This window comes from Scomber scombrus, chromosome 16 (genome assembly GCF_963691925.1).
Source record: "Scomber scombrus chromosome 16, fScoSco1.1, whole genome shotgun sequence".
In the NCBI taxonomy this organism is placed as follows: Eukaryota; Metazoa; Chordata; class Actinopteri; order Scombriformes; family Scombridae; genus Scomber; species Scomber scombrus.
In genome coordinates this window covers 1019476-1089830 of record NC_084985.1, presented here as the reverse complement: position 1 = coordinate 1089830, position 70355 = coordinate 1019476, and the positions used below count along the sequence as shown (strand labels likewise).

The following is a 70355-nucleotide window of genomic DNA, read 5'->3' as shown; positions in this document are numbered from 1 at the left end:
CACAGATATGACTCCAACAAGTAAGTCAAGAAAGCCAAAAAGAAAATGGAGTAAATTGTAAAGTAAATGAATAAAATGAAACAGATCTAAATATTAAATTCTCATCCATGCATTCATCAGAGTTTACAACAAAGATGAAGATATGTATTCAGAGTTTGTGGAAAAGACCAAGAAATTTAAAAGAAAGAAACTGATTCTGAATGTTTCTTGTCTTCCAGCCTCGGCTCCCTTGTGGCTAATGCCTGTTCGTGTGGTGATCGTAACGCTTTATTTAATCATCATGATCAGCATCACCGTGACTACCTGGAGAAGAGGTGAATGACCTGAAAGATGTTCAGCTGAAAATGTTGAACAGTAAATGCTTTTAAAAAATACAGTCAGATGATACTTTAAAGTCAGGGAATAATCTATTCATATTTTATGTAAAATAAAAAAAATGTGATTTGTAAAAAAAGACATGAATTGAGCAAAAGTTCAGGTGAATCAGACAAATAAATATTGATTGATGCCATTTTAATTCATTATGTTGATGTAGCGCCACATATTGGTGAAATGTGGTTAAATGAACCAGGAAGGTTTAAAGTTGATATGTGAACATTTAGGACTCATAGCAGCACTTATTCAAATTATAGAAAATAATCATAATAACTTTTTTCAGGCTCATCCAAATAAAATTTATATCAACTTTGATTAAAGTTGATCAAATGTGACAGTGAATGTCTGTCTGGATGTAAATGTGCCTGCTCTATATTAATAAATCAGTTATTAACCATGAAAAATGTGTCTCCACAAGAATCATGACCTAAAATATAAAGTGTCTCAAAAAGGCCACTAGATGGCGACATTGCTCCTTGTCCCAAAGCCCAACTTTCTAGCAGATATCTTTAAAGTCTGTGTAAAGTAAGAATAAATATGTTCTGAGTTTGACATACCACAGAAAAGTGTGTTGTTAACCACCCTGCCAAATTTGAATGATTAAAAAAATCGCCAAATATATTAAATTAGGCTTCAAAGTTGTGTAAAAATCTGCCTTTTTCTCTGCTTCCAAACGCTGTGGAAGTGCCCGCCGAGTCCGCTGAAGCCCCGCCCCCTACCGAGTGTCACCTGTCAATCAAAGTCACCTCCTCTACCAGAAACATGGACGCTAGGTCTGAAAGCTTTCTGCTGCTAACTCAGCTGCTAGCTCGGCGTTTAACTCGGCGGACTGGCTAACTGTAGACTGTAGTAGTAGTAGTGTGCGCTTAATGTATTTATACCTCTACATTAAATCCAGACACAGAAATGTTGAAACACAGTTTGTGAAGCCTAGCTCCACAATTCAAATCTAAATGGTTGAAATGCTTTTTACACCTTTTTTAGAAATACATTTATGATCTATTTAATGTGTTTAGAAGAAAATGTCTGAATTCACTTTACAGTCTTTTAAATCAAAGAAGTGGCCTTTGAGATATTATCATAACTAACAGACAAACAAAGCTTGAAGACATGAACAACTATGTCATGTTGCTCATCACTGTAACATTAACATAAACATAAAGCTCTCTTTTAAATGTGAGACGCTGACTGATGAAGATGCAACACAAGTGAACTGAAAACATGTTTAATCATCTTTATGTTGACCTTCTCTCTGTTGCAGCTCGACAGATACAGAAACGACACACAGCAGAAACAGAAAATCATCTCTGATCCTCCATCACACAGAAACAAGAGCAGTAAAAACCGACCGGTCAACAGTTTCATCCACATCCTGTCTGACAGGAAACAGTCATTCTGCTTCCACCTCTAACACTGTGACTGCTGCAGCTACGACTGTTAAAAATACCAATTTATGCTTCATTTACAGATTTATTACAGATATTATTGATGATGAACTGATCAACCAGGAAATAATGTAAACAATAATATAAATCCTTAAGGTTGCATCAAAGTTGAGAAACTTGTTTGAACCATGAGAGTTTTTAGATTATCTTGTTTTCATGTTGACTAAACTTATTTGACTTAAGAGCCAAATTTATATTGATAACGTCTCTCAGCCAACAACTCATTTAATGTTCCTGCTTTTGATTTTACTGTATGCATCATTATGTAAATATCGTGGGAAATGTCAAAAGTGTCCAAAAACATGAATATTGTTAAAACGGAAGAGCATAACATTTTTTATATAAATAAGATTGATTGAAAGTGTCTGGACTCGAGGTCTGCAAGGGCTCAGAGCTGTAATTAATATTATATAAACAGTTTGAGATGCTTCTGCTGTTTCTTCTTGTGTTTCCTCACAGATGTCTGGTGGACGACCTGCTCAGTTAAACAGTTTATCTCTTTTTACTCATAAACTTATTTGAGTTAAGAGCCAAATTTATATTGATCAATCAATCAATCAATCAATCAATCAATCAATCAATCAATCTTTATTTGTATAGCACCAAATCACAACAAAGTCATCTCAAGGCACTTTACACATAGAGCACTCTGGATTTTGGTGCAGAAGGTAACTCAGTTCATGGTGATGATAAACATCAGTCACCAGCTTTCTATCCATTCAATCCCACCTGCATTCAGCATCACAACTTTCTCAGTGTTGTTGTCAGTTGCTTTTCTATGCTCTGTAACTTCTGCATAATTTTGTTATATTATTTCTTAAAATGCAAAATAAAAGTTATGTAGACGTCATTTCTGCTTTATGTCTATGAGTGATTTCCTCATTCTCGTGGCCTTTTACCTCGATGACATCACCATGTTTCCTGGATCAGGGTGAAGTTTATAAAATAAGGAAATTGAATAATTTAATGACAGACAGTCCTGAACACGGATTCATCTGCACGCTGATATTTCACCACGAGAAACTGTTTCATGAGGTCAGCTTTGATCATCAAAATCAAAACTAATTCATGCCGCATCCATTTTTCAGTTCAAGCTGTGGTCAACAGCCTCTACAACGGTTAGCACAACTTTGGTCAGAATTAAACACATCTGAATGTTTGTTGCACCTCTGCAGATCTTTCACAGCGAACCACAAACCACCTAATGGAAGTGAAAGCTGTTCTTCTGTTTCTGTAATACTGTGAACACACCATTAGTGTGTTTGTATGTAGCGTTAGTGACCCGACCACCTGCATCAGTATCACTGCTTCTCTCTGATGACACCACATCATACTGCAGATGCATTCATGACAATCTGCAGCATCAATAATGTTCTGGGAAATATTAAAAAAAAAAAAAAAACACCAGCAGCACCACTCAGAGGTTTGTCATGCAGGAAGCAGTTTGAACTTCCTCTAAATCATGATTCATGGTTGCTGTTGATAATAATGGCTCTATTATTCAACAAGGTGGAGTCGTGTGACTCGACATCAATCATTTGAGCTTTGACTGACGCTGTAAATGACGTCATCTAGTTGTGTTTCTTCCTCTCCTGCACTGGCTGCAGAATTAGCGCCACCTGCTGTTAATCAGCTGATATTCACACAGCAACATCAGATGGAGACAAACGTTCACTACATTTTAAACTTCATGAACAGAATCTGAGCTGGTGTTTAAAATTCTGGTTTTGGCTTCATGGACTCACTTTTATAAATTCTGAGTCTATTTTAAACATTTCTGAAACATTTCATTCAATAAAAGTTGTTTAGTTTGTTTTCCTCACAGCTCAGACTCTTCTCTGACCTCCAGCTGATTCTGAAGATATTTACATAAAATCTACATTATCAATGAGCGCCTACTCTGCTGCCAGCCAATCAGAATCAGCCGCATGTTAACCTGCAGTACTTTTACAGCTGTGAGTTATATTCCTTTAACTGAGGAAACTATGTTTTAAAACTTCATCCACAGATTGAAGATGAAATCGTTCAGCAGACATTCCGATAACGGAGAGAAGATCGTCTCTGAAATGAATTTCAGTCATTCCTGATGTTCATTTCTCTCCTCTGTAAAGCTGTAAAGACTTTTTAGCTGCTGAACAACCAGACAACCAGCTAGTTACTGACATCAGCGGATTATAGCGCACACAATTACTGCCAATTACTTTTCTGAGACATACATTCACCTGCATTTCTACAGGATTTACAGCGTAGGAGCACCCAAAGACAAGAGCACAACAAAAAAATCACCTGTATCTTGTAGAGGCAGATATGTGTGCATCATAGTAGACTGTGAGAATAACAAGAGAGACGAAAGGTCAATAGTTATACCATTTGGGGATGTCGCAACAAGCCTTTTTAAGGAGTTGTTTTTACCATATCGATATCCTGATTGAGATCAGGAAGCCAGCACATACGAGAAAGTAGTTAGGCTTCCAGGAAACCAAATCTTGGCTGGAACACGCTGGGTCAGGTTGACCTGATACACACACAATAACGAATATCGCTGACACGCCAAACGGTAGTATAAAGAGTGTGAAGGGGCGTAGGTCAGGTAGGTCGGGGCTGTTCTTTGGTGTTTTTCGCTGTTCTTGGATGTTCGTTGTTGGTGTCTGCTCTGTTTGCTGCATCTTCAATAAAGTACCAGTTGGCTGTTCGACGACTTCTGTTCTCAGTATCTTACTTTAAAGGTTACTGAAGTTAAGTAATCAAGTAATTATCTTACATATTGGCAAGAAAACAAGAAATCACCTGTATCTCAACAACAGCATCGTGAGACCTTGGGGGGGTTCGGGAAGCCAAACCCACTGTGGAGGCAGAGAAGCGTTGTGCCTCAATGATGCCCATTGAAGACAGCGTGAGAACAGACTACGCATGCACGAACCTCCTAAACTGTCTGCGTTCATTACACACAAGGTAGAGGTTGAGTCTGCCTCAGCCTCATGTATTCACATACGCCAGCTTTGAAAACAACACATTTCACGTTTTCATTTTTTATTTTTACAACAATAAATCAACAATCAAAACAAAATTATAAAAAAATATAAAAATAATAATAATTATATTTTTTTCTCATTAGCCTAGGTGAGCCCTGCCTCACCTGACTCCACACCACTGCAAACTGTGATACAGACGTTTTCTTCACACTCAGCACAGACTGAAGCTTCTTGCTGATAATGAGTTCAGACTCAAAATTAAAACGTTTCAATAAATTAAAATAAAGAGATAAAAACCGACAGCAGGTTGAACCCAAACATCAGATTACAGTCTCTTTAATAAATCGCTTCCTGTCAGCTGTTTAATCACAGCTTTGATTCAGTCCATGAGCTCCTAAATAAAAAACTCAGCAGCAGACTCCAGTCCTGGTCTCTCAGCGTGTCCCGTTTTAAGGTGCTGCATCAGGTAGGCCCTCCTGGTGAAGGTGCTCCTGCAGAGTCCACATGGGTGCGGTCTCTCCCCGCTGTGGACCCTCAGGTGTCTCTCCAGACTTTCCTTCCTGCTGAAGTCTCGGTTGCAGGAGACGCAGCGGTACGGTTTCTCCCCGGTGTGAACCCGCCGGTGGATCTCCATCCTCCTGATGGAGCTGCACTTCCTGCCGCAGACGTCGCAGGTGCTGCCCAGCTCCTTGTGGGACCGCAGGTGGTCTCTGAGGCTCTCGGCCGAGTCCAGCTGGTCCCCGCAGGCGCCGCACCTGCTCCCGGGCTCCTTCCAGTGAGACTCGGCGTGCCGGACCAGAATCCCCTGCGTGTAGAAGGAGGTCCCGCAGATCCTGCACCTGAAGGACTTGACTGGACTCACACAGGGGGCGTTGGGTCTGCGGCGGCTGCAGGACATCTGGTCCTGGCTCTGAGACGAGCTGCGTCTGATGTGTTTCCTCAGAGTCCTCTGAGAGCTGAAGTGTCTGCCGCAGCTGCTGCAGGCAGGAGGCCCTGTCCCCCCCGCCCTCTGTAGACCAGGTCCAGACTGAGGGCCGGTCTGCTGGTCTGCAGCTGTGTCCTCAGCAGACGACTCTGATTGGACGACGTCCCCGGGGAGCAGAAGCCCCTCCCCTCTGTGAGACTGGATCTGATTGGATGAAGAACCTCCTTCGTCATCGCCGCCGCTCTCCATCAGCCAATCAAGACTCGGCGTGAAGTTGGCGTCCGACTCTTCGGGTTCAGCTGCAGCTCCGCCCACTTCCTGTTTAACAAGCTGGTGGCTCCACCCCGCCACCTGCTGCTCTTCTTCTGTGGTGAAAACCTGCGTATCATCTGAGGACGAAGAAGAACAGCTGCTGAGTTTACACTGAAAAAACTAAGAAGACCCTTTATTGTCTTTGTACATGTACAACGATACTGAAATCATAATTAAAAGAAAAGTAAAGAAAGAAAGAAACTGCTTGTAAAAGAATAAAATAAATAAGTAATTAGTACTAAAACTAACTACACTAGCTATTTTACATGTTAGTTAAACCTACCTGAATGGATAATGCTGAGGACTAGGGATGGGCATTTGAATACATTTTCTTGATCGATCATCGGGCCTATTTTAGAAACACTTCCAAAAAAACAATCAAATCTAATAACAACTTAATCAAAAAACAGAATATTACTCCGGACCAAAATATAACGTTAAAGGACTCCAAAATGCACCGAGCCGAGCCGAGAGAGAAAGAGGGAGAGTGAGTGACAGAGATAGTGTTACTTCACAATTATGCTTATTTAACTAGAGCCTCATAAAACAACAAGAGTGACTCACCTAAAGGCCACCGTGGTGACTGTCCTCTGCTAACAAAGTAAAGTAACTCCAGATTCTTGTTGTTTAGCATGTTAGCATGCTCAGGGATCAGTTAGCGTCAGTCCAGCAGCTGAAACGCTCTGATGGGACCGAAGTAGCCGGGATGCAGAGGCATTGTCGCGCTATCCTGGGTAGCCTGGTCAAGGTGCAGGATTTACAATGAACTCCGTCATTTTTAGTTTGAAAAGGTCCCACGCCAAACTTCGCCTTGACCTCTTCATGTTTACGTTTGATATCTACGGCAGCTGGTAGGTAGCTGAGCCCTTTTCTCTGTCAAATATCGCCCCCCGTTGGTAAGATGTCTCATTGCTGCCACATAGTGAAATTCATTGCATTGCTTCAAGACTCACACTATGCAACACAACTTTTATTTGAAACCAGCGTTTGATCGATAAAAATTTCATGTGATCTAAAAAAATGTTAGCGATCAATTATCCATCATCGATTAATTATGCCCATCCCTACTGAGGACATTGGTATTCTTAATTATTCTTATAATTCAATTAAAGATGAGAAACAACAACAAGGCTCCAAAATAAAGAGGGTTTTTGTGCACCTACCTTCCTGTTGGCAGCTGATCTCTGTTCTGACTGCAGCCTCCAGCATCATGTGACCCTCAACCACTTCCTGTTTGACACTGAACACTTCAGGGAAGTCCTCAGCCTCTCCACTCACTTCCTGTTTAATGTGTAAAGTGAAGCTCCGCCCCCTCACCTGCTCCTCTTCTTCTGTGGTAAAATTTTGCAGCACACCTGGAGAAGAAACAGATGATAAAGTTTAGTTTTATTAGACGTGAGACAGTTTCAACTTTTTATTTTTATTATTGGTGAATCTGCAGGTTGATCTATGAATCACATGAATTCACATGTATCTGCTGACCCTTTGGAGGGGCCCCACCCCTAGGTTGGGAACCACTGGACTAAACTAGCTAACTGTATATAAAGTAGTGTAAACTAGCTCCACCTCCAGCAGCTACAACAGTAACATGCTGCTCTAACACTGATGCTTCACTATTAATAATCTAATGATGTCATAATAATAATATATCAGTCAGAGGACCAAACCACTACTTTACTGTAATACTGCATACTACATCACTCATAATACTGCAGTACTTTTACTGTAATACTGCATACTACATCACTATAATACTGCAGTACTTTTACTGTAATACTGCATACTACATCGCTCATAATACTGCAGTACTTTTACTGTAATACTGCATACTACATCACTCATAATACTGCAGTACTTTTACTGTAATACTGCATACTACATCACTATAATACTGCAGTACTTTACTGTAATACTGCATACTACATCACTCATAATACTGCAGTACTTTTACTGTAATACTGCATACTACATCACTCATAATACTGCAGTGAAGTATTTGTTTATATTTGAATGAATCTGATCTAACGGCTGCAGCGACATCTGGCGGGAAATAGACACTACGTCACACAGTCAGCTATATATATTCTATATGAAACGCGATAAACAGCAGAGACGTTTCTGTCCACAGACCTCCCGGTGAGTCTCCCGGTGAGTCTCTCGGTGTGTCCGCTGCTCGTGCCTCCAGCAGCCTCCTCTGCCGGTCAATCTCCTGCTTTGATCGGTAAACTTCGTCTTCATACTCGGCTATCGTTTTGGCCAAGAGGCGGAAAATGTCGTCTGTGGCCGCCGTCAGCCGCTGATCCACAAACAGCCGCAACACGTCGAGTTTCAACATGTTTCCAGCATGAGACTGAAGAGAAGAGGAAGCTGCTGCAGGTTTAATGTCGGCTCATCACAAACAGTCAAGTTGCACACTTTAACACCGGAAGTGTTTAGGAGAAGTAATTTACACTGATATTAAAGTCCTGGAACATACAGCAGGAAGTACTCACATACTTTACTGCAGTAAAAGACTAATGCAACTGTCTAAGAGTACTCCATTACACATAGAAATCCTACTGCAGTATTATAGTGATGTAGTATGCAGTATTACAGTAAAAGTACTGCAGTATTATGAGCGATGTAGTATAATAATAATAATAATAATACATTTTATTTTTAAGGCGCCTTTCAGGGCACTCAAGGTCGCCTTACAATACAGATAAAAAACAATTAAAAGAGCCAAAAGGGACACATGTAAGTGCAATAAAAACAAAAAACAAAAAAAAACAAATACAATCAGAAAACTGCAGGATGGATGACAAATTAAAGTGAGTATGAAAGTTTGAAAAGGTGGGTTTTTAGACGGGATTTGAAAATGGATAGAGAGGTGATGTTCCTGATGTCGGGGGGAAGGGAGTTCCAGAGGCGGGGGGCAGAGCGGCTGAAGGCTCTGGACCCCATGGTGGACAGACGGGCAGAGGGAACAGCGAGGCTGATGGAGGAGGCTGATCTGAGTGCCCGGGAGGGAGTGTTGATGTGGAGGAGGTCAGAGAGGTATGGGGGGGCGAGGTTGTGGATGGCCTTGAAAGTGTGAAGCAGGATTTTGAAGTCTATGCGAAATTTGACAGGAAGCCAGTGAAGTTGTTGAAGAACAGGAGTGATATGATTGATGGATGGAGTTCTGGAGACAATACGAGCAGCTGAGTTCTGGACCAGTTGGAGCTTACGGAGGGACTTGTGGGGGAGACCGAAGAGGAGGGAGTTGCAATAGTCTAGGCGGGATGTAACTAGAGTGTGGACCAGGATGGCAGCGCTGTTGGAAGTGAGGGACGGACGGAGGCGGTTGATATTGCGAAGATGGAAGTAGGCTGACTGGGTAACCTTATTAATGTGAGTCTGGAATGACAAAGAGCTGTCAAGGACGACACCCAGGCTCTTAACCTGAGTGGAGGGGGAAACAGAGGAGTTGTCAATGGGGATGGTGAAACTGGGAGTGTTAGTGAGAGAGGATTTTGAACCAACTAGGAGGACCTCAGTTTTATCGCTGTTGAGTTTGAGAAAGTTTGAAGAGAACCAGGATTTGATTTCCTGTAAACAGACACAGAGGGAGGGGGACGGGAAGGTGGAGGTGGGTTTAGAGGAGAGGTAGAGCTGGGTGTCGTCCGCTTAACAATGGAAATGGATGTTATATTTTCGGAAAATATGACCAAGAGGAAGGAGATAGATGATAAATAGGATGGGACCGAGGACAGAGCCTTGAGGAACACCAGAGGAGAGGGGAGAAGGTTGGGATGTGAATGTCTTCAGCTGGATGAACTGAGTGCGGCCAGAGAGGTAGGAAATGAACCAGTCCAGAGGTGTGTCAGATAGTCCAATAGATGCTAGCCTGTCGAGGAGGATGGGGTGGGAGATGGTGTCGAAGGCCGCACTCAGATCAAGGAGGATGAGAATGGAAGATAGTCCGGAGTCAGCTGCCATCAGGAGGTCGTCGGTGATTTTAAGGAGAGCAGTCTCTGTGCTATGGCGTGGGCGGAAACCAGACTGGAACTGTTCATATAGGTTATTGTTATGGAGATGAGTATGAACCTGAGATGCCACTGCTTTTTCCAGGATTTTTGAAATAAATGGTAGGTTAGAAATCGGACGAAGGTTATTGAAGTTGTTGGGATCAGAACCAGGTTTCTTCAGAATAGGTGTTACAGCCGCGGATTTGAGAGATGATGGAACAGAGCCAGAGGTTAGGGAGGAGTGAATGATGGCAGTTATCAGGGGCAACAGAGAGGGAAGGCATGCAGTGACTAAAGAGGTCGGCAGTGGGTCGAGCTGGCAGGTGGATGTTTTAGACTTCAGGATGAGGTCAGAAATGACAATGGGAGAGGGGAGTTGGAAGCTTGAGAACGGTTGAAAGAGGGGGGCATGAGAAGCCAGAGGAGACGGATTGCAGGATGAGTGAGGGGTCAGTTGCTGGTGGATCTTGCTTATTTTTTCATTAAAAAATGTCATTAAGGAGGTACAGTGTTCTGTGGAGTAGAAATGAGGGGGAAAAGAGTCCGGGGGGCGTAGTGTTTTGTTCAGTACTGAGAATAGGGCCCTGGAATTCCCATCACCAGCACTGATCAGATCTTTATAATATTGGGATTTGACTGAGGAGAGGGTGTCTTTGTAGTAAGCAATGTGGGAGTGGTACATTTCCTTGTGAACAGAGAGTCCAGTTTTTTTGTAGAGCCGTTCAAGTTGACGTCCTTTGGTTTTGAGTTGTCGTAAAAGAGGTGAAAACCAGGGTGCTGAGTGGGTGAATGATACGGTCTGAGTTTTTTTAGGGGCAAGTGAGTTCAACAGAGTGTGGAGATGATCATTGTAGAGGGTAACCAGTTGATCAGGAGGGGAGGAGTAGATGAAACTGGGGAGGCTGTCAATACCTGAGGAGAGAGCTGCTAGGTCAATGTTTTTGATATTACGGAAAGAGATAAGACGTGACTGTTTAGTTTTGGACAGTTTTAAGCTGGAGTTGAATGTAATTAACAAGTGATCAGAGATGGGAAGATCATCAGCGGAACAGTTAAAAGGAGTGACACCAGAGCAGCAGACCAGATCCAAAATATGTCCTTTAGTGTGGGTAGGGAAGCCAATGTACTGTTTGAGTCCAAAACTGTCCAGGCAAGATGTAAAATCCTTGGTAAGAGGCAGATTGAGGTTGTCCATATGAATATTAAAATCACCAAGCAAAATTACATTGGGAAAGAGAGAGCAGATGTGAGTCAGGAAAGCAGAGAAGTCATTAATAAAATCCTTGTTAGGTTTGGGTGGGCGATAGATATTAAGTAAAATAGTTGGAGTCGGACCATTAAGTTGAAGAGCCAGAGTTTCAAAAGATGAATATAGTGGAACTGTAACAGGTAAAACCTTCCAGGTATCGCGGTAGATTATCGCGAGACCTCCTCCTCTGCCGGTGAGACGGGGCTGGCAGGTGTAAACAAACCCAGGTGGTACAGTTTCATTCAGCTGAGAGAAGTCATTGGGTTGTTGCCACGTCTCAGTTAGACATAAAAAGTCATACTTGCGGTCACGGAGGAGGTCCTGGAGCAGTGGTCCCTTGCCCGTAAGGGAACGGATGTTAAATAATCCAATTTTGACGTCGCTGCGCTCGTTGGTGAAGGTGATGTTAGCCGACCTGGCTAGGCTGGCTAATACACTGCGGTCCACTTTCCTACCGGAGTTTGTCGGAGGATGTCGAGTTGTAGACCAGATGGAGTTGATTGCAGTGGAGTCATCGATGTGGTAACTTCGTCTCGAGCCACGGTGGATGTATTTCCGAGGAGGTGGCCGAGCGATGTCAGGGCAGAGATGCTGAAGCAGTGGAGAATCGTACCGGTGGAGCCGAAACTGGAGGAGCTCAGCAGCCGTGTATTGGAGTAGGGCTGACGATGGATTAAATATGATGGACAGAACAATCCAGGCAAGCACAAACCTTACGGCAAGGTTGTGGATCTTCATGTTAAGCCAGAGAGGAGTAACGTACCCGGAAAGCAGTAGGAGTAGGAAGGCGTGGGAGCCCCACAGGTGAGCAGTCCACAGGTGAGCAGACCAGATCTGACAAAACTGACAAGCAGATGGTTTTGATGGGAGAGCCAATGTATAAATCCAACAGCGCCGTGTTTGCCGAAGGTAAAATATCTACTGCAGAGTCCATATATCAATTTAATTCGCAAAAAAATCACAGATAAGGGCCAGTGAGCAGCGGCAGCAAAATGCGCCAGCGTGCACTCAACCGGAGAGCAGTATTACAGTATTATATGCAGTATTACAGTAAAAGTACTGCAGTATTATGAGCGATGTAGTATGCAGTATTACAGTAAAAGTACTGCAGTATTATGAGCGATGTAGTATGCAGTATTACAGTAAAAGTACTGCAGTATTATGAGCGATGTAGTATGCAGTATTACAGTAAAGTACTGCAGTATTATGAGCGATGTAGTATGCAGTATTACAGTAAAAGTACTGCAGTATTATCAGTGATGTAGTATGCAGTATTACAGTAAAAGTACTGCAGTATTATGAGTGATGTAGTATGCAGTATTACAGTAAAAGTACTGCAGTATTATGAGTGATGTAGTATGCAGTATTACAGTAAAAGTACTGCAGTATTATGTGCATCACATGAAAATACTCAAGAAAAGTACAACTACCTCAAAACTTTACTTAAGTACAGTAGGTTCATAAAGGTATTTAGTAAATTTGAACCATGTAATGAATTTTAAACAGAAATTATTGTAATTAATTGAACTTAATCTGTGAACATGGCTCCACACCACCAGTCACATGACATCACAAAGAGGTCATCATTCATTAAAGTTTTAAAACTCTCCAATCATGTTATAAAAGGCTGAACAGCAGGGGGCGCTGCTTCCACCTCTTTACTGACTCATAATGAACTGAACAACTCGACAAACATAAACTACATTTAATTTTAAATGTGAACAAAAACACATTTAAAGGACTTCAGTTAGTTTATTAACAGGCCTCATGGTGACAAACACAATATAAAACTGACCATCATATAATTGATCTGACCTCTAACATCATCATCATCACTCAGCTGAATCCACAATCAACAAACTCAGAGACACTTTTAAAGCATTTATTGCACATCATCAGTGTTGTGAAAAAAAGTTTTGTTAGTGTTTCACTTCCATGAACTGAAACACTGCATGAAACAGTCTGATCAGTAACTGCTACTTTAAATTAAGTTCATTTCAGAAATAAACTGTTTTGTGTCTCTGTGGATGAAAACAGACCAGTTTTTAAACCGGTACGACACCTACAGCTGTATAAAGTCAGGCTGCACGCTTTCCTGCCTCCTGATTGGCTCTTTGCTGAGCCGGACGTCTAGGTGGACCTTCATGTGGACGTCTCTGGAGCGTTTCTCCTGGTAGCTCTTGCCGCAGACCCTGCAGCTGTACGGTTTCTCTCCAGTGTGCGTCAGCAGGTGTTTCTTCAGGTCGTTCTTGGTGACGAAGGCCTTCCAGCAGAGGTGGCAGCTGAATGCTCGCTCCTTCTTGTGGAAGCGGATGTGCGTCTCCAGGTAACCTTTGGTGCTGAAGCTCTTGCTGCAGAGGCTGCAGCTGAAAGGCTTCTCTCCAGTGTGGGTCAGCATATGGGCGTTCAGCCCTCCCACCTGTCTGAAGGCTTTCCCGCAGACGCGACAATGGAACGGCTTCTCGCCCGTGTGGATCCTCTTGTGGACCTCCAGGACGTGGACCGAGGCCAGGCTCTTCCCGCAGGTCTCGCAGGAGACGCGGTTGGCCGGTCTGTCTCCGGTGTGATTCCTGATGTGAGTCGTCAGAGCGCCGTTATCAATGAACGTTTTCCCACAGAACTCGCAGATGTATGGTCGCTCCCCGCTGTGGATCCTCTTGTGGCGCCGCAAAGCGCCGGGCCGGGGGAAAGACTTGTTGCAGATGCTGCAGCGGTACGGTTTGACGCCTGTGTGACTCCTCATGTGAGTCTCAATGTTCTGGTACGTTTTACCACAGATGTGACAGATTTTGCCAGCGTCTCTGTGAGTCTGCAGGTGGTCTGTCAGCGTCTCTGATGGAGGCAAACGTTCGCCACAGACGCCGCAGACAGATTCTGCTGAGTGGCTTTCAGCGTGTTTCCTCAAATTACTTTTATTCTGAAAAGTCTCTCCACAGACTTTACAGCACTGAGACGCCGTCTGAGCTGACATCTTGGCGTTTTCTTTGACGGAAGGACTGTTCTCCATCTCAGAGTTGGGACAGTCTGGCGGCGGCTCGTCGTCCTCATGGACCTCCAGGGAGTGACTCCGGATGTGTGTCTTCAGGGCGCTGCTCTCGATGAAGGTCTTCCCGCAGCGCTGGCAGACATACGGTCGCTCTCCTGTGTGGATCTTCTTGTGGCGCCTCAGCGCTCCGGCTCGGGGGAAGCGTTTGTTGCAGACGGCGCAGCGGTATGGTTTGATCCCTGTGTGGCTTCGCATGTGCGTCTCCATGTTCTGGAAACCTTTCCCACAGATGCTGCAGGTGCCGCCGGCCTCTCTGTGAGACTGCAGGTGAGTCAGCAGACCTTCGGACGGGTCCACCTGCTGTCCACAGACACCGCAGACACTCGGAGACTCTCTGCAGTGCGTCTCGGCGTGTTTCCTCAAGAATCCTCGGCTGTGGAACGAGTCTCCACAGACTCGGCAGCAGAGCGAGACGGACTGAGATAACTTCAGACCTGAGCTTTGTCTTTTGTCTCTCTTGGGTTTCAGTCTCTCTGACTCATCGTCCTCCTCCTCGCTGTTGTCTTCTTCTTCTTCATGAGTCTTCAGGTGGTCCTGGAGCAGCTGGTTCTCAGTGAAGGTCTGTCCACAGACCTGACAGACGTCGAGTGTCTTCCTGCTGTGGATCTTCTTGTGCCTCCTCAGAGCTCCGGGTCGGGGGAAGCTCTTGTTGCAGACGTCACAGCTGAACGGTTTGACTCCTGTGTGACTCCTCATGTGTGTCTCCATGTTCTGAAATGTCTTCCCACAGATCTCACAGGTCCCGCCGCTGCTATCGGTCTCTCTGTGAGATCTTAGGTGGTGGATCAGACGGTCCGAGGACTCGAAGTGTCCACCGCAGACTCCACAGATACACTCAGACTCATTTGAGTGCTTCTCCACGTGTTTCACCAGGTTTCCTTTGTGGCGGAAAGTTTTTCCACAGATGACGCAGCGATGAGCCCCCGGCCGCTCCGATGACTCCGTCACTCCTCGTCTGCGGCTGCCGGAGCACTGTCTTCCATCTGCCCCCGTCCTGTTTGTGTCTTTAGTGCTGAAAGAGTCGTCGCTGCCCTGCCAGTCTTCATCACTGTCTGCTGCTGACACATCAGAGGAGGCGGGGCTAGGCGGGGCCGAGGGCGAGGAGGCCGGAGCAACTACTGACACCTGAGGTTCTCTTTCATCAGGGTCACCTGTCCTGAGAGAGGACGAGCTGATGGAGTCTGGAAATAAGAAAGAAGACATTTAAAACAAACTCTTCATCCATCGTTTAACTCTCCCATGATGTCACATTTTAAAAAATAAGACTCGAACTGCAGTATTATGAGTGATGTAGTATGCAGTATTACAGTAAAAGTACTGCAGTATTATAGTGATGTAGTATGCAGTATTACAGTAAAAGTACTGCAGTATTATGAGTGATGTAGTATGTAGTATTACAGTAAAGTACTACAGTATTATGAGTGATGTAGTATGCAGTATTACAGTAAAAGTACTGCAGTATTATGAGTGATGTAGTATGCAGTATTACAGTAAAAGTACTGCAGTATTATGAGTGATGTAGTATGCAGTATTACAGTAAAGTACTGCAGTATTATAGTGATGTAGTATGCAGTATTACAGTTAAAGTACTGCAGTATTATAGTGATGTAGTATGCAGTATTACAGTAAAAGTACTGCAGTATTATGAGTGATGTAGTATGCAGTATTACAGTAAAAGTACTGCAGTATTATGAGCGATGTAGTATGCAGTATTACAGTAAAAGTACTGCAGTATTATGAGTGATGTAGTATGCAGTATTACAGTAAAAGTACTGCAGTATTATAGTGATGTAGTATGCAGTATTACAGTAAAGTACTGCAGTATTATAGTGATGTAGTATGCAGTATTACAGTAAAAGTACTGCAGTATTATAGTGATGTAGTATGCAGTATTACAGTAAAAGTACTGCAGTATTATGAGTGATGTAGTATGCAGTATTACAGTAAAAGTACTGCAGTATTATAGTGATGTAGTATGCAGTATTACAGTAAAGTACTGCAGTATTATAGTGATGTAGTATGCAGTATTACAGTAAAGTAGTGGTTTGGTCCTCTGACTGATATATTATTATTATGACATCATTAGATTATTAATAGTGAAGCATCAGTGTTAGAGCAGCATGTTACTGTTGTAGCTGCTGGAGGTGGAGCTAGTTTACACTACTTTATATACAGTTAGCTAGTTTAGTCCAGTGGTTCCCAACCTAGGGGTGGGGCCCCTCCAAAGGGTCAGCAGATAAATGTGAGGGGTGGTGAGATGATTAATGGGAGAGGAAAGAAGAACAAACTAAGTTCTGATACACAACTGCATCTTCATTCAGCACTTTGACTGCTACAACATAAACCTTCTCTCAATTATTTTCTCTAGTTTAAAGTATTTTTATTTCATATCTGTGAGAAACACATTTACAAATCATTCGTATTTCTCACTGCGTTACTGTATCTGTTGATCAAATCTGTTTACTTTTTGTTTTTCAGTTACAAACATCGTTGGTTGTTCTGAATGTTTCTAACAGATTTATTATTATTATTCTGACATAATACATAAAAACATTATGATCAGTAAAAACTAAATCATTAAATCCTTTATGCAGCTAAATATTACAACTCTAAAGGTTTTGGAGCTGCAGCAGTTAAAACGTGAGAAGAAGAAGAAGAGATAAACATGACGTTTTTATTTTAAACTGACGTCATCATTCAAACACGTTGAGGAAGGATTTAAGTTATATTTTAAACAAAACTTCAAAAAAGATTTGTATTGAAGGAAATGTATTAATTGAAGATGTCTGTCACTTAAACCATTTTTATTTATTTACTTTTTTATTCTTTATTATTTTATATTGAAATCGTTTATTTTTCTATTTACACTTCCTTCTTTAATATTGTATTTATGAACTGGACTGTCTGGTTGTTTGTTCTGTCCAACAAAGAATAAAGAATAAAGAATAAAGAATAAAGGGTTTTGGAAAGAAAACATATAAATAAAAATAAAAAATAAAACCCGTATTAACCGCGTGTATTCTGGTTGCCTGGCAACAGTCAGACCGCTGATGTGGCTCCAACATGGCGGTCTGGACTCACCTGCTCGGCTCAGTCGGACCACCGGGCTCAGCACCGCCTGCAGGAGCCGGCTCTGCTGCTCCACCTGCCGCCGGTACACCTCCACCTCCCGCTCCAGCAGCCCGACGATCCGCCCCGCCGCCGCCGCCAGATGCTCGGTGAGCAGCAGGCGGAGCAGCCGGGCCCCGGAGCTCCCGGAACCGCAGCCCCGCTTCTCCAGCAGCCCGAGGACTTCCTCCCCGACCCGGGTCAGAAGCTCCGACACTGAGTCCGTCAGAGCCTTCGACCCGCAGGACGGCGGGGCTTCAGCCGCAGACATCCCGCAGGAGAGCTGAGTCCCGCCGACCAGCAGGAAGACAACAACACGTTGAATGTTCCGGGTCAATGAGTCCAGAGTGAGAGCTGCTCCTCCCTCTGCTGGACCGGAGGACCCAGAACCAGCCTGATCCTGACCCTGAGTCCAGGATGAAATCTCAGTCAGTAGGGGAGAACGGGGTTGGTAGTCACACTTTTTACTTTCCTTTGAACTCCTCATAAACCATAAACTGAATAAATTCCCTTTTAATTTGTAATGAAAGCCTAAAGTGTCAGGTAGGAATAGAGATAGAGAGGTCTGACTCTCCTTCAGCTGGTCCTGATCTAAAGATATGAACCGTCTAATATGTCTCGTGCACTTGTGACAACCAACCCTACTATGAGGTTGGTAGTACGACACCATGGAGGTTGGTTGTCTCTGTGTTATTTTAATGGGGGAAAATAAAAAATGTATAGAGTCTTTAAAGATATTTCAAATGTTTAGTTTAATTGAAATACATCAACCTAACATCTCAGCACCAAGAGAACATAAACAGGAACAATCATTCCGTTAAGTTCCTTTTTTATCCTTATATAACAATATTGTTCATTTTCACCTCTCTGACTGCTCTGAGCTTCACATCTGGAGGAGTCTGACCCTTTGTTAGTCTTCCTGATAAAGTTCCTGCTCATTTTGCATCTTAAAAGAAAGAAAGAACTAGATATATGAAACCATATATGTATAAATACCAACATGTGACTACCAACCCCGAAGAGAATGTGACAAGCTTCCCCAACTGGGATTTGTTGCTACCAGCAAAGCTAACAACCTTCCTTCCTTCCGTCTGTCCTTCCTTCCTTTCCTTCCTCCCTTCCTTCCTCCCTCCTTCTCTCTTTTGTTCCTTCCTCTCTCTTTCCTCCCTCCCTCCTTCCTTGTTTCCTCCCTCCCTCCTACCTTCCTTTCTTCCTTCTTTCCTCCCACCCTCCTTCCTTCCTCCGTTCCTTCCTCCCTCCTTCTCTCTTTCGTTCCTTCCTCTCTCTTTCCTCCCTCCCTCCTTCCTTGTTTCCTCCCTCCCTCCTACCTTCCTTTCTTCCTTCTTTCCTCCCACCCTCCTTCCTTCTTTCCTCCCTTCCTTCTTTCCTTCCTCCTTCCTTATCTCTTTCGTTCCTTCCTCTCTTTCCTCCCTCTCTCCTTCCTTGTTTCCTCCCTCCCTCCTACCTTCCTTTCTTCCTTCTTTCCTCCCACCCCCTTCCTTCTTTCCTTCCTCCCTCCTTATCTCTTTCGTTCCTTCCTCTCTTTCCTCCCTCCATCCTTCCTTCTTTCCTCCCACCCTCCTTCCTTCCTTTCCTTCCTCCCTCCTTTCCTTCCTTCTTCCTTCCTTCCTTCCTTTCTCCCTCCTTTCCTTCCTTCTTCCTCCCTTCCATCCTTCCTCCTTTCTTTCCTTCTTCCTCCCTTCGTTCCTCCTTTCCTTCCAACTACATGTTTTGGCGTAGCTAAGAAACAAACCACTGAAGAGTTGATATTTACATTTTCACATGACAAACACTAAACGTCCTCTCACCTCCATGTCAAGCAGTTTATACCAGAAATGATCTGAAGTAACATCTCACTTAAACTCTGAAACGTTTAGTACCAAAACTTTTTAACAACAGCGCCCTCTAGAGACCGAGATTTGATTGTGTTATAATGAAATAAAATACATTTGTCCTGTTTGTTGATTGTCAGTTACTGAGTTTTAATTGTAACCTGCCGTGAAAATGAGCTTTGAACTAATCCTGGTTCATGAAATGGTAAAATTCATGTGTGATATTGAATCATAGACTGTATATAAGAAATGGACGTAACATCCGTGACGTCACCCATTGGTTTGTGGACTGCTGCTCGGAGGCCAATAGTATCGGATCTGAGCAGCGCCATCTTGAACATTTCAGGTGCATGCTGGGAAAAATAAAAACAGGAATTCTACTTATATGGGCATCAGGAGGAGCATGAGGCGCCCTCCTGAACCTGTGAACCAATCAACCTGTCAATCACCACGTAGCCACGCCCTAATGCATACCCTGCTTTATCGTCACATATAAAATCAGGTAGGCCAAAATGTCCCAAATGAACATCATACTGCATTGAAGAAGGCTTTAAACTAGCGATTGAGACCATAAACACATTTTGAAAACGTTTACTGAGGTTAGAAATCAAGTGAGAAGTTGGTGAATTCTCCATTGACTTGTATAGAGACGGAAGTCCTTTTGACACCAAAACGGTCGCCCCCTGGTGGCCTTTTGATAGAATGCAGTTTTAAGTTACTTCCTCGTTGGCCTCATTGCAGAGGACCGGAGCTCCCCGCCTGTATTGAACATGAAAATAAATGAAACAACATTCACACAAACAACTGATCCTCTGAGGACACAAACTTAATAAACTTAATAAATAAAACAGTTTAGAGACGATGAGAGATGAAGCTTTGTTTCTTTATTTGACTCAATGAGGCAGAAAATCAGTTGAACACTGAAAGCTGACGTCAAATATCTGCTCACATTCATAAACGTCTTGTTCAGCTTCTCTTCAACATTCGAAATGATGAAACAGATCTGAGAGTGCAACGATTACAGATTCTGATGCTACGATTACAGTCTGAGGAAAAATCACAGTTTCAGGATTATTGTGCATAAATTAACTTCAAAACATTTTGGATGTATAAATTACCCCCCCCCCCCCCCCCCATGTAAGCAATGCACCTCTTCATCGTAGTCTTCACAATATTACTTTAATATTGATGAAAATTAAACAAGATTGAGAACATCTCTCATGCAGGTGTTTTAATCACTGAAATATAATTAATGAGATCCCAAAGTACAGTGCTGGAAATCAACAAGATCCGGGTGTTAAAGCGATGGTTCGGCGTAATTTCGACCTAGTGTCATATGCACCATGACGTTTATCTAACCACCCGCTCCGCTTTTTTTTTTTCATTTTGTTGCAAACTGGTGGAGTTAGAGCCATCAGCCGAATGGTTTAGTACAGGCGCTAATGGGACCAACAGTGTATCTCGTAAATTACTCCACTAATAATGCCTGGGTTGTTATCAAACTTCTACAGTAGTACAAATAGGGTCTTTACTCATAAATCCATGCATTGTAAAGTTTGTAAGTACACCAGGAGTTTATTAAAATAAACACTTACCTGATGGCTTTTACTCTGCTGCTAAAGCTGTAAACATCGTCGAAATCTTGCGCAATCACTGAAATCCCGCAGAGATCTCTACATGTGCTGTGCGGGGAGATTGCGCAAGATTTTGACGAAAGCCGTCAGGTAAGTGTTATTTTAATAAACTCCTGGTGTACTTACAAACTTTCCAATGCATGGATTTATGAGTAAAGACCCTATTTATACTACTGTAGAAGTTTGATAACAACCCAGGCATTATTAGTGGAGTAATTTACGAGATAACCTGGTGGGTCCGTTAGCGCCTGTACTAAGCCATTCGGCTGATAGCTAACTCCACCAGTTTGCGACAAAATGAGAAAAAAAAACGGAGCGGGTGGTTAAATAGACGTCATGGTGCATATGACGCTAGGTCGAAATTACACCGAACCATCGCTTTAAGTCTTTAGCATATTTAGCTCCAATAATGTACCGAGAGTTTGGATGTAAACAGTCACACTGAAGCCTTCGAGGGGATTCATGTCATTTATAAAAGGTGAAATGCTCCTTTTCTTACTTTGTTGCTGTTGATTTATGTTGCACTGAAAGCCAAACTCGTAACTCACTGATACTAAGAAACATTTTTAAAGTAATTCCCTCCAAACTTTAGTGTTTTGTTCACTCGAGCACGTGCAGCTGGATGGTGATCTCGAAGTCATTGCATTAAAGGAGCAGTGTGTAGGATTTAGTGGCATCTAGTAGTAAGGTTGCAGATTGCAACCAAAAATATACCCTTCCCCTTCCAAGCATGTAGGACAACCTCTCTAGAGCTCAGTGTTTGGTTTGTCCGGTCTGGGCTACCGTAGAGACACTGGGATGAAACATGGCTCATTCTAAGTGAAAGATGTAAAACTACTCCATAAAGGACCATGGGGCTGCAGGTTTTCATTCCAACCAAGCAGGATCACACCAGGTTTGACTTCAGTTGGTTGGTCAAATCGTGTGATCCTGATTAGTTGGAGCAAAAACCTGTAGTCACACGGCCCTTTAAGGGATAGTTTCAACAGGCCTGTTCTAAGCCAACATAAACAAGACGATTCTTATTTTCAGGTGATTATACACTTATTAAAACATACCTATTAAAGTTATATTCCATTTCTGCAAAGTCTGTTCTGCTAGATGCCACTAATTTGACATACTTCACCTTTAAATTTGAGGTGTTGGGTCATTTAACTGTATCTCTTCTTCCGCAAGTTTTTTAAAAAGTTGCGAGAAAAACCTCCTGTTGGTTGAGCCAGGTTGTCTAGTTTTGTTCAATTTTCCTCAGCGTATGACTGTTGTTCATAAAAAATAATCTACTGTAATGTCCCTTTTTTTGTCAGTGAGCACAAAACCGTGATGTTTCAAAAGTGATTAAATGGTGAAATCTGTTAATCGTTGCATCCCAGATCAGCACTAGTAACTGTTACTGAACTTAGAGGAACAGAGTTTAAAGTCATCGGTTTGAGTCCAGCTCTACGAGTCAACACCAGAAGAGGTTTTAGTTTCAGACTACAGCTGAACCAAGCAGAAGTTGTCGAGCCTCCTCTGCTCTGGGCTGCAGTCCTGCTCTGGGCCCGGACCGTCCCCTGCTGCGTGCGCTTTGAGGTGTCCATTGAGCGAGCGTTTCGCCTGAAAACTCTTCCCGCAGACCCTGCAGCTATACGGTTTCTCTCCAGTGTGAATCAGCATGTGTCTCTTCAGGTCCACGTCCTGAATGAAGCCCTTCCCGCATACCTGGCACAGGAAGCGTCTCTCCTTGTTGTGGAAGCGGACGTGTGTGTCTAGAGTCTGTTTCTGGGTGAAGCCTTTCCCACAGAGGCTGCAGAAGAACGCCCGCTCACCTGTGTGGATCTTCAAGTGTGTCTTCAGGTTGCCGCTCTGGTTGAAGGTCTTTCCACAGAAGCTGCAGCTGTAAGGTTTCTCTCCAGTGTGGATCCTCATGTGCATCTCCAGCGCTCCGTGAGCAGGAAAGCTCTTCCCACAGATGTGGCAGGTGTTGCTGATCTCTTGGTGGGATCGCAGGTGATTGGCGAGGCTGTCGGCGGACTCATACTGGTGTCCGCAGAGTCCGCAGCAGCGGCTCGGGTCCTGCTGATGAGTCTCCACATGCTTCACTAAGAAACTCTTCCTGTCGAAAGCATCTCCACACACTTTGCAGCGGTACGCCGGTGCCGAGCTGCGAAGTCTTCTGGGTTTGTCGCTGGCTTCTTTCTGGTGACTCGTCATGTGTCTGCGCAGGAGTCGCCTCTCACTGAACTCCTGACCACAGACGCTGCAGCTGAGTGTCACCTCGCCGCTGTGGTCCAGCATGTGTCGCTCCAAAGACGACATATGACAGAACGCCCGGTTGCACTCTTTGCACTTGAAGGGTTTCTCTGCGGCATGGACGCGCATGTGTGACGTCATGTTGCCCTTCTGGCTAAACTTCTTGCCGCAGACGTCGCAGCTGTATGGTCTCTCTCCGGTATGCAGTCGGACGTGCAGCTCCTGCGCTAGGATGGAGTGGAAGGTCTTTCCACAGAATGAACAGGTCTTACTCTTCTTCTGGTGGGTTTGGAGGTGAGTGGTCAGGCTGTCAGCTGAGTCTAAACGCTCGCCACAGAAACCACAGCGGCACTCTGGGTCTTTGGCGCAGACCTGCAGGACGTGTTTGAGCAGGAAGCCTTTCCCCTGCAGAGCGCGTCCACACACCTGACACCAGAAGCTCTGCGACGGAGACGACCGCTTCCGTTTCTTTGCTACGCCAAGCGACAGCCGTCCCCTCTTCATTTTCCTCGGCTGTCTCAATGTCCTGGAGTGTTGTTCTTCGGTCCAGTCACTGTCCAGATCGCTGTCGACGATGGAGTCGCTCGCTGAGATGGGCTGACAGTCAGCGGGTGAGGGGGAGCGAGGTGTCGGCGGACACGAAGCGTCACTGTCGTTGTGTTTGGTTTCAGTCTCTTTGAGGTCCTCAGGGTCAACTGGAGGCTGCAGATTTGAGTCGTTCAGGATCACTGACTGCAGCGGCTCTGAGGATGAAACAAAATAACACTCAGTTACAGCACAGGATGAAAAGTAAAAGGATCAAAGTTACTAGAATTCATCATGAGGGGAATATGAATACAAAAAAATGAAGGGAACATTTAAATCACACATCTGTAAAATCTTTACCGATATAATTTGTTGAGAACAAAATGACGTAACAACAGTCAATGGAAACCAAAATCATCAACCCACTGAGGGATGGATTCAAAATCACACCAAAAATCAATGCAAAAAAATCACAGCTGATCCAATCACAGCAGCTCATAGTGTGATTCAGTAGTGTGTTTGCCCCCCGCCTACCTGTATGCACTCCCAACAAAGTCTGGGCATGCTGTCCTAGGGATCTCCTCCCATACTTGGATCAGGGTATCACTGAGCTCCTGGACAGTCAGTACTTGGAAGACCCACTGCACCAGGAGGAACCAGGACACACTGCACCAGGAGGAACCCAGGACACACTGCACCAGGAGGAACCAGGACCCACTGCACCAGTGTAAGGTCTGACAATCGCTCTGAGAGTTTCATCCCGGTACCTAACAGCAGTCAGGGTAACATTGGCTATGACCTGGAGTTCTGTGTGAGTCTCCAGGGATCTGCCTCCCCAGACCATCAGTGCCCCCCCACCAAAGCAGTCCTGCTGGATGATGTTCCAGCAGCATAACGTTAACCACGGCGTCTCCAGACTCTTTCAGGCCTGTCACATGTGCTCAGTATGAACCTGCTCTCATCTGTAAAGAGAACGGGGCACCGATGGAGGACCTGCCGATTCTGGTGTTCTCTGAATGCTGATCCAGTCGCACGGTGCTGGGCTGTGAGACCAGGTCCCATTAGAGGTCCTGGGGCCCTGTTGCCCCCCTCGTGGAGTCTGTTTGTGACAGTTTGGTCAGAAACATGCACAGAGCAGCTTGCTGGAGCTCATGTTTTGGGCTGTGGCAGTGCTCCTCCTGTTCCTCCTCACACAGAGGAGCAGATAGCGATCCTGCTGCTGGGTTGATGTCCGGCTCTCCTGGTGGAACGGCCGGTCTCCTGGTTTCTCCTCCCTGCTTTTCACACTGTGCTGGGAGACACAGCCAACCTTGTTGGGAGCCACGTATGGATGTCCTCCTGGTGGAGCTGGACTAGCTGTGAACCTGATTGGGCTGCAGGTAGCGCCTCATGCTACCAGTAGTGACGAGGACACTAGCAGAACACCAGACTAGAGAAGAATCAGTCAGGAAGGAGAAGGAGAGAGCAGCTGTCTGTGGACACCACATTGAAAACCATTCCCTTTTTTGGGGTTGTGTTGCTTTTGCCTCTCCATTGCACCTGTTGTCTCTTTCATTTGACCCAAAGCAGCTGAAACTGATTCATGATCACTTGTGCCTCCTAAATGGACAGATTGAAATCCCCAAGATTTTACTGAGCTGCTGATATACTGACATCATTAAGCATTACTGTAACAATCCATCTGTTGAGATATTTCACTCTAGACAGATGTCAGCGCTTCCCGCCCTTTTTTATCTTTACAGTTATGCACATGGATGTAGTGGAGACTATATGCACATCACACCAACTTTCATCACTGTACAGCTGTCAGCTCAGACTGGCTTCCTACTACAGCTTCTGTTTGAACGCTGTATGAGAAACGGAGGCCGCCCACTCCTGCTACACTGGTGTTTAACAACAAACCCCCAATGCTGGAACTGAAGGAAGAATTATAGGGTGAAATAGTGAAAATAGGGGACAGGGGTTCAATTGGTTCACATCACTGCTAGATGCCACTAAATGCTACACACGAGTTCTTAATAGGTACATGCAAAGAATGCCCACTCACCTGTGTGTATCTTCAGGTGCGTCTTCAGGCTGCTGTTCTGGTTGAAGGCCTTTCCACAGAAGCTGCAGCTGTAAGGTTTCTCTCCAGCGTGGATCCTCATGTGCCCGTCCTTCTGGTGACTCGTCATGTGTCGGCGCAGGAGTCGCCTCTCACTGAACTCCTCACCGCAAACGCCACAGCTGAGTGTCACTTCGCCGCTGTGGTCCAGCATGTGTCGCTCCAAAGTCGACATGTGACAGAACGCCCGGTTGCACTCTTTGCACTTGAAGGGTTTCTCTGCGGCATGGACGCGCATGTGTGACGTCATGTTGCCCTTCTGGCTAAACTTCTTGCCGCAGACGTCGCAGCTGTATGGTCTCTCTCCGGTATGCAGTCGGACGTGCAGCTCCTGCGCTAGGATGGAGTGGAAGGTCTTTCCACAGAATGAACAGGTCTTACTCTTCTTCTGGTGGGTTTGGAGGTGAGTGGTCAGGCTGTCAGCTGAGTCTAAACGCTCGCCACAGAAACCACAGCGGCACTCTGGGTCTTTGGCGCAGACCTGCAGGACGTGTTTGAGCAGGAAGCCTTTCCCCTGCAGAGCGCGTCCACAAACCTGACACCAGAATCTCTGCGACGGAGACGACAGCTTTCGTTTGTTTGCCAAGCCAAGCGGCGGCCGTCCCCTCTTCTTTTTCCTCGGCTGTCTCAATGTCCTGGAACGTTGCTCTTCCGTCCAGTCACTGTCCAGATCGCTGTCGACAACAGAGCCGCTTGGTGAGACGGGCTGACAGTCGGCGGGTGAGGGGGAGCGAGGTGTCGGCGGACACGAATCATCGCTGTCGTTGTGTTTGGTTTCAGTCTCTTTGAGGTCTGCATGGTCAACTGGATGCTGCAGATTTGAGTCGTTCAAGATCACTGACTGCAGCGGCTCTGAGGACCAAACAAAACAACATTCAGTTACTGATGTACAGACCACAGAAACATCATGTGACAAACACACCACAGTCCTGTTTCATCTCAAAGTCACAAACAGCTGGATCCTCTGTGTCTCAACATGATGATGTCATGTTGGTTTAGTGTGCTGATGAACGTTAACTTTGTGAGTATTTGGTCATAAAGTCAAATGATCAAAGTTATTAGAATTAATTATGAGGGGAACATTAATGTGTGAAATATTTCGACACTGACTGTTGAGCTACTTCAGTTCTGACAGACATCAGCTTCCACAGAGCTCAGCTGCTGACCTTTCACCCCCTCTCTCCATCAATTTCCATGTAAATCTCCTGTTTTTCCCTTTTTTTATCTTATGCACATAAACACCATTTACCCACCTCACACATTCTAAAACAGTCTTTACATTAACTTGCATCACTATACAGCTGTCAGCTCAGACTGGCTTCCTACTACAGCTTCTGTTTGAACTCTGGACGCAGTAACCGAACCACCGCCCACACCTGCTACGCTGGTGTTTAACAACAAACAAACCCTCCGTTCTGAAACTCAAGGAAGAGTTGATGAAATAGTGAACTGGGGGTGGGGGTTAAACTGGTTCATATCACTAGTAGATGCCATTAAAACGTACTCAACTTACCCCTTGAAGACCATCCTTTACATAAAGTCTTTAACAGCCTAAAAAGCTCCTTCAGTGAGCGACTTGTGGAGCCTCAATGTTCTACTGAATGTTTTAGAAGGTCTTTTGTTCCAGCACTAGTCAGATTTGTACACTTTTACACTCAGTTGTTGTTCTGATCCAATGCTGTAGATCACGTGTCTAATCTGTTTATTCATTTATTGTGGGTATTGTTGTATATATGAGCTGCTTGGTGGCAATTGAGTTTCCCCTCTAGGGCATTAATAACGTTGTTTCTAATTCTACACACTGGTCCTTTAAAGGCACAATATGTCCACGTGCACATTCCAGATATAAACTAACAAAAGTCAAAGATTGAAATGTGCTTTAAACGGATTTCCAGATGTTTTAATGCAGCACTAACACAGATGTGAGGATGAAAACATCTTCATAATGTAAGATATGGTCAGGTGCAGCTCACGTGACTTAAAAATCTGTTGCTCTTTAATTTTGTCCTGTGGGAAGTGATGTGATCGATCTGATTTATGTGATGGATCTGATTGATGTGACCGGTCCGGTGTGTCGGGACTGACCGGCTCTGAGCAGCTTGACTTCGGGCTTCAGCACAGCATCGAGCAGCCTCCTCTGGCGGCAGATCTCCCGCTCTGATCTCTCCACTCTGTCTTCGTACTCCGCCACGGTTTCCTCCAACAGACCGACGATCTCCTCCGCAGCCGCCGTTAGCCGCTCGGTGAGCAGCGCTCTCAGCGGGATTTCTGACGTTTCTTCTCCTTTTTCCACCTGCAGCAGAAAGTCTTCAGCAGCAGCAATGATCCGCTCATGGACCGACACCCGCAGCAGCTGCACCGAGAACATGTTAGACTTTACTGCAGACAGAGAACCGAGAGGAACCGAGACGAACCGAGAGAGCCAGCTGGAGGTAAACAAAGAGAGCCAGCTGGAGGTAAACAGGTAAACACACACAGAGCGAACAGATTTCAGAGTTCCGTGTCGACGACAGTTCGCTTCCTGCGGCCGAAGCCTTCGAAGCGAACAGCGAACTCTGCTGGACTGGAGGCGAACAGTCAGATAAATGAACGTGTATAACCTCCTGAGCAGGGCTGTAAGAAGGGTTTAGTAATACTGAGGTCCAAAATCTAAATTTGCTATGGATCCAACCCTCAAGTCTGCAGTAGCATAAATGATCTGTCAAGTAGTAATGCATCATAATACAAGTTAAATGAAGAATAGGCTGACACAAAACATCTAAGATGGTTAATTAGTTAGTTAGTTAAGAATCACCTCTTTGCATCGTTTTTAATCCTAGCTGATAACTATAACTATTACTGGATAATTGTTCTTTTATCTTATCTCGTGTTTTAAGCTTGTTCAGCGCTTTTGTAACTGAGGTTGTTTTAAATATAGAAATAAACTTTGACTTGATTTATAAAAGTCTAAAATAATCCCTTCCAAAGTGACCAAAAACAACCAGATTCAGTTCATAACATTTATTGACTCCAGACAAAAAAAAGACAAAATCATAATTTCTTCAGTCAATTAAATAAAAACAGCAGGAAGTCAAACAGGAAATATGAAATGTTTTTATTAACAGGAAACAGATTCAAACATCTGCAGATTCATATCAGCTTCTTTTAGGCTAAAAACATGAAGAGTGTTTGGAAGCATTAAGTAACCCTCAAAAAACAGGTTATAATTATTATTGTTATTATTATTATTATGAAATCATTATTCAGACTTGTGTGTAAAATGAAATGTGATGATTTTAAAACAGGAAACAAACTGAACTTAATAACTGAGCTGTTTCAGTGTTTAATGATCTGTCTGGTTAAAATTAAGATTAAATAAAATAAAAATTACAATGAAGCTGCAGCTAACGATTCCTTTTATTAAAACTTTCTACTTCGTTAAATTATTTGTTGAGTAATTTAAACACAAACAAACGTTCGTCTTTATTCTCAAATTGATTCAAACAAACAGTGAAAATTGTGTTTGGATTAATAAATGATTCAAATGATTCAAATTAAAATGAATTGATTAATAAATTGATGATTTCAGTTGGAAGTGTCACTGATGGTCAAACTGTGATGAAAGAGTAAAGTCATCATCAATAGAGCTCCGATATTAGTAGTCGCTGTGGAAACAGATGAATAAAAGTCAGAGGCTCCATTTGGGTCCGGTGGACGTAGAGATATGAATGTATGCTGACGATGCACATTTATATTTAAAAGAAGAGTCAGAGCTGGAAAAGTGAGAGGAAGTTTTATTCACTGTTCATGAACATTTTATTAATGATGATGAAGTCTGACTGTGAGTCTGATCCGTCACGCAGGTTAAAACACAGAAGATTTGATGTTTAGACGTCTGTTTGTATCATCATCAACATCATGACTGATAATAGAGATAATTAATGCAGCTGAGGATGAATTCACTTATAATAATAATTAAAAAACGCTGTTCAAAGAAATGACTGAAGTCTATAAAAGTCCTGAGTAACAAACTAAAATCCAACCAGGATTCAGATCCTGACCCAGAGTTTAAGTTACCATGGTTACTGACCATGAGTTGAAGTTACCATGGCAACTGACCCAGAGTTTAAGTTAGCTCTCTTTCTAGAACTGAAAACTCAGAGCTTCCTTCATCTGAACTATAAATAAACTCGTCTTCAGGAACAACTCACTGGTTCCTCTTTGTTATCTGAAGTTTCTCCTCAATCAGAAGCTTCATCAGCAGCAGGAGAAACTACGATGTAGTGGTGAAGGCGTCCTGAAGGCCCCACAAACCACTAACTATGTTCATGGAAGTTTTAACAAACCTCATCTGATATTTTCATATCAAATTTGGGCCACCTGCACATGTGGTCCTGGATCTGATTCATATCTGATCTCTGGTTGTGCTGAACTTTAATAAATAAATTCATAAGCAGACAGCAGAGACTGACTCAGAGTTTTTATGTCACTGATCATCTTTGCTGATCAGGAACGATGGAGGATGGAGATATGAGGTTTCGTCAGGATTCGATGGAAAAAGGACGGAGCTAAATTTATCTTCATGCTGTTACACAAGTTTCTTTTTGGTTGTCGACAGCTGACCAATCAGCACAAACCTGCTGCACAGCTGATAAAATCATTATCTTATAATCAGAATGTCGCCTCATGAATCAAACTGGTTACAGTGTAAAGACGGCAGCGTTTAAACTGATCTGTTTACTGCTGAGCTTCTGTCAGCTGTAAATCATCTGCGAGGGTTTGATGATGATTTATTTTTTTGTTTAACGTTAACAAACGATTCAAACATTCCTCGTACACAGAAACTAAAGTTCATCCATGTTTTATGAATGAAGCGAAACAAGTCGAAGCACCTGCAGTGTTTGAGGAATCAGTGACGGACCTGAAAACCCCGCCCCTAAACTTCCTGTACCTTTTCAAAATAAAACCTCCCTCATAGCAGGAACTAACTTCAGTCCAAACGCAGGTTTTAATACCTGAGTTCCTCAAAAGGTTCCTGGTTCTAAAGAGAGCTCATGAGCTGAGACATGTTTTTAAATCTGACCTGATGTGGAGAAAAAAGAAAAGCCTTTAACTTTCTCTCCTGACACTAAAGGACTGTTTAGACTCTGAAGACGAAGACTCAAACAGTCGTCTCCACAGGAGATGATTCGAGTTGTAGCTGCCTGTTTGACCAATCAGTGACACCCTGACAACAACCCCCAAAGCAGGGACTTTTTGGGACCCTGGTTGGAAACAGGTAACGTTACTGTGATGACTCCTGAGTTTAATTTCTGAGTCTGTTTGAACTTTAGTGATTAAAAACAATCTGACTGAACTGTTTGCAGCGTGTAACACAGAAATGTTTCAGAGTGTCAGATTCTGAGTCAGTCTTTCTACAGCTGGATGAAGTCCTGACCTCCCTCTGGTTGTTTCAGGTTCACGTTTGCAGTCGAGTCTTTAGCGGTCCGTTCTCCAGAGTGAACCTTCATGTGAGAGTCCACCGAACGTTTCTCCTGGTACTTCTTCCCGCAGATGGAGCAGCTGTAGGGTTTCTCTCCAGTGTGCGTCAGCATGTGCCTCTTCAGGTCGATCTTCTGGACGAAGCCCTTGCTGCAGAGCTGACAGCTGAATGGTTTGTCCTTCTTGTGGAAGCGCTCGTGCGTCTCCAGTGAGATCTTCTGGCGGAACCTCTTCCCACAGAGGCTGCAGATGAACGGCTTCTCGCCTGTGTGGATCCTCATGTGCGAGTCCAGGTTGCCGATCTGGCGGAAGTCCTTTCCGCACACCCGGCAGGTGTATGGTTTTTCCCCGGTGTGGATCCTCTTGTGTACGTCCAGATGCTGGCTCATGGTGAACTTCTTGCCGCACTTGTCGCAGGAGTAGATCCTCGGCTTCCCTCCCGTGTGGCTCTTGATGTGTCTCCTCAGGACGGTGTTTTCGATGAAAGTTTTCCCGCAGAACTCACAGATGAACGGCCTCTCGCCAGCGTGCAGCTTCATGTGTCTCTCCAGAGAGCTCTTCCTGGGGAAGTCTTTGCCGCAGTCTTTACACCTGAAGGGTTTCTGTCCGGTGTGCGTCCTCATGTGGATCTCCATGTCCCTGAAGCTGATGCCGCAGATGTCGCAGATCCTGCTGGTCTCTCTGTGGCTCTGGATGTGGAGCTGCAGAGTCTCCGAGGACTCTGCGTGCTCCCCGCAGACGCCGCAGCGACTGGCGGGATCGTTTAAATGAGTCTCTGCGTGACGCACAAAGTTACCTTTATTGTGAAAGGCGTTCCCGCAGACCTTGCAGCAGTGTGAGGGAGTGAGACTCGGCTTTCTGCGTCGGCTTCTGGCGGCCGGTGGCTCGTCGGACTTGTGGCTGCGGACGTGTCGCCGCATTTCGGCGCTCTTCCCGAAGCCTTTCCCACAGACGTTGCAGCTGAACGGCGACTGTCCATTGTGAGCCTTCATGTGTCGCTCCAGAGAGCCAGTGTGGCTGAACTCTTTGCTGCAGATGGTGCAGCTAAACGGCTTCTCGGCCGTGTGGATCCTCATGTGAGTCACCATGTTGCCCTTCTGGTTGAAACCTTTTCCGCAGACATGGCAGCTGAACGGTTTCTCTCCCGTGTGCAGCCTCAGGTGCGTCTCCTGCGCTCGGATCGACGGGAACTTCTTGCCGCAGACGTCGCAGGTCCGGCTGCTGTCGCGGTGCGTCTGAAGGTGCAGCCGCAGACCGTCGATGGACTCCTGACGCTCGCCGCACAGACCGCAGACACACTCTGCCTCCTTCAAATGTTTCTCCACGTGTTTCATCAGAAAGCCTTTCCTGTCAAAGGACTTTCCACACACTCTGCAGCAGTGAGAAGTCGCCTCCTCGTCTTCCTCTTCATCGTCTCCTGTCGGCTGGTCCGGTGAGTCGGGCTGAGAGTTCGGGTCTGAAACGTCCTCTGGTTGGGAGGAAGTGCCGGGCCGAGGTTCCTTCAGATGGTTGTCCACAGAGACTTCCTGCTTCAGATGTTTGTCCTCAAAGAGACTCTGAACTCCGACGGAGAGGCACAACTCTGCAGAGAAGATCACACAGAAACTGATTCAGATACACGATGAACTGAGTATAAACACATTAATCTATAAATGAACAAACTGATCAAAGCATTAGAGTTTCATTTTTCCTGAAATCAAACAGCTGAATAAAGAACTTGCTTCTATTGAGCTTCATCAGTCTGAGTTAGTCATATCAATGATATCTGACACATTTACAGACTTTTTAGCATCAGATTCCCTCTTTGTGTTTCCCTGTTGAACTGTGGTGGAAGTATAGTAACAAAAAGACTTTGCTGTAACACACTGTAACATTGAAACATAGAAGATGAACATTTGACTCATTTGGACGACTGAAGCTTCATATTAGCTTCAGATCTACTTTTAAATCCATGTTTCCACAAGATTAAAATTTTGAACCCATCCTTTAATGTCGCTCAGCCAGTTTTTTCTGTTGTAAGTTGAGCTCTTTTTATGACATGAACACAATGAACCAGTTCACAGACCTCCCAGAAGAATGAACAATTGGCAAAAACAATATAATTGTAGTTCATAAATAGTGACGCTGAAGGATTCAGTGTTTAAAATCAGTCTGAGATAAAAAAAAAACTGTATGACTCGTCTTTAGATGTTAGACGATGTGAGAGGATGTGAGAGGATGTGAGACGATGTGGGACGATGTGAGACGATGTGAGACGATGTCAGATGATGTGAGGCGATGTGAGACGATGTTAGACGATGTTAGACGATGTGAGACGATGTGAGACGATGTCAGATGATGTGAGGCGATGTGAGACGATGTTAGACGATGTGAGACGATGTGAGACGATGTGAGACAATTTTAGACCATGTGAGACCATGTGAGACCATGTGAGACCATGTGAGACCATGAGAGACGATGTGAGACCATGTGAGACGATTTTAGACGATGTGAGACGATGTGAGACGATGTGAGACCATGTGAGACCATGTGAGACCATGTGAGACCATGTGGGACGATGTGAGACCATGTGAGACGATGTGAGACGATGTGAGACAATTTTAGGCGATGTGAGACCATGTGAGACCATGTGAGACGATGAAAGACGATGTGAGACGATTTTAGACCATGTGAGACGATGTGAGACGATGTGAAACGATGTGAGACCATGTGGGACGATGTGAGACGATGTGAGACGATGTGAGACGATTTTAGACCATGTGTGACGATTTTAGACAATGTGAGACGATTTTAGACGATGTGAGACGATGTGAGACGATGTGAGACGATTTTAGACCATGTGAGACGATGTGAGACGATGTGAGACGATTTTAGACAATGTGAGACCATTTTAGACAATGTGAGACGATTTTAGACCATGTGAGACGATTTTAGACAATGTGAGATGATTTTAGACCATGTGAGACAATTTTAGACCATGTGAGACGATGTGTGACAATGTGAGACGATTTTAGACAATGTGAGACGATTTTAGACGATGTGAGACGATGTGAGACGATTTTAGACCATGTGAGACGATGTGAGACGATGTGAGACGATGTGAGACGATTTTAGACAATGTGAGACCATTTTAGACAATGTGAGACGATTTTAGACCATGTGAGACCATTTTAGACAATGTGAGATGATTTTAGACCATGTGAGACGATTTTAGACCATGTGAGACCATGTGAGACAATGTGAGACGATTTTAGACAATGTGAGACGATTTTAGACAATGTGAGACGATGTGAGATGATGTGAGACGATGTGAGACGATTATAGACGATGTATGACGGTTATAGACGATGTGAGACGATTATAGACGATGTATGACGGTTATAGACGATGTGAGACGGTTATAGACGATGTAAGACGATTATAGACGATGTAAGACGACTATAGACGATGTAAGACGCTGTGAGACGATGTGAGACGATTATAGACGATCTGAGACGATCTGAGACTATGTAAGACGGTTATAGACGATGTGAGACGATGTGAGACGATGTGAGACGATGTGAGACGATGTGAGACAGTTATAGATGATGTTAGACGATGCGAGACGATGAGAGACGATGTGAGACAGTTATAGACAATGTGAGACAATGTGAGACAGTTATAGATGATGTGAGACGATGCGAGACGATGAGAGACGATGTGAGACAGTTATAGACGATGTGAGACAATGTGAGACAGTTATAGACGATGTGAGACGATGTGAGACGATGTGAGACAGTTATAGATGATGTGAGACGATGTGAGACGATGAGAGACGATGTGAGACAGTTATAGACGATGTGAGACAATGTGAGACAGTTATAGACGATGTGAGACGATGCGAGACGATGTGAGACGATGTGAGACAGTTATAGACGATGTGAGACGATGCGAGACGATGTGAGACGATGTGAGACGATGAGAGACGATGTGAGACAGTTATAGACGATGTGAGACAGTTATAGACGATGAGAGACGATGTGAGACAGTTATAGACGATGTGAGACAATGTGAGACAGTTATAGACGATGTGAGACGATGTGAGACGATGTGAGACGATGTGAGACGATGTGAGACAGTTATAGATGATGTGAGACGATGTGAGACGATGAGAGACGATGTGAGACAGTTATAGACGATGTGAGACAATGTGAGACAGTTATAGACGATGTGAGACGATGCGAGACGATGTGAGACGATGTGAGACAGTTATAGACGATGTGAGACGATGCGAGACGATGTGAGACGATGCGAGACGATGAGAGACGATGTGAGACAGTTATAGACGATGTGAGACAATGTGAGACAGTTATAGACGATGTGAGACGATGTGAGACGATGAGAGACGATGTGAGACAGTTATAGACGATGTGAGACAGTTATAGACGATGTGAGACAATGTGAGACAGTTATAGACGATGTGAGACGATCCTCCTATAAAAATCTTTTCATTTTCTGTCTTTTGATGTACGGGAAACATTTATCACTTATCACACTAATATTACTCTTGTACATAATGTTACTACTATAGTTTTATTGCTTATGTACTGCTGCTGTAATAATGTAAATGTTCCCACTGAGATACTAATGAAGGAATATGTTACTTTATGTTATGATGGAGTCCGTAACAAGCAGTTAAAGCTCTACATAAACTCAGTAAGTCTGATAGTTATCACAAGGCTGGGCAATATAAATAAATCATATATCACAATATTCATATCTATATCACAACAATATTGTAGGGATGACTGTTGATGCTTTCACAAAATATGTGCACAATGAGATGTTTGATAAATAATCATCAGTAATGTGGATATAATGACAAAGTGGGTAAAAGGTAAATAATATAACAGCTAGAACAATCTGGTAAAAAATACAAAGTGTTAAAAGCAGAGACGATATCTAGGTTCATATCACGATAACGATATAATATCAATAAGTTATCAGATGTATTCAGTGTGTTTGTGTTTATCTGGACTCTGACCTGCGGGCTCAACTCCCCGCTTCTCCCCGGGATCCTCCGGTTCTCTGTCGGTCGCTCGGCTCGATTCAAAGGCGGTGAAGATGTTGTTAACAGCTGCGTTGATGAGCTGCATGACCAGCCGCCTGAGCTGCTCCATGCCCGGCTGTGTGAGCTCCATGCCCGGCTGTGTGAGCTCCATGCCCGGCTGTGTGAGCTCCATGCCCGGCTGTCTGAGCTCCATGCCCTGCTGTGTGAGCTCCATGCCCGGCTGTCTGAGCTCCATGCCCGACTGTCTGAGCTCCATGCCCTGCTGTCTGAGCTCCATGCCCGACTGTCTGAGCTCCATGCCCGGCTGTGTGAGCTCCATGCCCGACTGTCTGAGCTCCATGCCCGGCCTACTGCTCTCCTTCAGCAGACGGTAAATCTCCTCCGCGGCCGCCGCCAGCTGCGCGTGCACCACCGCACGCAGGCTCCGGTTTTCCGCCGTTTTTGACCTTTTTTTGGACATTTTGTCAAAATATAAAACCAGACAAAAGAAGCGAATGTAAACAATGCCAGGACTCTTCCGGGGTCCTTAACCCTACGTCATTACGTAGCGACAACCACGTGACAACAGGCTGACGTACCATGTGAGCGTGTTGTCACGTGGTCGACCGTTGACCGCTATCTGCTTACATCAACACTTCCGTGTTTGGGGGATTTTTTGGTATTTCTAATGTTTGTTTTTGTGTTTTAAACCTTTTGATTGTGTTCAGCTTCATGTTCATCACGCGGTACGACCTGTGAACCAATACAGCTGTCATCCTGTCTGTCAAATGTTTGTTTACCTGCACAGTTACTAACAATCAGTAACAACATCTAATTTAATAATATCTTCTAGTAAATTCAGCTCATTATTGATCCAACCAACATTTTACTGTGGTATATTTGAACTGTTTTATGTTGTTAATGTTCTGCTGGTTCACTGTTTAACAGGGTTTATTTTGTTAATTGATTATTTAGTTAATCAACTTTAAAAAGCCAAATCACTTTCATTATACAGTTCCAGCTCTACTCGGCTCCACTCTGCTCTGGGTTTTTTTGCGTTTCCATCAGGGATAGTACCTGGTACCTGGTAGTTTGTTTGGTATTTGCTCTGGCGAGGTTCTAAGCGAGCCGAGCCGATACTAAATGTGACGTTAACAGACTGCCGGCCACTGATTGGTTTAGAGAGTCGTTACTGGAAGAGCCCGCCATTTTTAAATACCAACAACAGCGTTACAGAGATTAGTTTCTCTTCTCTTGCTTTGTGTGAGACAGAAAGCCTCATACAGCAGCAGGTACACCATCGCCTCCATGTCCTCCATTGTTTATGTGTTTGTGTCGAGTATAAAACGAAGTCACGGCAGTTTAATGCAGCGTTGCTATGACGACCCCGCTGACTTTGAGGAGGAACTATAGTAATGGAAAAGGTTCCTGGTACCAAACCGAGTTGAGTCGAGTTGAGTAGAGCTAGAACTGTATAATGGAAAAGCAACATTAATTAACTCTTAACAATGATTTTTAATAACATTTCTAACAAGAAACAACTGTATTCTGATTACAGATCAATATGATTCTATATTTTACTCTGATAGAAGTTTGATTAGATTAGATTGTACTTTATTAATCCCACAATGGGGAAATTCACTTGTAACAGCAGCAAACAATCAAAAAGATGTGTAATATACACTAGATTAAAACAAACAGAAACTCTTAAACATAAACAAACAAGTGCTAAACAAGTTAAACCAGTATTAAATGTAAAGTGACCAGAATATAAATAATATTGTAACATGATAAACAGTTTGGGATGTAGAGCGATATGATCAGTGTGTAGCAGGTAAAGTAACAACAGATGTTTGTTTCTTCAGTTAATTAAAATATATGTGACTGTAGTTTAGTGTCACAGTGTTTCATACAACACTTTAAAAAGCAAACATTCAGAGAACTTCACAAAATGAAAAGAGAGCAAAGTTCAAGCACAAATTTAAAATCAAAGTAACAGAATAAAGCCGCTCCTGCCAGCACGCTGAGGGTTGAACAGAAACCGGTTCTGTTTCAGGTCTGAGCGTCTGAGATGTCGGGTAAGAAGAAGAATAAGAAGACCGGTGTTCCTGACCGGTGGCTGGACTACGCTCCTGTCGGCTGCAGGATCCCAGGGACTCGATTCATCGCCTTCAAAGTGCCTTTAAAACCGTCTCTGAACTGTCTAGTCCCAGAGTCCGACTCCTTCGGTCTGTGGCAGCTGCTGGACTCGGTGCGGAGTCAGGACCAGGACTTGGGTCTGATCATCGACCTGACCTTCACCACTAGGTACTACCAACCGTCCGACATCCCGCAGTCCTGCTGCTACGTTAAGATCCGCACAGAGGGTCACCGCGTGCCCGCCGACGCCGACATCCTGAGCTTCAAACGGGCTGTGACTCACTTCCTGGACCAGAACCACGACAACGATAAGCTGATCGGAGTCCACTGCACACACGGTCTGAACCGCACCGGGTACCTGGTCTGCAGGTACCTCATCGACGTGGACGGGTTGGAACCTGCCGCCGCCGTGGAGCTCTTCAACGCCTGCAGGGGGCATCGCATCGAGAGGAAGAACTACCTGCTGGACCTGAAGCGAGGCGCCAAGAGGAGCAACGCCGGCATCCAGCAGCCGGAGGAGGAGCCAATCAGAGGGCTCGCTGTGAAGCCGCCGCCAGGACCGGCCCAGAGACCACCTTGCCCCGCCCAGCAATCACCCTCAGGCTCCGCCCAGAGACCACCAGGCCCCGCCCAGAAATCAGCGTCAGGCCCTGCCCAGAGACCACCAGGCCCCGCCCAGAGACCACCAGGCCCCGCCCAGAGACCGCCAGGCCCTGCCCAGAGACCGCCAGGCCCTGCCCAGAGACCACCAGGCCCTGCTCAGAGACCGCCAGGCCCTGCCCAGAGACCACCAGGCCCCGCCCAGAGACCACCAGGCCCTGCCCAGAAATCACCGCTAGGCCCCGCCCAGAGACCATCAGCCCCCGCCCAGATACCACCAGGCCCCGCCCCCGCAAAGACACCACCTGACACCTCAAAGGAGTCGTTGACACCAGGTGAGAATCGACCACCTGGTAACCGCCGTCGCCGTGGAGCTCGGCATCGTCGGGGCAACAAGCCTCAGCAGGGCAGCCTACCACCTGCCCCCCCACTGCCCGCCTACCAGTGGAGCCCCGCCCCCTCATGATGCCCCTCTGCGGTTACCATGGTAACTGCAGGCATGGTTTGAGCTCCAGCTGATGTTTCTGTTAACTGACGTTGTGTTAATAAAGATTTAATAAAGAAGTCACAGACCTCCTTCTTCTTCTTCTTCTGTGGTGTTTATTATAAATATTTCTACAGTCAGTGAATCTGATCATAAATACATTTAATATGAGTTTCTGCTTTCAGTGACATCACATGATCTTCATCAGCTGTCCAGTGTTTACGTCTCTGAGTTTAATGTTTTTATCATCTCTACAGTTTTATTATCAGTTATATATAATAACTAATGAAGTTAATCATGTTTATCATTTATACAGGATTTCATTTATGGAAGGAATTATGTATTTAGATATCAATAAGAAGTTAATTATAAACCAATTAATTTTAATTTATGACTGAAATTAAACAGTTTGTGGAATTGTGTAAAACTTAATTTATATTTTGTTCCTTTTTAGTTTCTTCTGCTTCTAAAAACTAAACTCTGACTTCATTTTTTTCTCTCAAATTCATATTTTTGATATTTAAGAAGTTTTGCTTCATTTTAAAGACAAATCTGATAAAACAAACTCTGACCTGATAAATAAATAAATGTTTTACTTTCTTTTTCTCTTTAATGTTCCTCGTTGAGTCTGAGATGTTTGTCTCTCACTACGAGACGGCTCACTACTTCATTAGTGTCTCTGATATGAAACTAACATGATTTTATTATAGTTTATACTGTTTTACTGAAGTACTGCTGATGATGATCATGTGATATGACTGAGAGCTGCAGAACAGCTGACTGATGTTTACGTCCTGAGAAACATTTAGAAGATTTAAGACGAGTTTTATTCATAAAGTAGAAAAATAGAAAATGTTTTTATTACAGTTCAGAACAAACAACAAACTTTCTGAAACTCTGATGTCCTACAGTGACTCCTCGTTCCTGAACGCATCATTAGAGGTCACCTGACTTTAAACAGTTTCAGAGAAAAACTTCAAAATAAAACTTCAGCTGAGAGTCAAACCTGAACAAAAACCCAAAAACTCAACAAAACCCAGCATCAGGCGTTACCATGGAAACAATAATGAAGCAATCTGCGGTCACATGATCATCTGCAACACAAAACATCCGATGAAAATCTGAGTTTCAGAATAAAGTCGTGATAATTTGAAAAAAGACTTCACAAGAAAAACTTCAAAATATTTCAAAAATAAAGTACAAATATAAATTTAACAGTGTTCACTTCATCATGTTTCATCTTTTAAAATATTTCAGTTACGACTTTTGTTTCAATTATGAATTTTTCTTGCAAAATTACTTTTTATCAGTCTTACCTTTTTTTTCTAAAAGTGTTCAAACTTTTGCTCTTACACTTTTACCAAATTATTAAAAGATTTTATTTTACAGATTTATTTCAAAAACCTTTTTTATGTCCAACAATGTTTGTTTTTTTCTTTGAAACTAAAATAACTTTTTCTTATCAAATTAAACATCTGAAAAAGGAATATAAATTTTAAAAAAATAAAAATGAATTATTAATAATGATAATAATAATGATGAATTAACAGAAAACAAAACAAATTTTACATCAAACTAAAAAAAAAAAAATTAAAGTAAAATTTGAAACATTGATAAAAGTTAACATATTTACATTTTTCCTCAAAGTTTTACGATTAAAAAAAAATCTAAATATTGAAACTTTATTATGAATTTTTCTCATAAAATTACTTTTGAGTCAAAATATTCAAACTTGTTCTTAGTTTGAACTTTTCTCAAATTATTAAAAGTTTTTCTTTTACAGATTTATTTCACAATGTTTTCCTTTGAATCAAAAACAACTTAAAACAAACTAAAACGTCTCAAAAAGTAAAATAAATAAAAATAAAAATGAACTACATAACAAAAAGAGTCTGATGATGTCACTGTGATGTCATCACTGATCAGGACTCTAACTGGACTCAGGTCGGAGGTCTCGCTGTGCTTCTCTCTCAGCGTTTGTTTCGAGTGGAGCGGCGCTGAGTCTCTCTGTCGGGCTCCGGACCCTTCCTCTTCCTCCGGGTCCGGGTCCTGGTCCTGGTCCTGGTCCTGGTCCTGGTCCTGGTCCAGGTGCTCAGGTGAGTCTGCAGGTGCAGCTTCAGACCTTCGCAGGTCTCTGGTTTCTCTCCACAGACTCCGCAGACAGACTCGTCCTCCTGCAGGTGAGCTGCTGCGTGTCTGAACAGCCAGCGGCGGAGCCTGAACATCCTGCCACAGACCGTGCAGCAGAACTTCCCCCCCCTGCCCCTCCTGCCCCCCCTCTGTTGTGTCTGAGCCGGTCCGGTCTCTGCAGGGTCCCGGTTATAGTCCTCGCTGTCCTCGGTCTCGGCTTCAGACGAGGACAGAACCAGGACCTCTGCGGTCCCCGACGCAGACGCACCGGAACACCTCGAACTGTACGTGAACTTTATGATTTTGGCGTCGTCCAGCTCTTCTACTACTTCCTGTTCCCTGTGAAGGTCCTCATGGTGCTGGACCTGGTCCTGGTCCTGGTGCTCAGGGAGGACTGTGGCTTTATGGACAGACAGCTGCTGAGTGAAAACATCTGCAGGAAACACAAAGTTAATATTCAACAGTGGAGAAATTACTACAAAATAAAAAACTCCATTACAGTAAAAGTACTGCAGTATTATAGTGATGTAGTATGCAGTATTACAGTAAAAGTACTGCAGTATTATGAGTGATGTAGTATGCAGTATTACAGTAAAAGTACTGCAGTATTATAGTGATGTAGTATGCAGTATTACAGTAAAAGTACTGCAGTATTATAGTGATGTAGTATGCAGTATTACAGTTTTGGTTCCTCTGACTACGTCACAGATCAGTTTCAGGTGTCTCGTGGCCTTACCTGCAGGCTGCTGCTCACTGATTGGTTTGTGGAGTTTACAGATGAGCGCGTGCTGGCGGGAGATCACTTCCTGACTAACAGCCGCTTCTTGTTCATATTTTTCGATAATTTTCTCAAACACTTGTAATATTTCCTCCGCCGCCGCGTGCAGCCTGTCACTGACGAACAGCCGGAGCCTCGCGTGCGACATGTTGACACTGCTTCACGAAACTCACAACAGCAACAACAGGACTTCCGCTTCCTAAATCATTCAAAATAAAAGCGCGATTTCCGTAAAACTGCACCGACTGAGAACTATCAAAATAAAGTAGAAAAGTTACTGCTGTTAAATTAAAATGTTTGTTTGATCCAAATTAAACAGCCACAACAGTAAAAACATCTTTGAAAACTTTTTATTTTAGTTTTAGACCTTCTGTTATGAAAAGGAGAAATACTGAAGTAAAGTTTGCTTTAAAGGAACTTTTTATTGAACAGGAAGTACAGTCAGAAAACAGCTGAAACACAACAACATTCAAAATAAATCATTTTATTCAGTTTCAGTTTCTGCCTCTTCTTTCACTTCTTTCTCTTCGCAGACGTCTTTCTCCTGAGAAACAAACAAACAAGTTAGAGACTAAACTAACCTTTGTGACAAAGCTTATAGTTAGAGTTCCAGCTCCTAGTTTATGCTGCTATAGGCTTAGACTGGCGGGGGACTCCCATGATGCACTGGGCTCCTCTCTCCTCCTCTCTGTCTCTCTATCCATCCATCTATATCCATTAACATTCATGTACTATTAATGCATCAATAAGCTAAACTTCTTCCCCGGAGTTGTCTGTGCTTTCTCGTCTCTCAGGTAATCTGGGCCTTCAATGTGCTTCTCTCTCCTCTCCTTCCTCTCTCTCCTCTCTCTCCTCTCCTTCCTCTCTCTCTCCTCTCCTTCCTCTCTCTCCTCTCCTTCCTCTCTCTCCTCTCTCCTTCCTCTCTCTCCTCTCCTTCCTCTCTCTCCCCTCTATCTCCTCTCTCTCCTCTCCTTCCTTTCTCTCTCCTCTCTCTCCCCTCTATCTCCTCTCTCTCCTCTCCTTCCTCTCTCTCCTCTCTCCTTCCTCTCTCTCCTCTCCTTCCTCTCTCTCTCCTCTCCTTCCTCTCTCTCCTCTCCTTCCTCTCTCTCCTCTCCTTCCTCTCTCTCCTCCCTCCTTCCTCTGTCTCCTCTCCTTCCTCTCTCTCTCCTCTCCTTCCTCTCTCTCCTCTCCTTCCTTTCTCTCCTCTCCTTCCTCTCTCTCCTCTTCTTTCCTTTCTCTCCTCTTCTTCCTCTCTCTCCTCTCCTTCCTCTCCTTCCTCTCTCTCCTTCCTCTCTCTCCTCTCCTTCCTTTCTCTCTCCTCTATCTCCTCTCTCTCCTCTTCTTCCTCTCTCTCCTCTCCTTCCTCTCCTTCCTCTCTCTCCTCTCCTCCCTTTCTCTCTCCTCTATCTCCTCTCTCTCCTCTTCTTCCTCCCTCTCCTCTCTCCTCTCCTTCCTCTCTCTCCTCTCCTCCCTTTCTCTCTCCTCTATCTCCTCTCTCTCCTCTCCTTCCTTTCTCTCTCCTCTATCTCCTCTCCTTCCTCTCTCTCCTCTCCTTCCTTTCTCTCTCCTCTTCTTCCTCTCTCTCCTCTCCTTCCTCTCCTTCCTCTCTCTCCTTCCTCTCTCTCCTCTCCTACCTTTCTCTCTCCTCTATCTCCTCTCTCTCCTCTCCTTCCTCTCCTCTCCTCTCTCTCCTCTCCTTCCTCTCTCTCTCTCCTCTCCTTCCTCTCTCTCCTCTCCTTCCTCTCTCTCCTCTCCTTCCTCTCTCTCCTCTCCTTCCTCTCTCTCTCTCCTCTCATTCCTCTCTCTCCTCTCCTTCCTCTCTCTCCTCTCTCCTCTCTCCTCTCTCTCTCTCCTCTCCTTCCTCTCTCTCTCTCGTCTCCTTCCTCTCTCTCCTCTCTCCTCTCCTTCCTCTCTCCTTCCTCTCTCTCTCCTTTCCTTCCTCTCTCTCTCCTCTCCTTCCTCTCTCTCCTCTCTACTCCAACCAGTCGAGGCAGATGTTCTCCCACTGTGAGTCTGGTTCTGAGGTTTCTTCCTGTTTAAAGGGAGTTTTTTCTCTCCACTGTCACCAAGTGCTGCTCATGTGTGAATGTTGGGTCTCTTTAAATGAAACCTGAAGAGTTCGGTTTAGACCTGCTCTATGTGTAAAGAGACTTGAGATGACTTTGTTGTGATTTGGCGCTATACAAATAAAGATTGATTGATTGAACAGGAAAAGGTTTGATGCGTTTTCATCATCTGTATTTCTGCAGGTGTGTGGTCACCTGGTGTGTCTCGTCCTCCCGGTCCCTCCTCCTCCTCTGCTCCGTCTCCACTACGCTGTAGAAGTCGTTCTCAGCTTGAGCGATCAGCTGGTCGGGACTCTCCTCGCCGTCCACGTCTCGTCCTCCGTCGTCCTCTTTGCTCTGCTCCGAGCGACTCCTCTCCTTCAGACGGATCTCTCTCTGACGAGCCTCCAGGATCTTCTCCCGCTTCGTCTCTCGCTCAAACATCTGCAGACATGAGACTCTGTTCACATGCACGCTTTATATTTCTCATGACACATTGTGAAGTTTCAGTCCTTTTATGCTAAAGTGTCTGTTTATTCCAGGCGGGGAGTTCCGGTCCTCTGAAATGAGGCCAACCAGGAAGTAACTTAAAACTGCATTCTATCAAAAGGCCACCAGGGGGCGACCGTTTTGGTGTCAAAAGGACTTCCGTCTCTATACAAGTCAATGGAGAATTCACCAACTTCTCACTTGATTTCTAACCTCAGTAAACGTTTTCAAAATGTGTTTATGGTCTCAATCGCTAGTTTAAAGCCTTCTTCAATGCAGTATGATGTTCATTTGGGACATTTTGGCCTCCCTGATTTTATATGTGACGATAAAGCAGGGTATGCATTAGGGCGTGGCTACGTCCTGATTGACAGGTTGATTGGTTCACAGGTTCAGGAGGGCGCCTCATGCTCCTCCTGATGCCCATATAAGTAGAATCCCTGTTTTTATTTTTCCCAGCATGCACCTGAAATTTTCAAGATGGCGCTACTCAGATCCGATACTATTGGCCTCCGAGCAGCAGTCCACAAACCAATGGGTGACGTCACGGATGTTACGTCCTTTTCTTATATACAGTCTATGGTTTATTCAGACACAAGAGCGACTTGTTAAATTAAACGTAGACGTATTCTTCACATCTCCAGATCTATATTAATATTCTGAGTCTCTACTGGAATGATAACTCCTTATTTATCTTCTACTGGTCCTTTATGCAGCGCCTCAGTTCAGCCTCTGCCTGAAACAGGACGTTTTAGCTCCTGTCTCTTTATAAACTTCTTTAAAGTTTCTGTTTATAATATTTTAAAGGGAAATATCTTAAAGATGATGAACTATATTTAAAGGATCTGTCTCATTGGTTTCTGCTCTTAATGTCTGATAGTTTTTGGGTCTCACAGCAGCCAGCAGACTCTTCTCGTTCTTCTGGAGGCTGGACAGTCCGGAGCAGATCTCCAGCAGCGTGGTTCCCCCCTGCTGAGAGCCGCACGCCACCAGCCGGCCCTGATCCTGAACCCGCAGGCTGTACAGAGCCTCGTCACACACCTGAACACACACAGCGACAGAAACCCTGCAGTCATTTGCATCACCATGGAAACAGGTTGACTGAAACAGGTCTAAGGGGACATCGGAGCACCTTGAGACTCAGCGTGGGGTCGTTCTGTTTGAACAGGATGTCCCAGACGTCCAGCACGCCGTCCATCTTCACAGTGAAGAAGACGGACGGTCTGACCGGACTCCAGCAGGCGTCCGTTAGGTACGACATCTGGTACCTGAAATATAAAACACAGTAGTGAGAGAACTACACCAGATGATTTTATAAGTAATGCTGACGTGGATCCACCTGTTGGGTTCTCACCTGGTCCACATGATGGACGACTCTTTGATGTCTTCAGACCAGATGCGAGCCGTCCAGTCGCCCACGGTGAGGAAGTTTTTGGGGAAGAAGGGGTTCCTCTGCAGGGCGTAGACGGGTCCGTGGTGACCATCGTACGTACAGACGATCTTTTCTGCTGGAGTCTTGGCCTTCCTGTTACAGGACACGACCACGCCCTGCTCCGTCCCCACCATGAACTTAGTTGGCTGCAGACACAGGAAGGGACAGTCCACTACAGTTAGCTTAGCATAAAGACTGGAAATACTTAGCCTAGCTTAGCATAAAGGAGGGGCTCTTAAAGGAACAGTTCCACATTCTATGAAACTCTCTGGGAGATGTTGTAAGCTAAATAACAAACTTCAGTCAGCAGGTAAATGATTAGTTAGCATAACGACTGGAAACAACCTGCTAGCTTAGCTGAAACAAAAGTGTAAAAATGACATTGTCCAGTTTTGGTTTTGATCATCAGTCCCGGTTCCAGAAGGTCCCGTCCTGTAACCTGCACATGAAGCTCACCATGGTCGCCTCGAACTCCAGAGAGATGGCTCCTAACGCTCGGTCCAGGTTCCCCTCCCGACCCAGGTCCAGAACCAGACGCTCTGTGGGCTCGCTCAGCTTGCGGACGTCCCACCACAGAACCTGAGACATTTAAAACATTCAGTTAAACCTGAAGTTCCTGTTAGTGAAAGTCTGTGATGTCATTGTGATTACTCTTATAGTCAGGATGAGTCCTTCAACTCCCACAGACTGCAGATGGTCTCACACTTAGAGCCCGGTTCTGCCTGTTAAAGTGCTGCTCATGGAGGAATGTTTCACTTTCACTGATCTGAGGTCTGAGCTACATCTCTGCTAGTTATTAGTGTGTGTGTGTGTGTGTGTGTGTGTGTGTGTGTGTGTGTGTGTGTGTGTGTGTGTGTGTGTGTGTGTGTGTGTCTACTGGTGTTTTTCTTCTTCTGGCTTTACTTTATTTAGTTGTTTAATTATATAATTATAATTTAGTTTCTTGACTTGGTACGGTCTGTTTCCAAAAAAGATTAATTAACCTTTGTGTCGTCCTCCCGGGTCAAATTGACCCCGTCTGTTTTGACTGTTCCTTCTTTCCTTCCTCTCTCTTTCCTCCCTTCCTTCCTCCCTCCCTCCTTCTCTCTTTCTTTCCTCCCCCTACCTTCCTTCCTTCCTTCCTCCCTTCCTTCCTTCCGTTCCTTCCTCCCTCCCTCCTTTTCTCTTTCTTTCCTTCCTCTCTCTTTCCTCCCTTCCTTCCTCCCTCCCTCCTTTTCTCTTTCTTTCCTTCCTCTCTCTTTCCTCCCTTCCTTCCTCCCTCCCTCCTTCTCTCTTTCTTTCCTCCCCCTACCTTCCTTCCTTCCTTCCTCCCTTCCTTCCTTCCGTTCCTTCCTCCCTCCCTCCTTTTCTCTTTCTTTCCTTCCTCTCTCTTTCCTCCCTTCCTTCCTCCCTCCCTCCTTCTCTCTTTCTTTTCTCCCCCCTACCTTCCTCTCTTCCTTCCTTCCTCCCTCCCTTCCTTTCCTTTCTTCCTTCTTGTTTTTAGACCAGGAGACTAAATTCTGTATATTGTAGATGTGTTGGATCTGCCCATATTTGGGCTCAACCTGTGTTATTATCTGTGTGGTTTAAAGTCCTGGAGGACAGAAACTTCAGAATTGAAGGGAGCATCAGAACATAACGTGTACTGATCATTCATTTCTTCTTGTACAAGTAAATAAACCTTTTCAACACAAGACATCCTGTACTCCTGTCTACTCTCTCCATTGATGTATGGGCTGCATCATTAAAATCTCTATCAGATGTCATCGGTCTACCTGTCCGTCCGTGGAGGCAGAGAAGGCGTCCGTCCCGGTCTTGGACTGTAGCCAGATCACCTTGTAGACCGGGTCTCTGTGACTCTGCTCCACTGAGGAAACCTCCACCGGCTGGCTGCCTCTCCGGGTGTCCCAGTACGCTGAAACAAACACACACATGCTGGTTTGTTTTTTTTTTCTTTTTGGATGGTAGTAATGTGTGTGTGTCTCAACCCACCGATCTGTCCGTTGTAGCTTCCTCCCACCAGCGTGTGAGAGTCTTTGGGGTTGTACTCCAGACAGACGAGCGGAGACGTCGGCCTCAGAGACATCTCTGGTCTGTTCGGGTTCTCTGCAACCAAAATAAACAATCCACCTCTGAAGATGACCTGTCTCTGTTCATACCTGTCTGTCTGCCTGTTTGTCTGTCTGTCTGTCTGTCTGTCTGTCTGTCTGTCTGTCTGTCTGTCTGTCTGTCTGTCTGTCTGTCTCTCTCTGTCTGTCTGTCTGTCTCTCTCTGTCTGTCTGTCTGTCTCTCTCTCTGTCTGTCTGTCTGTGTCTCTGTCTGTGTCTCTGTCTGTCTGTCTGTCTGTCTCTCTGTCTGTCTGTCTGTCTGTCTCTCTGTCTGTCTGTCTGTCTGTCTGTCTCTCTCTCTCTGTCTCTCTCTGTCTGTCTGTCTGTCTGTCTGTCTGTCTGTCTGTCTGTCTGTCTGTCTGTCTGTCTGTCTGTCTGTCTGTCTGTCTGTCTGTCTGTCTCACCCACCGATGTCCCAGATGTAGGAATCGATGCTCATGTCTTTGGAGGTTTTCTGGAACTGCAGACATGAGTAAGCGGCCGCCAGCTTCCTGCCGCCGTCAGGATGCCACGACAGACAGGTGACGGTACGCTTCACCTGGTTAGGATCTCTGCAGAGTCACAACACACACACACACACACACACACACACACACACACACACACTGACGCTGACACTGACACTCACACAACAGGTGGTTGGTGTTGCATGTTGCTGTGTTTGCTGTTCGTTGTCAGGTACCTGAACACGTTGATGGTCTTGGCGGACGGCGGCTCCTGACTCTCCTCCACCTCGTCCTCGTCCTCGAAGTACTCCTGGTAGATGTCCACAGCGTTGTTCTGTCTGATGCAGTGCTCCATGACCTGGACCACAGACAGACAGATGCTAAATGGACTGCATTTATATAACGTCTTTGAGGTGCCGTTAACACTACGAGCCACATTAACACACTGATGGCACAGACTTCAGGAACTATTTGAGGTTCAGTATTTTGCCCAAAAACAGTTCAACACGCAGACTGGAGGAGCCAGAAACCGAACTGCTGATCTTCCAATCAGTGGATGATAGGCCTGGGTATCGTTTGTAAAAGAACGATACCAGCACCAATCCAAGTCCCCTTAAAGTGATACTGATACCAGCTGAGTCCTTCACTACTTCAGTACTTACGCTGCCCAGCTGCAGGATGCTGTTGATGTAGCTCTCATCTTTCTCCACCTTCTTCCTGAAGCGGATGGTTTGTTCCATCTCATGGAAGTTGACGTCTTTGGGCCACCCCCCCTCCACGTGGTTTATCCCATGGCTCTCTGACTCAAACCGCTCCGTGTTCACCTGCAGAGACAAACAGCTGAAGCCTCAGAGACACATCACGGCTTCATCGTCTAGCACAAAACAGACTCCTGGATGGACTTTAAAAGGGTTAGAGGGAGAAATATAGAAAAGCACTTGATTCATTGATTAGTTGTTTGGTGACACGTGACCTGAGTCTGTAACTGGTCTGACTTTAATTCTTCACTGGTTGCAAACTGCTAAATGGATTTTTTTTTAATGTGTCGAATATCAAACCAACTTTACCGAGGTATGAAGCTGGAAGTAAACGTACTACTGTAACGTAGATGCAGGTAAACTGTGTGAGGTTAATAATAATAACAATGTAATGTAGATAATCTGTGTGAGGTTAAAGCAGGTAAAGTACATTACATTAACCTCACATTTAATATAATGCAGGTAAACTCTGAGGTTAAAATAATAATAATAACAATGTAATGTAAGTAAACTGTGAGGTTAAAGCAGGTAAACTGTGAGGTTATTAATATTAATAATAATAATAATAATGTAATACAGGTAAACTGTGTGAGGTTAAAGCAGGTAAAGTACATTACATTAACCTCACATTTAATATACTGTAGGTAAACTGTGAGGTTAATAATAATAATAATAATAATAATAATGTAATGTAAACCCTGAGGTGAAGCTAGCAGCTGACCTGGTGCTCGGACATGTCCCTGCAGCTCTGCAGAGCTTGGTCTCGGGGTGTTTTGGTGATGAACTTCAGAGCCAGGCTCGGGTCTGGAGGAAGGTCTACCAGCAGCTCAGCAGGCCGGTCAGAGAAGAGACACTGGCGGCCAAACTCACTGCGGAGCTTCGTGTAAACATGAACGATCTCCATGCTGCCGCCGGTAACCGTGAAACACCGTAAAACACCGTAAAACGTAGACTGTAAACTGACGGTTAAAACTTTCTCTCTCCACAGCGTTGTATCCTAGCAACGCTGTGAACGCGGAAGTGTTGGCCGTATCCTAGCAACAGGATGCGGAACGTTCCAGTCCCGTTGTGATGACGTTATATCATCTTAACTCAACACAAAACAAGAGAAATAAACCTCTTTACTGTTCATATGGACTGTTGTTGTAAGACACACGATGTTTAATGTACCGTAAGAACCTTATGTGTCCTGTTCACCAGTCAAATACAGAGAGAGGTTGGATCTGCATATACAGATAAAGATAAAGATAAAGATAGAGATACATTTATTGATCCCACAGTGGGGAAAATTAATTGCCAGAAGGAAGGAAGAAAGGGGGATGGAGGAAGGAAAGAAGGAGGGAGGGAGGAAGGAAAGAAGGAGGGAGGGAGGAAGGAAGGAACAGTCAAAACAGACGGGGTCAATTTGACCAGGGAGGACGACAGATAGGTTAAAAGAAGAAGAAAAAGAAGAAGAAGAAGAAGAAGAAGAAGAAGAAGAAGAAGAAGAAGAAGAAGAAGAAGAAGAAGAAGAAGAAGAAGAAGAATCAATCAATCACATTTTATTTATATAGTACCTTTCATACAGACTAGTGTAGTTCAAAGTGCTTTACAGTAATTTGATTGACAAGCTGATAATAAGACAGAACACATGACAAAATTAAAAAAGAGGAATAAATAACAACAACAATAATAATAGTGATTTTAAAACAAAGAACAATTTGAAGACAAAACTGGAGACCAATGCACGCAAAAGAAAATTAAACTTATTTTTTTAAATGCTTAAAATGTTTAAATAAAATATGTGGAAATAAATAATAAATAAGTAAAGAAGATTAAATCATCAGAAACATCAGTTCTTCTTCCTCCAGTCCAGCAGAGTTCGCTGTTCGCTTCGCCTGCCGGAAGCGAAGAGTCGTCGACGCGGAACTCCAGCTGGCTTTGTTCTCTGTGTGTTTACCTGTTTACCTCCAGCTGGCTCTCTGTCTGCTGGAAGTCTGCACAAACCGCTAAAATGTGCTCGGTGCAGCTGCTGCGGGTGTCGGTACATGAGCGGATCATTGCTGCTGCTGAAGACTTTCTGCTGCAGGTGGAAAAAGGAGAAGAAACGTCAGAAATCCCGCTGAGAGCGCTGCTCACCGAGCGGCTAACGGCGGCTGCGGAGGAGATCGTCGGTCTGTTGGAGGAAACCGTGGCGGAGTACGAAGACAGAGTGGAGAGATCAGAGCGGGAGATCTGCCGCCAGAGGAGGCTGCTCGATGCTGTGCTGAAGCCCGAAGTCAAGCTGCTCAGAGCCGGTCAGTCCCGACACACCGGACCGGAAGCAGACATCACACATGCTCACGTTACATAACAATCATCTGTTTCAACTTGTGTTCAGTAACATGTGCAAACATCATTATTTTAATAGGAGATAAAACTACTAGCAGGCAGGAACCACAACTCTCATCAGCATCACAACGCAAAGCCTGATGGGAGATGTAGTTTATTACTTTATCTGTTAGTGAAGGTTTTTATGTTTCATGTCATCCTGAAACATTAATAAACAGATTTAAGACGTATTGTTTAAATAGTTGCCCACAGCTGTTTGTTGAGTATTATACAGAACCTTTTTATTCACTGTGTACCTCCTAGGTCTAGGTTGGTAGGTAGGCAGGTTTGTTTGTTGGTTGGTATGTAGGTTGGTTGGTTGGTTGGTTGGTTGGTTGGTTGGTATGTAGGTTGGTTGGTAGGTAGGTAGGTTGGTTGGTTGGTTGGTTGGTTGGTTGGTTGGTAGGTAGGTTGGTTGGTTGGTTGGTTGGTTGGTTGGTTGGTAGGTAGTTTGGTGGTTGGTTGGTTGGTTGGTTGGTTGGTTGGTAGGTAGGTAGGTAGGTAGGTTGGTTGGTTGGTAGGTAGGTAGGTAGGTAGGTAGGTTGGTTGGTTGGTAGGTAGGTCGGTCGGTTACTAAACTTGTGTTCAGTAACATGTGCAAACATCATTATTTTAATAGGAGATAAAACTACTAGCAGGCAGGAACCACAACTCTCATCAGCATCACAACGCAAAGCCTGATGGGAGATGTAGTTTATTACTTTATCTGTTAAATCTGTTTTTTTTGTTTAGTAACTGTAATTTGATTACTGAGTGTAGACACTGTAACGTGTTACATTACTGCGTTACAGGTAAATGTAATGTGATTACAGTAATGCGTTACACTGCTAATCAGACACACATGAACTGATGAAGCCTCTTGGATAAGAGGTCTTGTCTGTTTTCTTTGATTCTCTTCTGAGGATCAATAAAGTGTTATTATTTTTCATACAGACATATAAGCCACACAAACATTAATGCTCGAAACTTAAACACACACACACGGGCAGAGGGACAGAAGTGACTGAGAAATGTTTAATAATAAGAGATCAGTGGAAAGTGAATGATAATGTTTAATGTGAATCGTAAGAGAGAGACTTTATGAAGATATGAGATAGGACAGGATCCCCCCAAAGATAAATGAAAGTATTCTCACTGCGTTGAGGATGATTCAGTTATCATGATCGTGATAAATGTAACGTCAGCAGAAAGTAACAAGATAAGCATTAACTAGAAATTAATTAGTGTTACTTCTTGTTACCGACATTATTGAGGTCACTTCCCTTAAATGATAAATAACAGTCAAATCGGCTTTAAATCACTCAATTATTTATCACTCTGTTTTTAAGTTCACATGCATTTTCATCACTTCCATTTTTATTTATTAATTTAGGATATTAAGGATTTACTGAACTGAATAATAGTTAGTGATAGAGATGTTTAATGATGCAGCCCATACATCAATGGAGAGAGTAGACAGGAGTCCAGGATGTCTTGTGTTGAAAAGGTTTATTTACTTGATAAAGGAGAAATGAATGAATGATCAGTACACGTTATGTTCTGATGCTCCTTCAAATCTGTAGTTTCTGTCCTCCGGGACTTTAAACCACACAGATAATAACACAGGTTGAGCCCAAATATGGGCAGATCCAACACATCTACAATATACAGAATTTAGTCTACTGGTCTATACACAAAACATTGCTTAGACCTCACTCAGGACCTTTTTCCTACATCTAACACTATATCAAACCTCTGACTCCAGTTACCGCTCAGGGAAAACAGTCAAACACATATCTGACCTCGGTTGCAATAGCAACATTATCAGAAAGCTTCCAGTTTTCCCCAAAAGGAGCAGACTCACTGCTCACCACTATCTCAAGAGGAGACAGTGTGTAAACCCAACATTTGGTGTGGCCTTGTAATGACCGCAAAGCCTAGTTTGACCCAGTTAGCAGGGTCTAACGTCAACCTTTGTACTGTGGTCGTTTTTTCATTGAAAAACTTAAATGATAAGTTGAGCTGTGTAATCTAGTTTTTTTATTATTCATATTTATTAACAGCTACTTTCAGCCACTAGGAGGAGCTCTAAGCTTCTTGTGTTGAAGTAGAACCTGAAACACAGAGTGAATTTTTACTGCTGCCCTCGGCTACTCTGACTCAGTAGTGAGTTATCCTGCTAGCTAGCTGACTGACTGGAGGGAACATGATGGTAGTAAGTTATCCTGCTAGCTAGCTGACTGACTGGAGGGAACATGATGGTAGTAAGTTATCCTGCTAGCTAGCTGACTGACTGGAGGGAACATGATGGTAGTAAGTTATCCTGCTAGCTAGCTGACTGGAGGGAACATGATGGTAGTAAGTTATCCTGCTAGCTAGCTGACTGGAGGGAACGTGATGGTAGTAAGTTATCCTGCTAGCTAGCTGACTGGAGGGAACATGATGGTAGTAAGTTATCCTGCTAGCTAGCTGACTGGAGGGAACGTGATGGTAGTAAGTTATCCTGCTAGCTAGCTGACTGGAGGGAACATGATGGTAGTAAGTTAGCCTGCTAGCTAGCTGACTGGAGGGAACATGATGCAGACAAAGACACACTAAAGTCCAGCGTGGTTTAAAAGCTTCCAGAAAGTAAAGGATAATGTTGTCAGGTGTGAAATATGTGGAGCAGAGTTGAACTATGGTGGCTTCACATGGACATACTAACGTTACGTCTCTCATTGCTAACATGATGGTAAAGGAAATGCTCAGCGTTGTTTATGACGGGGAGAAATTAAACATTCCACAGCTGTAGAGAGACAAAGCCAGACTCAGACTCTTTATGCCCACCATGATGATACGTGAATCAGATGTGCTGAAACGACTAACAGAGAGCACTGACGAGTCTTTAAGATGCTGTAATAGTAATACAGTACAGACTTTCAACAATATGTAAAAATGAGCACTGATAGCCTGATTGGCTCGAGGAAAACGGGTAGAAAGATCAGACGCAGATGGAGCAGCTGAAGGAAGATTCTTCTCACTGATGTCAACAATTGAAGTTATTAAAATGTAGTTTCTCCATCGTGTGACCAACCAGAGCGACGTGATGCAACCAGTTTCTGAAGCACAGTGGAGTTGGTGTCTTTGGATCTTTTAGGGTGAAATAGTGGAGACATTTTTATGATGATTTTATGAGACCTCTATGAAAGTGATAGTTGTTTTATAGCTATAGGCTATAAAAAAATTTAATACATTTAATTCAGCGCCAAAATGCCCTCCAACAACAAACTGACATCATAAAAACCTCTGCTCCATGAAATCTATTTGACTTTCAGAGATATCCAGTAAATCCTGCATGCTGACACAGGACCAACCAGAGACCGACTGCTTTCACTGCTGTGGAAATGTGTTCAGTTGAGCTCTGGCAGCTCATGAATGTTGTTTTAGAATGTAAGATTCATTCATCACATCACGGATTAGTCTTTAAAACACTTCAGGAAACCCTGATAGAATAATATTCTGTCTACATTAGCTTCGGGTTACAAACTTACATTTTCCTGTATTGTTTTTTTTTTCAGAGTGTCCTGCTGAAGTCCAGAAGCTGTTGAAGACTAAAGAAGAGGTTCTCCCTGAACAGAAGGAGTGGAGCTCCAGTCTGGACCAGCAGGACCCAGAACATCCACGTATTAAAGAGGAACAGGAGGAAGTCTGGACCAGTCAGGAGGGACTTGGGCTGGAGGAGGCTGATATCACCAAGTGTACATTCACTCCTGTTCCTGTGAAGAGTGAAGATGATGAAGAGAAACCTCAGTCCTCACAGCTTCATCAAACACTAACTGAGGAGATGGAAACAGAAGCTGAAGGAGAAGACTGTGGAGGATCAGAACCAGACAGGAACTCACATCCAGATGCACATTTACAACCAGTTAGTGATGACAACTCGCCAGAGTCTACGGAAACTGATGACAGTGATGATGATTGGACAGAAACAAATGAAGGTCAATCAGGTTTCGAGGGTCCAAAAAACAGTGAAGCTCCTGAGAATGACAATGGATCTCCAACAAAGGAACGACCCTTTCCTTGCTCGTATTGTGGTAAAAGATTTAGTCTTAAGGGAAATTTGAATAGACATATAAGAGACCACACTGGTGAAAGACCATTTCCTTGCTCTGGGTGTGATAAGTCTTTTAAAGATAGTGGATCACTAACGGCACACATGAGGTGTCACACCGGAGAGCAACCGTACAGCTGCTTATTCTGTGGGAAGAACTTCAGTGGGAGAGGAAACATGACCAGACACATGAGAATCCACACAGGAGAGAAGCCATACACCTGCTCAGTGTGTAGTAAAAGTTTCCATGTGAAAGAACACCTTAACAGACACATGAAGTATCACACTGGGGAGAAACCGTTCAGTTGTTCTGTGTGTGGTAAAGGTTGTGCCCAGAAAACAGATTTAAAGAAACACATGAGAGTCCATACCGGAGAGAAACCGTACAGCTGTCCGTTCTGTGGCAAGTGCTGCGCTGAAAAAGGAGACTTGACCAAACACATGAGAGTCCACACCGGAGAAAAACCATTCAGCTGCAATATTTGTGGTAAAAGTTGTGCTCAGAAGGGGAGCTTGAAGATTCACATGAGAGTTCACACAGGAGAGAAACCGTTCAGCTGCTCCATCTGCAGCAAGCGTTTCACTGTGACGGGACATCTGAAGAGACACATGAAGCTGCACACAGCCGACAGTCAAGTGACCAAGTCTGCGGATACAAATTCAGACAAAGTAAATAATGAAGTTGACACTGTTGAACCGGCAAACACATCATGAAGTATTTCACCAGTCAGGAGGAAAGATGAATCCGTGAAGTCAGTGACACATCTGGGCTCATGTTTATCACGCCTGGCCTCCCTCATACAGGGATGTTCATTATCCAACAGTTTTAGATCAACTGCCATCAGTGACTTAAGTGATCAAAATACATCAATTGATAATGTGGAATATGAGACGTGGGGTGTAACCTCCAGAGAGAGTGCAGTGCTTTGGTGGTGAGGCCTCGTGTATCCAGAGACAGATCAGAGTAACAGTTCGGTCCTGTGCTGAAACATCCGGTCAAATGAAGAAGATTGTTCCAGGTAGTCATGTGATAGGTTCAGGAAGCAGAAGTTGTTGATGTTTCAGGTTGCTTTAAACAATCTAGGTGACGTGTTGTCCAACCACATGTGAAGTAGGGATGAGCCCGTGTGTTCATAGTCAGAAATTATGAAGAACATAATAGCTGAGTTTATAAGAAATGTCCAAATATTAAGGTATGTTAAAGAAAAAGCTGAACATCTGAACATACCGACGGTGAACGGGAGACTGCAAACTAAAAAATATCACTTGTCTACAAGTTAATGCTTGTTAAAAAAAGTGTTAAGACAAAGTACTTATTGACTTTTTACTTGTGATGCTCTTGTTGCACTCATGGTATCGAGCGTAGTTGTTGTTAACTTAACCTTCGTGTCGTCCTCCCGGGTCAAATTGATCCCGTCTGTTTTGACTGTTCCTTCTTTCCTTCCTCTCTCTTTCCTCCCTTCCTTCCTTCCTCCCTCCTTCCCTCCTTCTCTCTCTTTCCTCCCTTCCTTCCTTCCTCCCTCCCTGCCTCCTTCTCTTTCTTTCCTCCCCCTACCTTCCTTCCTTCCTTCTTTCCTCAATCTTTCCTTCTTTCCTTTCCTTCCTTCCTCCTTTCCTTCCTTCCTCCCTCTCTCCTTTCCTTCCTTCTTCCTTCCTTCCTCCCTCCTTTCCTTCTTCCTTCCTCCCTTCTTTCCTACTCTCCTTCTTTCCTCCCTCCTTCCTTTCCTTCCCTCCTTGACTCGAGGACAACAGGAGGGTTAATTAGCCTTTTGCTGCTAATGTGAAGTGTGGCAATATTGAGGTGATGTCCATGTATCATACGATAAGTCCATAATGGAAAATCACTGTATGTGTACCTTAAAGAATTCATTTAGTAGACCGGGCTCAGGTTTAAGGACAGAACAGTTACAGATTCTGGACTCTGGACGTTACACCGTCGTCTGAATGATAAAGAAACTGTCGATCGACCAGCTGGAGGACCTGAAGAAACCAAACACCTGCTGTCGACTGAACACAACTTCTTCCCCTGCAGCGTTATATTGCCAAAAACTGTTATGAATAATTAATGAGCTCACCATCAAATCTAACATGTAGTTACATCTCCTTAAGATTGTGTGTATAAAGCTTTATTTGAAGATAAACATGAGCGTTTATAGTAGTTGAATGTTTATTTGAGGACACTTTTCACCCTGAAGTCTGATGAAGCCAAACTTCACTTTAACTACCCACAGATTAAAGTATACAGTGAATCAGGTGATTTTCTTTATTTCTGTTGAGTGTTGCATGGTGGGAAAATAAAAGCCCTGACATCTCTTCCAGAATATCTGTATTACAGGACAGATTCACAGCAGGCAGGTTCCCCAAAGAACATTAAACCTGGTTTTCTTGCTGTAATCATTTGTATCACTGGTGCAAATTGTGATGATATTATAGCACTTAAATAAAATCTAAACAAGCTGTTAAAATGATGAACTGAGAGGAAAGAAAAGTTAAATTATACATCAGAAGTTATAGAAATAAAATGTTGAATCACATAATTGTATCAATATCTTGTTTTTAAGCAGCTGATTAAGATGATGTAGTATGCAGTATTACAGTAAAAGTACTGCAGTATTATAGTGATGTAGTATGTAGTATTACAGTAAAAGTACTGCAGTATTATAGTGATGTAGTATGCAGTATTACAGTAAAAGTACTGCAGTATTATAGTGATGTAGTATGTAGTATTACAGTAAAAGTACTGCAGTATTATGAGTGATGTAGTATGCAGTATTACAGTAAAAGTACTGCAGTATTATGAGCGATGTAGTATGCAGTATTACAGTAAAAGTACTGCAGTATTATAGTGATGTAGTATGCAGTATTACAGTAAAAGTACTGCAGTATTATGAGCGATGTAGTATGCAGTATTACAGTAAAAGTACTGCAGTATTATAGTGATGTAGTATGCAGTATTACAGTAAAAGTACTGCAGTATTATAGTGATGTAGTATGTAGTATTACAGTAAAAGTACTGCAGTATTATAGTGATGTAGTATGCAGTATTACAGTAAAAGTACTGCAGTATTATAGTGATGTAGTATGTAGTATTACAGTAAAAGTACTGCAGTATTATGAGTGATGTAGTATGCAGTATTACAGTAAAAGTACTGCAGTATTATGAGCGATGTAGTATGCAGTATTACAGTAAAAGTACTGCAGTATTATAGTGATGTAGTATGCAGTATTACAGTAAAAGTACTGCAGTATTATGAGCGATGTAGTATGCAGTATTACAGTAAAAGTACTGCAGTATTATAGTGATGTAGTATGCAGTATTACAGTAAAAGTACTGCAGTATTATGAGTGATGTAGTATGCAGTATTACAGTAAAAGTACTGCAGTATTATAGTGATGTAGTATGCAGTATTACAGTAAAAGTACTGCAGTATTATAGTGATGTAGTATGCAGTATTACAGTAAAAGTACTGCAGTATTATAGTGATGTAGTATGCAGTATTACAGTAAAAGTACTGCAGTATTATGAGCGATGTAGTATGCAGTATTACAGTAAAAGTACTGCAGTATTATAGTGATGTAGTATGCAGTATTACAGTAAAAGTACTGCAGTATTATGAGCGATGTAGTATGCAGTATTACAGTAAAAGTACTGCAGTATTATAGTGATGTAGTATGCAGTATTACAGTAAAAGTACTGCAGTATTATGAGTGATGTAGTATGCAGTATTACAGTAAAAGTACTGCAGTATTATAGTGATGTAGTATGCAGTATTACAGTAAAAGTACTGCAGTATTATAGTGATGTAGTATGCAGTATTACAGTAAAAGTACTGCAGTATTATAGTGATGTAGTATGCAGTATTACAGTAAAAGTACTGCAGTATTATAGTGATGTAGTATGCAGTATTACAGTAAAAGTACTGCAGTATTATAGTGATGTAGTATGCAGTATTACAGTAAAGTAGTGGTTTGGTCCTCTGACTGATATATTATTATTATGACATCATTAGATTATTAATAGTGAAGCATCAGTGTTAGAGCAGCATGTTACTGTTGTAGCTGCTGGAGGTGGAGCTAGTTTACACTACTTTATATACAGTTAGCTAGTTTAGTCCAGTGGTTCCCAACCTAGGGGTGGGGCCCCTCCAAAGGGTCAGCAGATAAATGTGAGGGGTGGTGAGATGATTAATGGGAAAGAAGAACAAACTAAGTTCTGATACACAAATGTGTTTTCATTTTTTGGACTTTTTCTCTAAGTAGTATAAGTACCTCAAACTGTACTACAGTAAATGTACTTAGTGAAGTACATTGGAAGTACATTCCTCCAGTCCAGCAGAAGTCACTGTTCACTTCTCTCTTTAGAAACCAACATTATTAAAGTGTGTTTACACGCTCCTCCCGGTTCCTCTCGGTTCCTCTCGGTTCCTCTCGGTTCCTCTCGGTTCCTCTCGGTTCCTCTCGGTTCCTCTCGGTTCCTCTCGGTTCCTCTCGGTTCTCTGTCTGCAGTAAAGTCTAACATGTTCTCGGTGCAGCTGCTGCGGGTGTCGGTCCATGAGCGGATCATTGCTGCTGCTGAAGACTTTCTGCTGCAGGTGGAAAAAGGAGAAGAAACGTCAGAAATCCCGCTGAGAGCGCTGCTCACCGAGCGGCTAACGGCGGCTGCGGAGGAGATCGTCGGTCTGTTGGAGGAAACCGTGGCGGAGTACGAAGACAGAGTGGAGAGATCAGAGCGGGAGATCTGCCGCCAGAGGAGGCTGCTCGATGCTGTGCTGAAGCCCGAAGTCAAGCTGCTCAGAGCCGGTCAGTCCCGACACACCGGACCGGAAGCAGACATCACACATGCTCACGTTACATAACAATCATAGCAATCATCTGTTTATAATAATATAATAATACTTTATTAATGGACGCCTCCGCAGGTCCACATCAACAAAAAACAAAATAAAACACAAAACAATAACCAGACGGTATAAATACAGACATGCGCTCCAATGCTTCCAGAAACAAGAGGACTAATGACATCATAACTTCATTTATTGATTCATTTAACCGAACCTTGAATCTGTACATTAACTAATCATCACAGCTAATGGTTCTTGTGTTAAATGTTTATGAACTGATTATTCCACTTTCCTCTGACGTGTCGCAGCAGAACCATCATCAGTCTATAACTTCCTTTGTGTCGTCCTCACGGGTTAAATTTACCATGTCTGTCTTGACTGTTCCTTCTTTCCTTCCCTCCTACCTTCCTTCCTATCCTTCCTCCCTTCCTTCTTTCCTCTGTCCTTCTTCCCTTCCTTCCCCTCTTCCTCTTTCCCTTTCTCCCTCCCTCCCTCCTTCCTTCCTTCTTTCCTACTTTACTTCTTTCCTCCGTCCTTCCTTCCTTACCTTCCTCCCTTCCTTCCTTCCTCCCTCCCTCTTTCTCTCTTTCTTTCCTCCCCCCTCCCTTCCTTCTTTCCTATTTCCTTTTCCTTCTTCCTCCCTTCCTTCTTTCCTTCCTTCCTTGACTCGAGGACAACAGGTTGGTTAAAGAGCAGTTTTTAATTATGCAGCTCATACATCAGTGGAGAGAGTAGACAGGAGTACAGGATGTCTTAAGTTGAAAAGGTTTATTTACTTGATGAAGTGAATGAATGATCAGTACACGTTATGTTCTGATGCTCCTTCAAATCTGTAGTTTCTGTCCTCCGGGGATAGACTTTAAACCACACATATAATAACACAGGTTGAGCCCAAATATGGGCAGATCCAGCACATCTACAATATACAGAATTTAGTCTACTGGTCTAAAAACAAAACATTGCTTAGACCTCACTCAGGACCTTTGTACTCCATCCAACACTATATCAAACCTCTGACTCCAGTTTCCTTTTATCCCGTTCATACATCAACATATCTGACCTCGGTTGCTATAGCAACACTATCAGAAAGCCTCCTGTTTTCCCCAAAAGGAGCAGACTCACTGCTTACCACTATCTCAAGAGGAGACAGTGTGTAAACCAGTATTTGGTGTGGCCTTGTAATGACCGCAAAGCCTAGTTTGACCCAGTGCATATTAGTTATGGAAGATTCCCTAACAGAGCTGTTTGAGCTTTACAGTCAGGTACATAAGTCTTTGACCTATCAGTAAACTAAGTTAATGAATACGCTGAACAGATAATCACATCACCAAAGCATCTGTGAAGTAGTGTGTATAAATATTTTGAGGGTACTTTTTTTCAGCTTTTTGTCCCTGTGAAACCACCGTAGCTCAACTCTGCTCCACATATTTAACACCTGACAACATTACCCTTTACTTTCTGGAAGGTTTTCCACCATCTAATCTTTACACACCTGGCAGGGATCTGAACTTTATCAAGACTTTTTAAATTCAGTTCAGCTCTTTTATGTCTTCTATCCTTTATGCTCTTTTAGACTTTTTCTGATCTAATATTGAGTGAAGATCATAACGTAGTCATCCTGCTGTCTGTTTGATGTCAGTAAGAAATTTCTAGTAAACACAACCTGACTGAGGGAGGAGATATCATAGCTTGACACTCAGAGCAATGAGAGCAGCAGAACTGGTTTTATTGTTTTCTATATCAAATATCAATGTGTGTATTTCATTCTGTCCCACAGATGTCCAGCAGCTGTTGGAGAGTAAAGAAGATGAGAAAAAGAAGACCTCCAGTCTGGACCAGGAAGACCCAGATCCTCCACACATTAAAGAGGAACAGGAGGAAGTCTGGACCAGTCAGGAGGGAGAGCAGCTTCAAGGGCTGGAGGAGGCTGATATCACCACGTTTAAATTCACTCCTGTTCCTGTGAAGAGTGAAGATGATGAAGAGAAAACTCAGTCCTCACAGCTTCATCAAACACTAACTGAGGAGATAAAAACAGAAGCTGATGGAGAGGACTGTGGAGGATCAGAACCAGACAGGAACTCACATCCAGATACACATTTACAACCTGATACTGATGACAAGACTTCAGAAATGTCTGTAGCTGAGATTGAAGTCAGTTGTGATGACTGGGAGGAGAGCAGTGGATCTCAGTCAGGTTTAAACTCTCTGGAAAAGAAGGAAGTCCCTGTAAGCAATATGAAGAGTAATTCTCCTGACAAACCATTCAGCTGCACTGAGTGTGGTAAAACGTTTGCAAAGCCTGGATTTCTAGAGACACACATGAGAATCCACACAGGAGAGAAACCGTTTAGTTGCTCAGTGTGTGGAAAGAAATACACAAAAAAGGGATATCTGATACAACACATGGCAGTCCACATAGGGGAGAAACCACACAGCTGTAGCGTCTGTAACAAGAGATTTGTTTGGCACTCAGGAGTTGAATGCCATAAGTGTGTCGGGACACCTGCAAATGTTACGAGTTGCGGTAAAAAATTGTTGAACTTCTCTGAGTGTGGTAAAAGACTTTGCTACAGTTCTCATCTGAAGACAGACACGGGAACGCATACCGAAGGAAATCTCTTTAGTTGCTCAGTTTGTGCAAGAAAATTTACACAGAGGGGATACCTGATACAACACATGGCACGCCACACAGGGAAGGTGCGATTCCGTTGTTGTGTTTGTGACAACAAATTTGCTTACCGTCATGAGCTCAAGAACCATAAATGTCATGGTGAATATTCACAGCTTCATCAAAGCCAAACGGAGGAGAACAGAGAGTCTCCAGCCTGCAGGTCAGCTGAACAGATGCAAACAGAAGCTGATGGAGAAGACTGTGGAGGATCAGAACCAGCCAGGAACTCACATCCAGATACACATTTACAACCTGATACTGATGATGACACTTCAGACTCTTCTGAACCTGAGGCTGAAGATAAATATGATGACCGGATGGAGACCAGTGGACCTGTGTCAGTTTTAAACTCCCCAACAAATAACAAAGTTCTATTAAGTGAAATGGGGTGTAGCACTGAAAATAAATCATTTATTTGTTCTGAGTGTGGTAAAACATTTTTTGGTGAAGACAATCTAAAGATACACATGAAAACTCACGCAGGAGAGAAACCGTTTAGCTGCTCTTTTTGTGATAAAGGATTTACACAGAAGGGATATCTGGCCAACCATATGTCCGTCCACACAGAGGAAAAACGTTTCCTTTACTGTGTTTGTGGTAAAAGATTTGCTTGGCGTTACAACCTCAAAAACCACAAGTGTGCTGGTGAGTCTTCCAACCTCCATCCGAGTCAGACCTTGAAGAACAGAGAGGCAGAGCCGCTGGCCAGCTGCTCAAAAACCTCAAACACTTCTAAACTTCAAATTGAAGTCATTGCTGATGTTTCCAAGGAGACCAAGAAACATCAGTCAGACTGTCCACGGGATAATAATACCATCCTTGAAAGTGAAAGTGCGGTTAATGCTGTAGAGAGACCGTTCACCTGCCCTGAGTGTGCTAAAAGATTTTGCCGCAAGAAAAATCTGCAGGAACACATGAGAATCCATACAGGAGAAAAACCCTTCGGCTGTTCAGTTTGTATGAAATATTTTTCATGCAGCGGATCGCTACGAAAACACCTTAGGATCCACACCGGAGAGAAACCCTTTGTTTGCTCGGTGTGTGGGAACCGTTTTACTGAAAGTGGACATCTGAAAGTGCACATGAGAACACACACAGGAGAAAAACCGTTCAGTTGTTCAGTGTGTGGGAAATGTTTTACCTGGAGGCAAAGCTTTAATAATCACATGAAATATCATACAGAAGAAACAAGAGAAATGAGTTAGAGACACATTTTGACTCTCGGGATCTCATCAGAGAGTCATACTGCTGCTGCTCTTTGGCTGATTTGATTTACTAAGTTTCTTCTTTGTTTTATTTCACTTTTCTGTTTTACTCTCTACTATACTTGATTATTATTAGTCTAGAAGAAGGAGAAGGCTGGTGCTCTCAGTGCCACAATGTTGTACTCTGCACATATACAAAATGTTCCCACAGTGCCTGTTTGTTAATACTTTTTACATTATTAAAAATCTTATTTGCTGACACTGAATCTTATGGCTGAATCTTTATTTTAATTTAATCACAGCATACATATTTAATGTATCTGCAGGTTCATATTATTTATTTAAAACGGTGTTTACTTCAACACAATCTGGGAAAAATCAATGGAGTAAAAAAAAGAAAATGCTGTTTCTGCATTTCTTAATTAGGGGTTTCAGTTATTGTTGGATGGTTTGTTATCTCACATTTCTTCAAGTGGTCGGCACAAGTTGCTCTACAGTCTCACCGACTATGACCAGGACACACACTTGTTTCTTTAACTGTGTGGAAACTTCATGATTACATAATTGCAAATTATCATTTCATTGTCATGACTCCTGCTTAGTCCCTGTGAGTGTTTGTCTTGCTCCCTGTCTTCAATACTCTCCGCTCTGATATTTGCAATTTCTCCACCTGTCCACTAGATGTCGCCAGACTTTTCTACCTTCCCACCTACTCACCTGTTCCCACTCAGTAATTATCTGCACCTGTTCCCACTCAGTAATTATCTGCACCTGTTCCCAGCTAATGAGCCTGAAAGCCGGTTACTAAACAGTCAGTGTGGTCATTTAGTTTTAGCAGGCGTCCAGAGGTCCAGCTGAGGCATCGCTGTCTTCTTCAGAGCAACACGAGTCTGCGCTGAGTTCACGCTTCGGTGAGTCTTTACGATCTTGTTGAGTGTCAGAAAATCTAATTTGGCTGCTATCTTTAGTTGGGTTCAGTAAAATCCTTCAATTCAACATTTAACCTTCGTGTCGTCCTACCGGGTCAAATTGACCCCGTCTGTTTTGACTGTTCCTTCTTTCTTTCCTCCCTTCCGTCTGTCCTTCCTCCCTCCCTCCTTCTCTCTTTCTTTCCTTCCTCTCTCTTTCCTCCCTTCCTTCTTTCCTTCCTCCATCCTCCTTTCTTCCTTCATTCTGTCTTTCCTTCCTCCTTCTTACCTTCCCTCCTTTCCTCCCTCCCTTCCTCCTTCTTTCTTTCCTCCCCCCTACCTTCCTCCCTTCCTTCTTTCCTTCCTTCGTGTCTTCCTTTCTCCCTCCCTCCCTTCTTTCCTCTTCCTGCCTTCCTTCCTCCCTCCTTTTCTTCCTCCCTCCCTCCTTTCCTTCCTTCTTCCTCCCTTCCTACTTTCCTTCTTTCTTCCTCCTTTCCTCCCTTCTTCCTCCCTTCCTTCCTTTCCTTCCTTCTTCCTCCCTTCCTTGACTCGAGGACAACAGGGGGGTTAAATGGGGTATTTGTATCTAATCTTCTTTCATTTATGTTAAAGGATTGACTAAAATGTCAAAGCTAAAAAATAGTTTTGTTGTCAGTAACAAACAACGTGCATCATTAAACTTTTAAGTCAACTGCCAACAAACATCAGCACTTTCAAATGTTGGAAAACTATCAAGACAAGAAGATCACTAAAAAAATTGGCTATAAAGATTGAAAGGGTAAATGTTCCAGTTTTATTGACATCTGCAGAGGAACCAACAGCAATCATGAATTCTCCTCAATATTATCATACCAGGCGGGGAGCTCTGGTCCTCTGAAATGATGCCAACGCAGAAGTAACTTAAAACTGCATTCTATCAAAAGGCCAACAGGGGGCGACCGTTTTGGTGTCAAAAGGACTTCCGTCTCTATACAAGTCAATGGAGAATTCACCAACTTCTCACTTGATTTCTAACCTCAGTAAACGTTTTCAAAATGTGTTTATGGTCTCAATCGCTAGTTTAAAGCCTTCTTCAATGCAGTATGATGTTCATTTGGGACATTTTGGCCTCCCTAATTTTATATGTGACGATAAAGCAGGGTATGCATTAGGGCGTGGCTACGTGGTGATTGACAGGTTGATTGGTTCACAGGTTCAGGAGGGCGCCTCATGCTCCTCCTGATGCCCATATAAGTAGAATCCCTGTTTTTATTTTTCCCAGCATGCACCTGAAATTTTCAAGATGGCGCTGCTCAGATCCGATACTATTGGTCTCCGAGCAGCAGTCCACAAACCAATGGGTGACGTCACTGATGTTACGTCCATATCTTATATACAGTGTATGTATCAGACAGGTCCATCAATACAACATTCAAAGTAAAGAAAATGATGAATGGTAGGCAGGATCCCATTTACACATCAGTGAGTACAATGCAGGACCATGATGCAAAGGAAAAGCATTTATTATAACGCAATAAAAGCCCAATTTGTGTTGAATGTATTATATGAATTCAGACCTGACAGACATTCCAACAGACTGGTGTCCAACAGTCACTGTCAGCACTATAAGTATTAAAATACTCCGGAGTTTCGAAAGCATCACATTTACTTTATTTTTCATACAGTTTAAAAAAATCACTGTCATCACTGTCAGTATCAGAAGAGTCTGAAGTCTTTTGCTCTCCCTCCTGACTGGTCCAAAGTTCCTCCTGTTCCTCTTTAATGTGTGGAGGATCTGGGTATTCCTTCTTTACCTCTGTGTGTAATGCCAAGTATTGACTCAGACTTTCTCTTTCTGTAAAAGCCTGATCACTCTCAAAGGTTTTTAATGGTTTTCTGTCAGTATCACACCTCCCATGACTGTCAGAGACTGATGGATGTTGTGTGGTCTCTGTCCAGAAATCACTGTCGTCAGTGTCAAGTTCAGAAGAGTTTGAAGTCTTGTCATCAGTATCAGATTGTAAATGTGTATCTGGATGTGAGTTCCTGTCTAGTTCTGATCCTGCACAGTCCTCTCCTTCAGCTTCTGTTTCCATCTGTTCAGTTAGTGTTTGATGAAGCTGTGAGGACTGAGGTTTCTCTTCATCATCTTCACTCTTCTTTGGAACACGAGTGAATGTGAACTTTCCGATATAAGCCTCCTTCAGCTTCTTTCCTGTCTGAAGTCTCATGTGAGTCCTTAATTCGTCATATTTGGCAAACTGTTCATCACATACTGTGCAACTATATTTATTGTTTTTCCTATTGTGAGCTGCCAAGTGTACGTACAGTTGTCTTTCGCTGCCAAATACTCTATCACACCGAGGGCAGCCAAAGAATGGCTTTGTGTGGATCTCCATGTGTTTTGTCAGATATCTTCTCCATGTAAATTCTTTACCACAAATCGAGCAACTAAATGGTTTGTGGTCAGCATGGCTTCGCATGTGTTTAACTAATGGCTCGCTCTCATTGAAACCTTTGTTACAAACTGAACAGCAGAAAGTAAAACCTTTCGTACAACTTTCACCTCTGGCATTGATCCGTTCCTTAGTTTGGCTTTGAGGAAGCTGTGAGGATTCCCCATCACACTTATGGCTTCCCAGCTCTGACTCCAAATTGAAACTTTTCTCACAAACAAGGCAACTGAATAGTTTCTCTCTAGTATGACACTTTGTGTGCGTTTGCTCATTTTGAGAGTGAGCAAACATTTTAGGATACTCAGAGCTGGATGGTTTCTCGCCCGTATTCAATTTAAGAGCAATTACAGTCACTCTTCCATTGTTTGGATCATTTAAATGTCTCTGTTGTTGTCTGGTCTGTTTGGAAAACTCACTGTCAACACTTTGTTCAGTCTTGGGTTCAATTTGGGCCTTGTTATCAGAGCAGCTGAATGGCTTCTTATCAGTTTGACATCCTTCATCACTTACAGAGACGTCTTTATTTCTCTGATGAGTGACACCTGACCAATGTTGCCTGGTTTCTTTCCAAAAAGAAATGTCAGCACTGCCATTAGTTTCATGAGATACCAAAGTCTTTTCATCAGTATCTGGTTTGGAATGTCTCCCTGGATCCAACTTATTGGCTTGTTCTGATCCTCCACAGTCCTCTTCTTTAAAGCCAGGTTTGCTTTGCTGCAGTGACCCACCACAACATTTGTGTGTCTTGAGCTGAAACTGACTAAAGAATGTTTGGCCACAGTCACTACAGTTTAATGATTTCTTCCCTGAGTGGACTTCCATGTGCGACATGATTCCTTTATATGTCATTTTTTTGCCAAAATCTCTGTGAACACTGCTGACAGTCTTGGGTTCAATGTTGGGCTTGGCATCAGAGCTGCTAAATGGTTTGATGTCAGTTTGACATCCTTCATCACTTACAGAGACGTCTTTATTTCTCTGATAAGTGATACCTGACTGATGTTGCCGGGTTTCTTTCCAAAAAGAAATGTCAGCGCTGCCATTAGTGTCAAAAGATACCAAAGTCTTTTTGTCAGTATCTGGTTTCGAATGTCTCTCTGGATCTAAGTTTCTGGATTGTTGTTTCTCATCCAGCTTGTTGTGGCGTGCCATGTGTTGTGCAAGACCACGGTTATGTTTAAATGTTTTGTCACAAAGAGAGCAGCTGTATGGTTTCTCACTTGAATGGATTTTCATGTGTGTCTCGAAAGTACTTTTATACCCAAACACTAAACCACAAACTGAGCAAGTATATACTTTCAGTCCCCTATGTGTCCTCATGTGGATATTAAGTAGGGAAGAGGAAGGAAATGTTGCATCACATTCAGAACAGTTCACTTGTGTCTGTCTTATTATGCGAGGACACTTTGCTAATGACTCATCAGCACACTTGTGGCCTAGGCGATGTGACCTTGATCTGAATCTTTTGTTACATACACTGCAGCTAAAAGGTTTCTCTCCTGTGTGCACTCTCATGTGGGACTCTAGATTTACTTTGTGTGCATATTTTTTACCACACACTGAGCAACAAAATGATTTTTCTCCAGTGTGAGATTTCATGTGAACCTTCAGACTTGATTTTTGAATGAACGTTTTACCACAAACCGAGCAACTGAAGGGTTTCACTCCTGAGTGAGTTTTCAGATGGTAGCGCAAACCAGACTGATTAAAAGATTTACCACAAATTGAGCAACTGAAGTGTTTCTCTCCTGTGTGACTTATCATATGTGTCCTGAGAGACCCTTTGCTTATAAATCTTTTACCACAAACTGAGCAGCTGCACGGTTTCTCCCCTGTGTGGGTTCTTTGGTGTATAATCAAGTTTGACTTTTGGCTAAATTTTTTCCCGCACTCGGAGCATTCACAGAAGCTCTCTGGTTTCTTACGTTCTTTATGGGGAGGCTTTTGTGATGAGTTACTGCCACAATTACGGTACTTGTGGTATAGGAGTTGTGACCTTGATCTGAATCTTTTGTTACAGGCACTGCAGCTAAATGGTTTCTCCCCTGTGTGAATTGTCATGTGATACTTTAGATTAACTTTGTTTGCATATTTTTTACCACAAACTGAACAACTAAATGGTTTCTCTCCTGTGTGTATTCTCATGTGGTACAACAGTCTTGCTTTTTGGATAAAACTTTTTTTGCACACTGTGCAACTGAATGGTTTCTCTCCAGTATGAGTCTTCATGTGGTAGTACAGAATTGAATAAC

At 43.6% G+C, this 70355-nt stretch overlaps 6 protein-coding genes across 10 annotated transcripts in view; 2 read left to right on the top strand and 4 right to left on the bottom strand.

Annotated features, from left to right (window-relative positions):
- Window positions 1-4992: 4992 nt before the first annotated feature.
- LOC133996746 (uncharacterized) lies at window positions 4993-17696 on the bottom strand. The gene is made up of 8 exons (XM_062436367.1): window positions 17395-17696; window positions 13334-15494; window positions 12031-12110; window positions 9767-11929; window positions 9239-9676; window positions 8160-8417; window positions 7193-7384; window positions 4993-6106 (listed from the first exon to the last, which is right to left on the bottom strand). The coding sequence occupies exons 1-8, from the start codon at window positions 17690-17692 to the stop codon at window positions 5187-5189; spliced, it is 6510 nt and encodes a 2169-aa protein (XP_062292351.1). The 5' UTR covers window positions 17693-17696; the 3' UTR covers window positions 4993-5186.
- Window positions 17697-22119: 4423 nt separating this feature from the next.
- Window positions 22120-36736, bottom strand: LOC133996744 (uncharacterized). The gene is made up of 5 exons (XM_062436366.1): window positions 36229-36736; window positions 31140-32787; window positions 27831-28171; window positions 25689-26597; window positions 22120-23859 (listed from the first exon to the last, which is right to left on the bottom strand). The coding sequence occupies exons 1-5, from the start codon at window positions 36713-36715 to the stop codon at window positions 22361-22363; spliced, it is 4884 nt and encodes a 1627-aa protein (XP_062292350.1). The 5' UTR covers window positions 36716-36736; the 3' UTR covers window positions 22120-22360.
- On the top strand, window positions 36523-39499 carry LOC133996234 (RNA/RNP complex-1-interacting phosphatase-like). Of its 5 annotated transcripts, none has more exons than XM_062435819.1 (3): window positions 36889-36980; window positions 38291-39041; window positions 39126-39499. In XM_062435819.1, exons 2-3 carry the CDS (start codon window positions 38306-38308, stop codon window positions 39437-39439), a joined length of 1050 nt encoding a protein of 349 aa, XP_062291803.1. In that variant the 5' UTR covers window positions 36889-36980; window positions 38291-38305; the 3' UTR covers window positions 39440-39499. The 5 variants fall into 5 exon arrangements, with proteins under 5 accessions (XP_062291801.1, XP_062291803.1, XP_062291804.1 ...); XM_062435820.1 differs by having other exon boundaries at window positions 38291-39062; window positions 39168-39499; XM_062435818.1 differs by having other exon boundaries at window positions 38291-39125; window positions 39189-39499.
- Window positions 39500-42867: 3368 nt separating this feature from the next.
- On the bottom strand, window positions 42868-50526 carry dnai2b (dynein, axonemal, intermediate chain 2b; the record flags this gene model as incomplete). The annotated part of the gene is made up of 12 exons (XM_062435804.1): window positions 50344-50526; window positions 49527-49688; window positions 49101-49222; window positions 48827-48969; window positions 48303-48416; window positions 48086-48225; window positions 46788-46910; window positions 46254-46477; window positions 46032-46167; window positions 45794-45940; window positions 44627-44854; window positions 42868-42909 (listed from the first exon to the last, which is right to left on the bottom strand). Coding segments are annotated over exons 1-12 (1764 nt in total), but the record flags the coding sequence as incomplete, so codon positions are not given.
- Window positions 50527-51622: 1096 nt separating this feature from the next.
- LOC133996240 (gastrula zinc finger protein XlCGF8.2DB-like) lies at window positions 51623-57643 on the top strand. The gene is made up of 2 exons (XM_062435826.1): window positions 51623-51898; window positions 55508-57643. Exon 2 carries the CDS (start codon window positions 55774-55776, stop codon window positions 56752-56754), a length of 981 nt encoding a protein of 326 aa, XP_062291810.1. The 5' UTR covers window positions 51623-51898; window positions 55508-55773; the 3' UTR covers window positions 56755-57643.
- A 6700-nt stretch (window positions 57644-64343) lies between these two features.
- Window positions 64344-70355, bottom strand: part of LOC133996056 (oocyte zinc finger protein XlCOF22-like) — a 9254-nt gene continuing 3242 nt past the window's right edge. Inside the window, exons 2-4 of the mRNA XM_062435598.1 lie at window positions 69481-70355; window positions 64554-64625; window positions 64344-64457 (exon numbers count right to left, since the gene is read on the bottom strand). The exon at window positions 69481-70355 is cut by the window's right edge and continues 711 nt beyond it. Of these exons, the coding sequence (XP_062291582.1) occupies window positions 64344-64457; window positions 64554-64625; window positions 69481-70355 (1061 nt within the window). The remainder of the gene's footprint in view (window positions 64458-64553; window positions 64626-69480) is intronic.

Excerpts from the sequence above, each read along its gene's own strand:
- LOC133996240 (XM_062435826.1), top strand. The coding sequence starts at position 55,774 with ATGGAAACAGAAGCTGAAGGAGAAGACTGTGGAGGATCAGAACCAGAC.
- LOC133996234 (XM_062435817.1), top strand. The coding sequence starts at position 38,306 with ATGTCGGGTAAGAAGAAGAATAAGAAGACCGGTGTTCCTGACCGGTGG.
- LOC133996746 (XM_062436367.1), bottom strand. The coding sequence starts at position 17,692 with ATGTCTGCGGCTGAAGCCCCGCCGTCCTGCGGGTCGAAGGCTCTGACG. Across the intron at positions 15,495-17,394 it reads GGTCCGACTGAGCCGAGCAG|ACTCCATCAGCTCGTCCTCT; the intron begins GTGAGTCCAGAC and ends TCTTATTTCCAG. Across the intron at positions 6,107-7,192 it reads GATCAGCTGCCAACAGGAAG|ATGATACGCAGGTTTTCACC; the intron begins GTAGGTGCACAA and ends CTTCGTCCTCAG.
- LOC133996744 (XM_062436366.1), bottom strand. The coding sequence starts at position 36,715 with ATGTCCAAAAAAAGGTCAAAAACGGCGGAAAACCGGAGCCTGCGTGCG. Across the intron at positions 28,172-31,139 it reads CAGGACTTCATCCAGCTGTA|CTGGCTCTCTCGGTTCGTCT; the intron begins GAAAGACTGACT and ends GTTTACCTCCAG. Across the intron at positions 26,598-27,830 it reads AGTCAAGCTGCTCAGAGCCG|AGCCGCTGCAGTCAGTGATC; the intron begins GTCAGTCCCGAC and ends TTTGGTCCTCAG.